The 72,089-nt window shown below is 34.4% G+C and overlaps 2 protein-coding genes and 2 long non-coding RNA genes across 8 annotated transcripts; 1 reads left to right on the top strand and 3 right to left on the bottom strand.

The window, feature by feature from the left end:
- The first annotated feature begins 51,627 nt into the window (after positions 1–51,627).
- On the top strand, positions 51,628–52,188 carry LOC114172959. The gene has a single exon (XM_028057131.1). It carries the CDS (start codon positions 51,628–51,630, stop codon positions 52,186–52,188), a length of 561 nt encoding a protein of 186 aa, XP_027912932.1.
- Positions 52,189–55,540: 3,352 nt separating this feature from the next.
- Positions 55,541–56,592, bottom strand: LOC114172962 (protein MHF1 homolog). Its single transcript, XM_028057132.1, has 4 exons — positions 56,458–56,592; positions 56,287–56,358; positions 55,952–56,032; positions 55,541–55,866 (listed from the first exon to the last, which is right to left on the bottom strand). The coding sequence occupies exons 1-4, from the start codon at positions 56,558–56,560 to the stop codon at positions 55,751–55,753; spliced, it is 372 nt and encodes a 123-aa protein (XP_027912933.1). The 5' UTR covers positions 56,561–56,592; the 3' UTR covers positions 55,541–55,750.
- A 3,632-nt stretch (positions 56,593–60,224) lies between these two features.
- Positions 60,225–61,938, bottom strand: LOC114172961. Of its 3 annotated transcripts, none has more exons than XR_003602437.1 (8): positions 61,897–61,938; positions 61,718–61,810; positions 61,570–61,643; positions 61,434–61,484; positions 60,762–60,886; positions 60,520–60,596; positions 60,396–60,422; positions 60,225–60,257 (listed from the first exon to the last, which is right to left on the bottom strand). It is a non-coding gene; the product is annotated as an uncharacterized LOC114172961 (long non-coding RNA). The 3 variants fall into 3 exon arrangements; XR_003602436.1 differs by having other exon boundaries at positions 60,242–60,254; XR_003602435.1 differs by lacking the exon at positions 60,225–60,257 and having other exon boundaries at positions 60,268–60,422.
- A 540-nt stretch (positions 61,939–62,478) lies between these two features.
- Positions 62,479–64,144, bottom strand: LOC114172963. Of its 3 annotated transcripts, none has more exons than XR_003602438.1 (5): positions 64,087–64,144; positions 63,518–63,636; positions 63,374–63,433; positions 62,962–63,030; positions 62,580–62,596 (listed from the first exon to the last, which is right to left on the bottom strand). It is a non-coding gene; the product is annotated as an uncharacterized LOC114172963 (long non-coding RNA). The 3 variants fall into 3 exon arrangements; XR_003602440.1 differs by having other exon boundaries at positions 62,581–62,596; positions 62,962–63,024; XR_003602439.1 differs by lacking the exon at positions 62,962–63,030 and having other exon boundaries at positions 62,479–62,596.
- Positions 64,145–72,089: the final 7,945 nt, after the last annotated feature.

The raw sequence follows: 72,089 nt of genomic DNA, 5'->3' as shown, positions 1-72,089 counted from the left end.
GTACAAATGTTTTTAAATATCGTGCTTATTATGAACTTAATGAAGTTTAAACTATTTTATAGTAAAAGTAGAATTTCTTTTTTAAGACAAAAGTTATGTTTTTTTTTTGAAGATTTCACTATTTCAATAAATAAATGCATTGTGTTTTAATCTATACAATGACAATGGACTGATACCATCATCAAAATTCATTGATAAAGTTACTATTGTAAATGATGATGATTTTGACAAGTTCATAACTCCTCTAGAATTACTGAAGATAAAGACTGATGAGTGCGTATTTTTTCCCTCATTCAGTGTTTAATTCTGGGTATTTAATTGAATTTGTGTGCTTAAAGAGTGATTTAATTGATAATTCTGATAATTAGGCCGTTTGAGCTTGTGTGATAAAAATGTCTTAAAAAGTGATTTTTGGTTGCATAAATTATTTCTTGGATATTTTAACGTTTGTTGATGCAGCTGAAATTAAGATTAAGCTCATTCAAGGTGGGAATATAAATTGATTGAAGTTACAAACCACCTTTAAATAAGGCTGAAATTAGCAAGTTCTGGAAATATCACTTCTACACCCCCAATTTTTACTTATACACTCCCCTCTTTCTAAATGGGTCTCACCAAAAACCTATTCTGCACACCCTAATATGTCTATTTACACCCCCTCCTACCACTTAAACTCCATTCAACCAGATCATGCCAAGTGGCAATCCCCACCTTTCAAATCAGGCCAACCATATGCTGACACGTGCCATTATCCTTACAAACACATCTGCACAAATCTGCCACCGCAAGTTCCTCTAACCACCGCGAACCAGAAAATGGCAGCAACACTTTCCATCCTTCTCGCCTGCAGCTGACTCACTCACCAGCCACCATCGCACTTTGTCGGAGCACCACGACGCATCCACTTGCACCTACTGCAGCAGCAACGCGAACCATCACCGTTTGCGTGACCACCATTTCGCACCTGTAGCGTCAGCCATTCATCCATTCACGCAGCGAACCAGCGGCACCATCACCGTCCACAACTACAGTGCCTCCATTACAGCAACTACCATGAACTAGAGGAAAAGAGAAGCACCGTGAACGAATCTGCACCGCAAGCTTGAAGCCACCATCATCCTTGCGCACCAGCAGCCATTGCAGAAGACTCCATCGTGACGCACTCATCAGCCTACACCTGCGAGCGAGAATGAACCAGAACAGAGTCTACCAGCATTGCAACAAAGTTCACGCCTCCACCACCGCGCAACCACCACCACGAGCCAGCGCCGGCAGCAGAGGAGCAGCCGTCATTGCAACTGCGGCAACAACCAGATGGTGGCGGAAACCCTAATTCTGATATGAAAGAAGGAGAAGGCTACCACGTGTCGTCCTGTCAATGGACAGTCAAATAGTCAACTAGTCAAAAGTTGGTCAAATCTGGTCAAAAAGTCAAAGACTAGTCAAATGAGAGGGGTTTATTTGCAAATATTGATATTTTTGGATGTCTTTGCAAAATTGGACTACAGGATTGAAAATGGGTTACTTTGAAAAGTAATACAAATATTATTTGGTGATAATTTATCAGATATCTTTAAATAATTAATTTATTTAATTATATCATAAATTATTAACCAACTATATTTGTCAAATAGTTTATATCTCTCCAAATATCTTTGAATATTTAGCTTTATCTTTATTTTAAAAGATATTTGAGAGGTTTTCGCAACAGAAAAGCCCAGTCCAAGTCCTATATAAAGAGACCAAAGGAGAAGCAGAAGGAAACAAGTTTAGGACTTCGGAGTTTTGGAACCCTTAGGGGGGCCTAATTTCATTTCCTTTCTCTCTCTCCATTCTTTTATCTTTATTTTATTTTGTGTTTCATGGAGTGCTAAACTTCTTGGGTTGATGCCATTGTAATTTCATTATGGATTATGAGGTTAGAATGAATTAATTTCTTTGTTCTTTTTATTATTGTTGAGGTTTTAATTCACCTATATCTTCTATCTTTGAATCACATAAAAAGTAATGATTGTAAATCTATATGCATCTTGATCATATGAGTACAAGGGTTTTTAAATCTAATTGAGACTTTACTTTGATTTTATTTAGAAACTTTCATGTGATTAAATGAGTTTTTACCAATAATTGAGACTTTACTTTGATTAAAGGTATTTACTCTAACGAAAATTAATTGAGACTTTACTTTGATTAATTAAGCTTTTTATTTGGTGAGGAGATAAAAGAATAAACATGATTAGGCATAATAAAATTTGATTGAGATTTTACTTTGGTTGAATTTACTGTGGATAATCTAAAAGTTCTCACTTTTAATTGAGACTGTACTTTGGTTAAAAGTGATAACGCCAACAAATTAATTGAGACTTTACATTGATTAATTTGTAAATCTACAACAATAATTAATTGAGCAATAATCTTTAGATAACCGATGATGAATCTATTTTGAAAAAGCAATTGAATCAATCTATTTTTCTTTACTATTGTTTCTATCTTATTTTATCTTTTTATCTTAATCCTCTCATATTCTTATTATTTTATTTGACTAACCGTTTTGTATAGATTTTATAAGAACTAACTTGTTAAAAATCAATTCTGTGTTCGTTGGGAGACGACTTTGGGTTACTTTACCCTTTCTATTTTGTTGACTACTTTCTTAACAATAGTGAAGTTGTTATAGATAAGTAGTATTAATTTGATCGCGTCAACGACAGCGTTATCAAATTTGGTGTCGTTGTCGGGGAACACAGTTCTTATTTTTTTTAGTTCTTATTTTTTTTTCATTTGATTTTATTTTTTGTTTATCACTAACATTTTTTTTATCTCAATTTTTTTTTCTAACATTTATTTTATTTTCTTTAGTTATTTTTTCTTAGTTACTTTATTTTATTTTTTTAAGCATAATTTTTGTTTGAGGATTTTTGTTGGGAAATTTGTGAAACTACTTGGGAAACACTTTGGCTAAGGAAAGATAAGGTACTTAAGTTGTCCATTGAGACGCACCTCTCTTTTACCTAGAAGTCTACTCAACAAGCTTTCAACTTATTTCTTTTGAGAAAACCTCTTTCGAAAGTGCAAAATAATTTTTCATGTGAAAATAATCAAGAATCTAGTTTTCAGAGATGGATTACAATTACTATCAGCAGCAATCACGTGACTCATATGATTATCAGCAACAAATTGTCACACCTATTTTTACACATGATATAAGTGGGTTAACTTTAGATAATTTAATGATCTATATCCTAGATCATCTTTTTTGGGATATGAGCAACAACCATATTCTGAGTGTTTACCTCAGCAACCACATGTTCCAAACAGTTTTCAACAACAATATGTACCACCACAGCAAGTTGAAGCAACCAATGGACCATCCTACAGGGAAGTTATGATATTAATGGGTAAAGTTATAGAGAAATTAGAGTCCATGGATGAAAGGTTGTGAGTTGATCAAAGATGGATAAATATTGAGCAAGAGCAGTACGAAAATAAGCAAATATTGTCTTATATGTTGAGGGATGCAAGTAAGAACAACTTCATAGAATTACTTGTAACTGTTAATACCACTCCTCAACCCCATCAGAGATTTCCTGAAAATCCAGATTTTAACGAACTTCATCATGAAATCAAAGATATGCTTTTGAAGTTGGCCATCAGAGCTGAACAAATGTCTGAAGATTTGAGTCAGCTAATGAATGATACAGTTAGAAAGCTCACTTTGGAAGATATGATGAATATGATGACTGAAATGATGAAGATGAATCAGACAAATTAGAAAGAGATTGTGAATGTCGCCACACAAAGCTTGCAAAATCAGTCTGAAAAACCAATAGCGGAATCACATCACATTGATATATCTACTGATGGATATAATGATTTTCATAGTAATATGTCTACTGATGGACATATTAAGGATGTTGCTGAAATTGATGAAGAAATTAAAGATTCTCACACAAACATATCTACTAATGGATCTGTTGACAATGCTCTATGTGAATATAAAGTTGTACCTATTGATGATGTTATGAGTACAAATGATCATTTTCAAGAGCAAAGTTGTGAGGATAATAAAATAGAGGAACCAAGTGCAGTTGAAGAGCCAACAGTATTCGAAGATGCAGTTGAAGCATCTACTATTGCAACTGACTTGGTTAATGATGAAGCAGTATAATCAACAACACCAGGTGAAAATTTTTGCTCAGAAGATGAGATTATGAGGATTATTGATGATCCGCTTAACCATTTGAATGCACCTGATGATGCTCAAGTTGAGTTGAAGCCACACACTCCACACATCAAGTTTGTTGATGTGAATGATGCAAATAAATTTTCAGTAGTTATCTTTGTTGACATGGTTGTAGAAAAAGAAGAAAGGTTGCTGCAACAGGTAAAAAGCTTCGATTCAAATTCTTTTGAAATCATTGTTGATAGAAAAGTTAAATCGCATGCATATTTATTTTCTGTTTTTAATTTTAGTGAAAAATTTAAAAAATTTCAAAAATATGTGTTTTTGTTTTTAGTTTTTATAAAAATAAAAATGTAAAAATTAAAAAAATGGTACAAGCTGATTTGTACTTTGTGAAATTAAAGAAAATAAATTTTGACATATAGCCAGATTGAGCCAGAAGTCACAAATTTTTTCGTTTCCTTCCCAAAATAAGTCCATCAAGGACAATTTTTTTTTTGAAATAAGTGAGGGGGAGACAAACTGTAGGTAGGATTTTTTTTCTTTTTTGTGTTTTTCAATTTTTGTTTTTTTTCATTTAAAAAATTTGTGATTTCTTTTTGAGAAAATTGTGAAAGTATTAACTTTTTACTAGGTGAAAATTTTAAACAATATGTCTCTTAAGAAATCCACCAAAAATATTCCTCTGCTTTCAATAAAACATATTGACATTGGATTTTTAGGAGTTGATTCAATAATTGGGATGATCATAATTCTGGAAAAATGAAAGTCATGTTGATATGAGTGGATTGTTTCTATGATTTGCTAAATGAGTTGATTTGAGAATTTCTTGATTAAATATTTTGTGAAAGAGTTTGACCTTGTGAGTCTTGAGCCGTAATGTAAAGGATGAACCGCCATGTGTCATTCCTATTTTTTCTTGAGTGACTTGCTCATGTTTGTTTATACTCAAATGTTTAGCTTGACTCTTTTGTTTTGCATCTTAGGTGAATATGCATGATTTGATATGATTGAGGAATTTCTTATTTTTAGCTACTTGGTCAAATAAGCCCACCTTGATATTAATCCATTGGTAGCCCCTTTGAGCTTTTAAACCTCTTTTTATTATTTTAAGCCTATTGCATAACCTTGAAAAGAAAAGACCATGTTTTACCTTAGGAATAAAGAAGGAGCTAATGGATTGTGTTTAGGAATGGTTGAGGAATAAAGTGTGTGGGTGAGTACCTCACCCACAAATTAATAAAAATGGCAAAAGGAAAAATTGTTGATGAAAAAGTGTTGAAATAATTGCTTTTTCAAAAAGAAAAGAGAGCAACAAAGCAATCAACGAAAAAGAGTTATTTTTGAAATTATGCTCCATTATTCTTTCTATATTTTAATTTCAAAAACCCAAAAATCCTAAAATTTTTCCTACCTTTGCCTTGGCCCCATTATAACCTTTGAAAAGTCCTAATGATCTTTGAATGCATATTTTCTGAAAGTTTGTGAATATTAGAGTCTTGTTAAGTATTATGAGTGTTTACTTGCATGAGTATTTTAAGTGAATACACATTTAAAGTGAGTGTTTTCTTTCATAATTGATTGTCTTATGAATTCAAAAGATTAACTCATGTGTGAAAAATCGAACCTTTCCGTTAGTATATACATGATAATTTGATCTCTAGAGTATTGATTTGTCTCTAGTGATGTTCATTCCTTTGATCCAGTGTTGATGTGAAATAAAATACCTCAGATTAAGTTTTGAAATTGTTCAATTTTGCCCAGGAGTGCAAAAGGATAAGTGTGTGAGAATCTTTAATTCCTTCATCAACTTCAGCAACATCCTTAATATGTCCATCAGTAGACATATTACTATGAAAATCATTATATCCATCAGTAGATATATCAATGTGATGTGATTCCGCTATTGGTTTTTCAGACTGATTTTGCAAGCTTTGTGTGGCGACATTCACCATCTCTTTTTGATCTGTCTGATTCATCTTCATCAGAGACATTGCTTCCAAAATTATTATTCCTTGCTAGAAGATGTTGGGAAGTATGTAGATAAAATTCATTAGATAGATCCTCAAACAAGGAAAAAATAATATCGAGGAGACTCTCTTATTGATTTAAGACTTTTTAATTTTACCTTTGTTCATCAAAATTTGTTTAATGTGTTTTCATTTTTCCATTTATTTAGTCTTTTCTTTTTTTCACTAAAAGAATATAAGTACCCTATGTGATACCAAAGAGTGACCCTCTTTTACTACTTTACTTTCATTGATCACTGGCTTTGTTTCTCATTTAAATATTTTTAAGATATGAGAAGGTGACTCACAATTATGGAAGGGTAGTAAAAAATGTTTGATCAAGATGTTTCTAAATTTTATAGAACTTACAATATTGTATTAAATTAATGGTGAACAAAAGATCCAAGTTTTTAGATCCAATATATATTAATCCAAATCAATATTGTTTAAAGTCAATTTAAATGGATTTATCCAAATCCAAAACTATATTTTTGGATTTTAAATCCAATCCACTTAATTGGATTTGATTGGATCATTTTTTTAATTTTGAAAATTCAAATCCCAATTCATTTAATTGGATTGGATATTGAATCAATTTTTGGATTTTGAAAATCTAAAATCAAGGTGTGTCTAAGTTGAGTTAAGGTGGTTGAGGACAAGACCAAAGGTCAAATCGAGTCAACCTGGATTAAAGGTTGGCCATCTTTACTTTACTTTTACATCTTAATATGTTAATTTTTTTTTTCATGATTTAGTTTCTTATTTTTTTAATATTTTATTTTTAACAACAATAATGTTATCAAGAGTAAAAAATACATGTAATTTAAGGGGTAAAACTTATTTCATCTTATCTCAAATGGTACTATTATTTTGACATCCAACAAATTTTTACATACACTTTACGCCCATTATTTTATTCTTTAAGTATTCATTTAACAATAGCATCTCTAAAACCTCACTTTCAGAATTCAATTAGAGAAAACTTAATTGTTCAATTCCATGATTAATAAATATTATATAATAATATTTCTTTTCATATATTTTTTCGTATTTGTAAACAAATATTTTTATCAATTATATATAAAAAGAAATAATGTCAATTATGACTTATACCAAACATTTAAAAGCATTACCAAAATTTTCAATATATCTAGTCAATGAATGGAAAAGTAAAACTGATTTATTTATTCTTATGTTAAGAATGATTTATTTTCAAGTAAAACAAATTATTTGAAAAGACTATTTGTAGTAAAAATCCAATTATTAAGAAGTGTGGTTCTCTCGAAGTAAAAAATGTGTCATTCCTAGAAAGTCGAGTTTGTTGATGAAGACTTATATAAGATTAACTTGTATAAGATTCTTGGAAGCTCAAGTAAGTAAGTGATGAGACCTTTATGCACCAATATTGGTTTATGTTTAGCGCTTAATTGTCTACTGTTAGTGCATTTTCATATATTGGGCTTCATTGGGCCAGTAATTTGGACTTTTGCTAATTGAGATTTAATTGGTCTAATTTTAATTCAGGATCTTTTGTGAAGCAATTTTGGACTTAGACATTAATATTAGGTTGAAGAAAGGAGTGACACATCTATGACACATCATTTGATCCACTTCAACACTATTTCCACATCACCATTTGGGCTAGAGTGACAGTTTTGTAATTCTGCAGTCCATAGTGGCAATTTTGTAATTCTACAACCATAGTGGCAATTTTGTAATTCTGCAACCATAGTGGCAGCTTTGTAACTAGGAGCATATTGATGTGATGGGACCATAATTTTTCTTGGGGTTTTAGATGCAGAACCCTTGGCACTTCATTCTAGCCACTATTTTCACGTTCTGGATAACACCACTAAAGACCCTTTGAGTTTTTATGTTTTCTGCACATTGGAGATAATAGGAATTGCATTTTTGTGCTTCTGTTTATTGGTTCAGTCCCTTTATCTTCACTATGGTGATGCATTTTCGTTCTCCTCTATTTTGTAACTCCATTTCCATGGCTTGATGATGAAGGATTGACCCCAACCAAGGATGGAAGCACATGCTTAAGAAGACTAAGCATGTTTAGAAAGGAAGTTCACTAATCTTTCATCCCTTTCATTTGTGTTTGTTATTTTTGATTCCCTAAGTTGACTTAGTTGAATCAACTTTAGTTGACTTGTTGACCTTTGACTTGGTTTGACTTGTTGACTATAGTTGACTTGACTTAAGCCAACATGCTAATCTATGTTTATTTGCTTTGTAGGTTAATTAGGAGTAAGAAAGCAATGCTAGGTGGCGCATGGTGATTGGGGAGCATAAATGATGTGGATGAGAGAGTAAAGCAAAGGCATAAAGCATAAAGTAAAAGGCATAAAACAAGTGTACCTATGTACCTTTGGTCTCCTTTGTTTTTAGCACACTTTGGCCACTTTTTGGAGACATATGAGACACATTCTTTGTCTCCTTTTGTGCTAGAACGAAATTAGCCTTGCACACACCATAGTTGGCTCTTTTGTCTCTCATTTTTGTAACCTTATTTGACCTAGTTTCTAGAAGCTAGGGTTAGGTTTTTGTAGAGACATCCTTAGGTATCTTTTATTTGCTTAGAGGCCCCTAAACTCTTCTATATAAGGGATGCTCCTAGACATGTAAAAGGGTTGAACATTTTGAAGTAAAAACACTCTTGTGTCTCAACCATTTGTGAGAGTTTCCTCCCTTGGGAGTGAATACTTTTAAGCCTTATCTTGCATAGCAAGTGGCGGCACACATCCACTCATCTTCAAGGTTGGCATGGCTTCTAGCCTAGCCTTGTAGTGGCGTGCTTCTCACATTTTTACCATTTCTTTCCTTTCCATTTTATGTTTTCTTCTTCCTTTAATTGTTCTTGGTTTTCTATGGTTTATGTGCTTTCCATTTCCTTTTTGTTTTGAATACATCCATCATCTTCTTCTCTTGAGCTTTGTGAAAGGAACCTTCACATCTAGATAGCTTGCTATCTTAATGTCCAGTGGGGATTTCACTTAGCTTTCTTAATCAACTCACACCATATTCAATAATCTGAAAAAGGAACAAGATAATCCTTCATCACTTGTTAAACTTTTTTGTATTGATCCTTGAAGAAAATCAAATGAGACCTTGAGGTTATTGTTCTATAATGCATTTTCATTTCAGTTTGCTCTTCATCCTCTTTAATCCATACTTATTTGAATGAACACAGATTTCAGTGATGCTTAATCATGGTTTCACGTTTTTTGCACTTTTATAGCCCATTGTTCATGCTTATTGAGTCTAGGTTATGTCACAATTTCTTAATCTATGTGTGAGGATTTGAATGATGTGTGCTTTTCTTAATTGCACAATGAACTTGTGTTAATCTTCGCTTAGTTGTTAATTTTGGGTTTCATGAGAGTAAAGTGGATAGAATAATTAATTTCGTGACCTACGATTAGTGGATTTTCATTGGAATCAAGGAATTATACATTTTAACCACTCCCTTACATTTCAAATATGTTTCAATATTTTATAAATCTGCCAACCCACCCACCCCCCCACCTTTGTGTTGTGTTATGTTTGGATCCTTTGAATGATAATATTGTCACTAGGAGACAACCTTAGAGTAGCTCCTGAGTACTACATTTAAATAGTTTATTTGTTCGGGTATGACCTCAATCAAATTTGGCGTCGTTTGAGTGTTAAGTTGTTATGTGTTATGTGTTGTCCTATATGATATATGTCATATGTCATGTCAATTGTGATACTCATTATGTGTGTTTTATGAAGGGTGTGTGTTGTTTGTGTACTAGAGTGAATAGTATCGTAGTTAATAGTATCGCGACGCATGAATATGTTGACATGAGAAGCCAAGGTGGTTTGCTTCTTGAAGATTTGATGAAGATTGAACGAAGCTCTTTTGAACTATCTTGAAGCCATAAACATTGAAATGAAGCCTACATTGATGAAGGAAAGGAGATTTGATGATATCCATGGTGATCAAGGTTGGAATGTGTGCTCTCCATGTACTTACATCATTAAGGAAGTGTGCTTGTAGTTTGTAATTTATGTTGTAGACCTTAAAGCATTAATTAGATGTAGTTTGGTCTTTTGTGTGTTTTTAATCTGTTGAATGGTTTTTCAACAGGTTAAAATGTCTCTTTTAATTTGTTGAATAGCTTTTTAACAAGTTAAAAGGTTGGTTGCAGTAGTCTTAAACTTAGGGATGGCAAAATGGGCCGGGCCCGACGGGCCGGCCCGCTAGCCCGTCAGTAAATACATGGGCCGGGTCCAGAAATTCAGCCCGTCAACCCATGACAGCCTGGCCCGTCAACCCATGACAGCCCGGCCCGTCAAGCCCGCTGGCCCGTCGGGCCAACCCGCGAGCCAAAACGGGCCGGCCCGCGGGCTGTATCACTTAATAAAAAAAACAGCACGTGCACATTTTTCAGTATCCCTCCCTCACACACACTCTACGCCGAGACACCTCACACACTCTGTGATTGCGTCTCTTCTTCTCGACTCTTCTCTGCGCTCACTTCTCCTCCACCCACGGCGTTCTGGTTCCATTTCAACTTCGTAGCGTTCTGGTTCCATTGCAGGGCTGTTTGTGTTGTGATAATTTTCTTGTTTAATAGATCATTGTTGTTGTATTCTTAATTGCAGGAGAATTTCTTTTGGTAATATAAAATTGGGACATTATTCAGTCAACTAAATTTGAAATGAAAAAAATTAAAATCTGATTGGGCCACAAATTATACAGATGAGAAAAAAGTGGCGGGCCGGCCCGTCAGCTTGCCAGCCCGCGGGCCGGGCTCAGAAACGCAACCCGTTTTACCATGTCGGGCCAGCCCGGCCCGGCCCGTTTAATACGGGCCAAAAACGGGCCGGGCCAAAACGGGCCAGGCTGGCCCGTTTTGACACCCCTACTTAAACTGCAACAAATTCAATCAATTGATTTAGTTTTTAATCGATTGATTTCACTTAAGTCAAGTGAAAATAATCGATTGATTTGAAAATCAACCTGTTGAATTTCGTAACAGTTTGACTATAAAAGCTGTGATTTTCGAAAGAGAGGTGTGTTGATCATTTTAGAGCACGATTTGATTATGGAAACTTGTGGAAACTCTCTCCTTCGTGATCATAGGTGTTGCAGCTGTTGAAGATTGATCTTGGATCAATTCTTGAAGCTTTTGGCTTGATTTGAAGCTTGGAGAAAGTGGTATGTGGTAGGCAAGGCTATGCTACCACTGAGGTTTGATCTTTCTCAAGCTTTGGGTGTGTGCCTGGTGGTTTTCCAGGTCTGCAAGAGGGTTCTTGCTGTGCTGGTGTGACTCTTGTGTGATTCAAGAGTCTTTTGTGGTGTTTTTGCATATTTTGGAAGTGTAAGGGTGGATACTTTGTAAAACTTTTGAACTAGTACAAAGTCAAGCTAAGGTTGCCTTGACAAACTGGATGTAGCTCAGGTTTGAGTGAACCAATATAAAAATTCGTGGTGTCCTCTCTTCTCTAACCTTTTTCTCTTGCATTCTCATTTTAAAGTTTCAAGAACTTGTGCTTTAATCATCTTTTTCATGTTCTTGCATGTTTTCATAGCATCTGAAGCATTGAGCATGTTTGTATAATCATTTGGAACTGATCTTGATCATTCTTGAGCATTGTTTCTGGTTTAAAATTCAAATTCGCATTTCTGCATTTTTCCAAGTATTTCAGTCGACTGTTTTTTGTTTCAATCGATTGATTATACCAGAACAGAATCTGTTTAGTAAAATCAATCTGTTAACTCTGTTTTTGACTGACTAAAAGTGTACAGTTCAGTATTGTTTGCATCCTAACTTGGTGATCTATTTAATTCAATAAAAAGTGGTTTTTAGCTTGCAAAGATAGCCTAAAGTTTTAACTAGCCAAATCAAGCCCCCCTCCTTCTTGGCTTTTCAACCATTTCAAAACTAACAATTGGTATCTAGAGCAAGGTACTTGAAATTTGATCAAGTAAGGTCCTAAATCTGTTTTGAACAACTTGAAATGGCTGAAAACAAGTTACCCTTTGGTGAAGGTGCCTCAATTCATAGACCCCTTATGTTTAGTGGCATTAATTACCAATTTTGGAAAATTAGGATGAAAATCTTTATTGAGTCAATAGATCAAGGGATATGGGATGCAATCATAAATGGACCATATACTCCTAAGCATATTGTTGATGATGTGCAGGTTGATAAGCTATGGACTCAATGGAATGAGGAAGAAAGGAGGAGAGCCCAATATGATTGCAACGCAAAGAATATCCTCACTTCATCTCTCAACATGGATGAGTTTTTTCGTGTTTCACAATGCAAGAGTGCCAAGGAAATGTGGGAGGTTCTTGAAGCGACTCATGAAGGAACCAATGATGTTAAGAGAGCTAGAAAGCATGCCTTGATTCAAGAATATGAGCTATTCAAGATGAAACAAGGAGAATCCATAGCGGATGTGCAAAAGAGATTCACTCACATAGTCAACCATCTCATAGGCTTGGGTAAGGAATTTGACAAGGAAGAGTTAAACATCAAGGTGCTAAAGTGTCCTGATAGATCTTGGCAACCAAAGGTCACGGCTATCTCAGAAACAAGAGATCTATCCACTTTGACTACAGTTGCATTGTTTGGTAAGCTTAGGGAGCATGAGATTGAGATGCAAAGGCTTAATGAGCTTGGGTCAAGTGAGAAAAAGATCAAGAACATAGCCTTGAAGACTAGCACCAAGAAAAATGAGGAAATTGAGGATGAGGTGGCTGATTCAAGTGAAAGTGAGAACTTGAATCTCCTTGTCAATAGGTTTGGTAAGTATCTCAAAAGGAAAGGTATCAAAGGTAATCCCAAGAGGTATACTTCCAAACACAATGAATCAAAATCTTCTAATTTTACATGTTATAACTGTGGAAAACAAGGACATATCAAGATTGAATGTCCAAATGCTAACAAAGAAAAGGAGAAGAGTGTTTATAGGAAAAAGGAGAAGAAGGCAAAGGAGAAACGTGCATACATTGCATGGGAGGACAATGATGATTCAACAACAAGTAGCTCCTCACAAGATGAGAGTGAAGAAGCCAACTTGTGTCTCATGGCTGGTTATGAGTCATCTTCCTCAAGCCAAGTAAGTTCTATAGACTTAAATGACTGTAATCAATTGTTGCATGATTTTCAAGAGTTGCATAATGAAGCAAACAAGATTTCTGCATTAAACAATCGGTTGAAAGGCTTAAACAATTGGCTGGAAAACAAAGTTAGTCAACTGGAAAAAGAAACAGCTAATTTAAAAACTGATTTTGAACATTTGGAAATTATTTACTGTAATTCAACCAACTGTTTTAGAAATCAGTCAGCTAAAAGATCCTGTGAAAACTGCACAGTTTTGAAAAATCAAGTGAAATACCTTATAAAATTTGTGCAAGGTTAACAAGAGGAGAAGCAAACTTAGAGGTTGTTCTTGGTTCACAAAATTGTATGTTTGGCAAAGCTAGACTTGGTTTCAATCCTTCTTTTGAAAAGAAAACCAAGAAGTTCTCTAGTTTCTTTTCTAAAAGCATGCTGATAACGTTGTTTTCTACCTTTTATTGATGTTAAGTTTTGTGAATAAAATCAACTCCTACATAACTTTTATCTTGTTTAATCCTCTAGTTTGTGTTGTTTTTACATTGTTTCGTATTTTAGTTGTTTTATGCTTTTTTACTTCTAATCTCTATTATGAGTGTGTGAAATAAAACAATAGGAAGCAATTCTGGTGGAAGAAAACAAGCTAAAGCTCAAGGAAGCATGATTGGACATGAAAGATTGACTTTTACACAAATAATCATGTCGAGGGGCACCGAGATCAAGTCCAGCACTGCAAAAATGGAGAAAGGACTCAACTATATGTATATACTGCCTTGGACAACCCTTGGACTCAACGTTATCACATGCCAAGTGACATGCCATTCATTTCATGCAACTATTGTATGCAAAAAGGTCATGCTATTAAGAACTGTCATGCTAGAAAATATGATGTTCCTAAAGGGATTATGAAATGGATCCCAAAAGGATCTAGAAAGGCATAACCATGATGGACCCAACCTATCAAAGGGTACTAAATAATCCAAATCTGTTTTGCAGGTCATGAAAGGTGATAAGAAAGATTTGTGGTACCTTGATAGTGGTTGTTCAAGACATATGACAGGAGATAAAACCAAATTTGCAAAGTTGGAGTTGAAGGAGGAAGGGTTTGTAACCTATGGAGATAACAACAAAGGAAGAATCCTTGGAAATGGAGTTATAGGCAATGGATCCTCTTTCAACATCAAGAATGTGCTGCTGGTTGAAGGACTCAAACACAATTTGATAAGTATAAGTCAACTATGTGATAAAGGCTTTAAAGTCATGTTTGAACCAAATAGTTGTTTGATATATGATGCACATGGTAGTATTGTTTTGATAGGCAAAAGAGTCAATAATATATATCTACTTGACCTGCATCATGCATCATTTAGCATAGAAGACTTTGTCATAGAAGACTTTGTCACATACACATGCAGCATTTCAATCGGCTGAATAGAAAACAGCTGGTTGAAGGACTACCAAAACTCAAATTTGAGAAGGATAGAGTGTGTGAAGCATGTCAAAAAGAAAAACAAACTAAGGTCTCTTTTAAATCCAAAAATGTTGTTTCAACTGAAAGACCTATAGAAATGCTTCACATGGATCTATTTGGTCCATCTCGAACCATAAGTCTTGGTGGCAATCTTTATGCATTAGTCATTGTTGATGATTTCTCTAGGTACACATGGACTTTGTTCTTAGCTGCCCAAAATGACACTTTTCATGCTTTCAAAAGACTTGCCAAGATGCTTGAAAATGAAAAGAGTTCCAAGATAGTGTCTATTCAAAGTGATCATGGTGGGGAATTTCAAAATGAAAAGTTTGAACACTTTTGTGAAAAGCATGGTATCAACCATAATTTTTCTGCACCAAGAACACCACAACAAAATGGTGTTGTTGAGAGGAAAAATAGATCACTTGAGGAGCTAGCCAGAACTATGTTGAATGAAAACTCACTACCTAAGTACTTTTGGGCTGATGCAGTCAACACTGCTTGCTGTGTCTTAAATAGAGTGTTGACCCCAGAGGCTGTCAGGTTACTACAGCCCAACGCACCCCAACCCCTCACCCTTCTCCGTCCATTCATACTGGGTGGGTTGTTGCCAGTGGGAATCGAACCCCCAACCTGACCTTTAACACCTCTGGCTCACCAGCAGATGCTACCAGTTGTGCTGCAGCACAACTGGTAGCATCTGCTGGTGAGCCAGAGGTGTTAAAGGTCAGGTTGGGGGTTCGATTCCCACTGGCAACAACCCACCCAGTATGAATGGACGGAGAAGGGTGAGGGGTTGGGGTGCATTGGGCTGTAGTAACCTGACAGCCTCTGGGGCCCGAGGAGGGGTAGCCAGGGATGTGTTAAAGGTCAGGTTGGGGGTTCGATTCCCACTGGCAACAACCCACCCAGTATGAATGGACGGAGAAGGGTGAGGGGTTGGGGTGCATCGGGCTGTAGTAACTTGACATGCTCTGGGCGTGGTACGCCAGGGATGTTACATAGAGTCTATAATAAGAGATTGATGACTATTGAAGAGTCTATGCATGTTGTATTTGATGAAACTAACCCAAAATTCCAAGATCAAGTGTCAAAGAATGCAGATGAGGAAGATCTACTGCAGGAGCAGATTTCTGCTGCAGAAAAGTCCACTGCTGCAGGAAATCAGTTGGCTGAAAAGGAAAAACAGTCGACTGAAAAAGCTGCAGACAGCAAATTGCCCAAGGATTGGATCCAGCCTAGAGGTTTATCAAAGGACAACATCATAGCTATGCAGGGAGAATTTGAGATGTCCATAATGGGAGAGCTTGCCTACTTTCTAAGGCTTCAAGTCAAGCAACTCAAGCATGGAACATTTTTAAATCAATCAAAATATTGTTTTGACTTGTTGAAAAAGTTCAAAATGGAAGATTGCAAGGAAGCTGCCACTCCAATTTCAACAAATTGCCTTATGGATGCAGATGAGGCTGGCCAACCAGTAGATTCAACCAAATATAGAGGGTTGATTGGGTCTTTGCTCTATCTTACAGCAAGTAGGCCAGACATTCAATTTGGAGTATGCTTATGTGCTAGATTTCAAGCAAATCCTAAGGAATCACACTTTAAGGCTGCAAAAAGGATTCTAAAGTACCTGATGAAGGATTGACCCCAACCAAGGATGGAGGAACATGCTTAAGAAGACTAAGCATGTTTAGAAAGGAAGTTCACTAATCCTTCGTCCCTTTCATTTGTGTTTGTTATTTTTGATTCCCAAAGTTGACTTAGTTAAATCAACTTTAGTTGACTTGTTGACCTTTGACTAGGTTTGACTTGTTCACTATAGTTGACTTGACTTAAGCCAACATGCTAATTTATGTTTATTTGCTTTGTAGGTTAATTAGGAGTAAGAAAGCAATGCTATGTGGCGCATGGTGATTGGGGAGCATAAATGATGTGGAGGAGAGAGTAAAGCAAAGGCATAAAGCATAAAGTAAAAGGCATGAAGAAAGTGTACCTATGTACCTTTGGTCTTCTTTCTTTTTAGCACACTTTGGGCACTTTTTGGAGACATATGAGACACATTCTTTGTCTCCTTTTGTGCTAGAACGAAATTAGCCTTGCACACACCATAGTTGGCTCTTTTGTCTCTCATTTTTGTAACCTTATTTGACCTAGTTTCTAGAAGCTAGGGTTAGGTTTTTGTAGAGACATCCTTAGGTATCTTTTATTTGCTTAGAGGCCCCTAAACTCTTCTATGTAAGGGGTGCTCCTAGACATGTAAAAGGGTTAAACATTTTGAAGTAAAAACACTCTTGTGTCTCAACCATTTGTGAGAGTTTCCTCCCTTGGGAGTGAATACTTCTAAGCCTTATCTTGCATAGCAAGTGGCGACACACATCCACTCATCTTCAAGGTTGCCATGGCTTCTAGCCTAGCCTTGTAGTGGCGTGCTTCTCACATTTTTACCATTCCTTTCCTTTCCATTTTATGTTTTCTTCTTCCTTTAATTGTTCTTGGTTTTCTATGGTTTATGTGCTTTCCATTTCCTTTTTGTTTTGAATCAATCCATAATCTTCTTCTCTTGAGCTTTGTGAAAGGAACCTTCACATCTAGATAGCTTGTTATCTTAATGTCCAGTGGGGATTTCACTTAGCTTTCTTAATTAACTCACACCATATTCAATAATCTTAAAAAGGAACAAGATAATCCTTCATCAGTACCTCAAAGGAACAACCAATGTTGGATTATGGTATCCATGTGATTCTAACATATCTCTTAGTGGTTTTTCAGATTCAGACTATGCAGGGTGCAAATTGGATAGGAAAAGCACAAGTGGTACTTGCCATTTGCTTGGATCAAGTCTAATCTCATGGAATAGCAAAAAGCAAGCTTGTGTGGCACTTTCCACAGCTGAAGTTGAATATATTGCTGTTGGATATGGCTGTGCACAAATCATATGGTTGAAACATCAACTTTTGGACTATGGTGTAAAGCTAAGCATGGTACCTTTGTATTGTGATAATACAAGTGCAATCAACTTAACCAAGAATCCAATACAACATTCTAAAACAAAGCATATAGAGATTAGTCATCATTTCATTCATGATCATGTTCAAAAGGGAGATTGTGAAATCAAGTTCGTTAAAACTGAAAATCAATTGGCGGATTTGTTTACAAAACCATTGGCTAGAGATAGGTTTAACAAGCTAAGAATTGAACTAGGCATCTTAGACATCAAGAATGCGGTCTGATGTGTTTGTGGCATGTTAATCTTATGTACTCATGCATTATTTTCATAAAAATCTGCCTCTGTTTGCAAAATTCATGATTTGTCAACCTGTTGTTTCTGTATTTCAACATGTTTATTTCACTTAAACTGCCACTATATGATGAAAAATTGATCTGATATGTTTTTTAATCTGCTGTTTTCATAATTCAGTATGTTGATTTTATTAAAACTGAATCTGGAAAAATGAAGTTCAATTTCACGATTTTCAATCGATTGATTTTCAAAATTAGTTAGCTGATTTCACTTAACCAGATTCTGCTTTTAATCTCTGATGCTCTGATGTTGTTTTAGTCAACTAATTCTATTTTCAACGTGTTGATTTCACTTAAACTGTGATTTTACTCACGAATTGAATTGTTAAGCTGACTTAGTCAAAGCAAGCATCTTTTTGTCAGGTACTATCTGCTCTTAACTACCCATTTCATCAGCCATGTGTTACTTTTACTGAATTGTTTGACCAAAAAGCATTCTAGTGTACAATTCCAATGTGCATGCAGCTCACATGATCTGAATTGATTGATTCTCTCATAAAAACACATTGAAAACATCATGAATGCACGAAATATTGTTTTGGACTACATTAAATTGATTTGGTTAACATAAAACGAATTAATTAGAAAAATCTGCACCATTTAATCAACTATTTCTGAAAATCAGTTTGTTGAATTATAAATAGTGCACTTGTGTTGCTACATTTGCATCATGCATCTCTTAGAAACAGCTACACCAACACTCATCATGCCTCGTTGTTCCCAAAGAGCTACCCAATCTGATGATGAGCACTCCACTCCTCATACTCTAAGGTCTCCAAATCATGAAAGCCATGGGAGAATTGAAGCATAGTTTGAGGATCATGAGGACAACATTCAAGTGTTCCTCATTGAGATGAATAGAAAGCATATCAACATTCCTAAGGTGCTGAGGTTCTCATGGCTAAGGGATGAAGGCTTTGAGAGCCTATTCCAACAACTAAAGCATCAAAAGTTGAAGTCCTTCCTTGAACTTTCAGGGAAAATATATCCAGACTTGGTGAAGGTGTTTTTCACCAACTTGGAGTTCAAAAATGATGTTCTACTGTCTAGCATCAAGGGTGTTCAAATGGAGATCAACAAGAGAGCTTGGAAAGATGTGGTTGGACTCAAACCAAGGGGTGTGCAAGTGAGAAAAGGTGAAACTGGGGCTGTTCCAGAATTCAACAAGATGCAATACTATGGCCAATGCTTGAGAAATCCTATTGCTGAAATCAAACACTTCCATGTTGGTGGTCTCAAGGTGGATCAAAGGTTACTTGGTATGATTGTCACAAAAATCCTTGTTCCACGTGGTAGCAACCATTCAACATTGAATGAGGGAGATTTGATACTCATGTACTACATTCAACACAACATTCAGGTGGATTGGATCTATGTGTTTCGTGATCACATGCTCAAGGCCAAGAGGCTCACGAATTTTAGACTTCCATATGTGGTTTTGGTGTCTAAATTCATTGAATACTTTGGTATTGATGTAGAGGATGAGCTAGAGGAGTCAACTGGACTATTGAACCATACCTCTAACCAAAATCTGCACAAAATGGGCTTTATCAAGGTGGGAAATGGATGGACAACTATTGGAGTTGTTGTTGGTAGTGCACATGACCATGAAGCCGGTCCAAGTGGTGCAAATCAAGAGGAAGAACCAACTGCTGGACCCATGGACTTGATTCCCTACAACCCTCTAGAGGATAGAGGCCCTGTGTACTCACATTTTGAGAGGATGGTGCTGAACCAGCTACATGAGCTCAATGTGTCTCAACATGAACATCACAACTATTGCATTGAGAGGTTCAATGCATTGGATGGCCGAATCCATGATATGATCCACTCATTCCAGACCAGAAATGACCCTCAGGATGACTGAGTGTGGTGGTTGTTTAGGATCCTGCATTGCATCCTTGTGTTTGTGATTTTTCAGTTTGAGTTCTATCAGTTTCAGTTGGTTGTTTTTCATTTCAGTCAGCTGATTGTATCAGCTTTATGCATTTGTTTTCTGTTTTCAGGTTCTATTTGCTGTATTTCCTTCCAGTATTAATCAAATGAAATGCAATGCTTGTTATCTTTCTGCATTTTTTCTGTTTGATGAATCCAAAGGGGGAGAAAAATTGGAAAATTGGAAAATGAATAATTGATCACATTAAACTAAGCATTAAAAATTGGAATCAATAATCAAATCTGAATTTGAACCCATATTATTGATATGGGGAGCATGATCACAGTTGTATGCTTGCTAGCTTGTGTGTATTGTTGCTGTAAAATGTATTTCAGGTTCACAAGCTTCAAGCTAAGGTGTTACTTCATCAATTGGTATCCTATAAATGGAAGAAGCATTTTGCAATGGAAGATAGAAGAAGATACATGGAATAGAGGTTGGCTTCATCAAATCAGGGGGAGATTGTTGACATGAGAAGCCAAGGTGGTTTGCTTCTTGAAGATTTGATGAAGATTGAATGAAGCTCTTTTGAACTATCTTGAAGCCATAAACATTGAAATGAAGCCTACATTGATGAAGGAAAGGAGATTTGATGATATCCATGGTGATCAAGGCTAGAATGTGTGCTCTCCATGTACTTACATCATTAAGGAAGTGTGCTTGTAGTTTGTAATTCATGTTGTAGACCTTAAAGCATTAATTAGATGTAGTTTGGTCTTTTGTGTGTTTTTAATCTGTTGAATGGTTTTTCAACAGGTTAAAATGTCTCTTTTAATATGTTGAATGGCTTTTTAACAGGTTAAAAGGATGGCTGCAGTAGTCTTAAACTACAACAAATTCAATTAGTTGATTTAGTTTTTAATTGACTGATTTCACTTAAGTCAAGTGAAATCAACCGATTGATTTGAAAATCAACCTGTTGAATTTCGTAACAGTTTCACTATAAAAGCTGTGATTTTCGAAAGAGAGGTGTGTTGATCATTTTAGAGCACGATTTGATTCTAGAAACTTGTGGAAACTCTCTCCTTCGTGATCATAGGTGTTGCAACTGTTGAAGATTGATCTTGGATCAATTCTTGAAGCTTTTGGCTTGGTTTGAAGCTTGGAGAAAGTGGTTTGTGGTAGGCAAGGCTGTGCTACCACTGAGGTTTGATCTTTCTCAAGCTTTGAGTGTGTGCCTGGTGGTTTTCCAGGTCTACAAGAGGGTTCTTGCTGTGCTGGTGTGACTCTTGTGTGATTCAAGAGTCTTTTGCGGTGTTTTTGCATATTTTGGAAGTGTAAGGGTGGATACTTTGTAAAACTTTTGAAATAGTGCAAAGTCAAGCTAAGGTTGCCTTGACAAACTGGATGTAGCTCAGGTTTGAGTGAACCAGTATAAAAATTTGTGGTGTCCTCTCTTCTCTAACCTTTTTCTCTTGCATTCTCATTTTAAAGTTTCAAGAACTTGTGCTTTAATCATCTTTTTCATGTTCTTGCATGTTTTCATAGCATCTGAAGCATTGAGCATGTTTGTATAATCATTTGGAACTGATCTTGATCCTTCTTGAGCATTGTTTCTGGTTTAAAATTCAAATTCGCATTTCTGCATTTTTCCCAGTATTTCAGTCGATTGTTTTTCTATTTCAATCGATTGATTATACCAGAACAAAATCTGTTTAGTAAAATCAATCTGTTAACTCTGTTTTTGACTGACTGAAAGTGTACAGTTCAGTACTGTTTGCATCCTAACTTGGTGATCTATTTGATTCAATAAAAAGTGGTTTTTATCTTACAAAGATAGCCTAAAGTTTTAACTAGCCAATTCAACCCCGCCCCCTTCTTGGCTTTTCAACCATTTCAAAACTAACAGAATAGTGTTATTTCTAGAGTAATGAATAGTGTACGATAATATCACATTCTAACATTTAGCTTGTGGATTTTTCTTTTGGTAGCTACGATGTTTGTTTTCACATGAAAATTTTGCTCCCCACTTCTAACACCCTGAACTTGATAGGAAAAATAACTGGAGCAATTTATATGGTGTGGTTTGAGAGATACAAAAATATTTGGACGACTTTTTATCCAAACTTTAGAGGGCCATAACTTTTGCTCCGGTTATCAAAATTACTATTATGATATATACATTTAGGGTAGAATTTGGTTTCCCAGATTTTTGCAACCTATTTTGCAGGTTCTCAAATTTAGATTTCTAGAAAGTTTCATTTTTGTTTTTAATTAATGATTTTTGTGTTTTTTCTTCATTTTTTGCACTTTTGAAAAAAAATTAAAATAGCTACACCTTGAGTTTTGAGCTGTTTTTTTTTTTTTTTGTGGTGGTGTTTTATGTTTTAAGGGACCATCCTACCAATTGTCAAGTCATTTGGTGTTAGTTTAAGTATACTTGTAGTTTCACCCTTTGTTATGTGGATATTACTAAAATTAATGTATTTTGATGCATGTGATGAGTCATTATTTTCCCTTATTCCATTGCTTTTTTGTGCCATTCTTGAGGGTTATTTAGTGCTTAATTGTCTTTTCTTAGTGCATTTTCCTAAATTGGGCTTCATTGGGACATTATTCTGAATTTTGAGTAATTTGGCATTAATTGGTCTAATTACTGTTTCTAATTGTTTTTAGGTATTTCTTGTGTTTTGAGTGCTAGAATGACAGTTTTGTAAATACTTTGATTTGTAGTGATGTGACCATGTTTTTAGGTCATTTTTCTGATGGCAGTCATTCTCTTCTTCTTCCCCATTCTGTTTTCACATTCTTACGACAGCACCCACCTGGGGTTTCTTATGTTTTTCACTCCCTTACAGATTTCTATCAATTCTCACTCAAATTCAATCATATTCGTAAGAATCCAAAACCTAATCCCATTTATTAACAATTTCCAGTGCAATCGAACCACCCATTATTCTCATGATATTGCAACCCCAATTTTTCAACCCTAATTATCATAAATAACATTTTTCATTTAGTTCCCTCACATCACGCTGAAATTTCACAATTACTCTCCTCCTTTTTAATCAATCTATGATTAAAAAATCTTTTCCACCAATCAAGATCATCCCAGAAACCCTAGAACATCAAAAACGAGAAAATTGATTCGCGTCGCTTGGTGGGTGTTCATCACTGCCAAGCAGTTTATGTCAAAACCCAGAAACTGGGTTAGAGCGTATGCATCGCATGGCGATCAGGATTGTGCCGCCAGGCAGTTCCTCTATAGGAACCCAAAAACAAGCAATACAAGGATGAGTCGCTTGGTGGTAGTTCAACATCCGCCAAGCAATTTCTGGAAAAATTTCAGAAACACGAATTTTGAGCAATGTAGGGGAACGATCATTCATAGACATGTTATAATTCATACAATTAGGCAGAAACATAAAAGAAACATAGTCCAGCTCCCCTAACCTGGATTTCCTTGCTTACAAGACAATGCTAAAGATCCCCCATTTGTTCACCAATGGTTTCTCTTGGCTCTCCCATAGTCCAGCTCCTCTATTTCACTCTCTAACCACTATTTTTCCTTGAATTCGTACACCTTACTATGCTCTCCAAAATCCAACCTCAAAACCCTTCTGTTCTCTCTCAATTTGTCTTTTAATAATGTCTTAATGGTATGTTAATGTCCCAAAATGAAAATGGTTTAATGTGGGTGATAATTACCATTCAATGGTTCATTATGAACTGCTTTCCAGCCCCTTTTGGCTGCTCCTTGGCCAGCTACGGTTGCTATGCCTTTTCACATTCAAGCCAAAAGAAATTTTGTCAAAAAGAAAGTTTAGTTTGGATTGACCAAGGTTTGAACCCATAACCATGCAAAAAAAGTCAAATCAATGCGCAACCATTCAACCAATTCATGTTTCGTGATAATTCCTATAATTCTAGGATTATATTATCACTCATTATGATCCAACACATTATTAAATAATAATAAATTAAATAACACATAAATGGCATACATAGGACTTAAACCCAAGTCCTCTCACACAATTAAGTACTCTTCACCATTTAAGTTAGTACTTTTCCATGTCACATTAATCAATAATTAATGCCATAAAGGCTCCCACTACCCACATTTATTAATTAATTAATTATTTAATTAATTAAATTGAGTGGATCTTACACAATTTCGTTTCTATTTGAATTATTTTTGGAATTCCATGTCTAGCTAAGTTTTTCGTATTGATTTCTTGAAGAAATAGAAATGAAACCATGAGGTTGTTGTTCCATTTGAATTTTTGTTCTGGTTTGCGCTACTTCAAGTTGCATTTTCATGGAAAAAACAAAATTAATGGATGTTTAATCTTACTTTCGTGTTTTGGCAGCTAAAGCGACTTATAATCATGCTTAATGAGTGTGGGTCATTCATAGTATGTTTCATATGTGGGTGTCAATTTCTTAAAGTATGCTTGACTTAATGACAAATTTAACTCGTGTTAATTATCGCGTAGTTGATTAACTTCGGGTTTCATGAGAGCAAATTGGATAGAACAATTAATTGTGTAATCTGTGATTGGTGAAATTTCAGTTGAATCAAGGAATCAATACATTTTTAAATCTGTGTAATTAAGTTTTGCTGTTACATTTTGTTAATTTTTTGTTTAAAACTGAATCTGCCAAACCAACCCCCTCACCCCCCCTTTTGTTGAATCTGGAACCTGAGTGGAAATAATAGTCACTAGGAGACGACCTTGGGTTAATTCCTAAGTATTGTATTTACATGTTTTATTTGGTCGGGTACGACCTCGATCAGCATGACTAGGGGGAATCCAAATGACTTACAACCATTTGACCCTAAAATTTATAAGACCTTCAATAGAGGAGTTAAGCATCATAAGAATCCATCTTTGCATTCTAAATATTCTGTGACTTTCCCTAATACTTCTGAAACTCCTGAATCTGTGCATTCTTTGAATACTTAACATTCTCATCATTTTGATTTTTATTTGAATTGATAATATGGCTCAACCTCCACCTCGTGAGAGGACACTAAATGAGTTGGTTGCATCTGAGTTCACTTATGATAGCTTGTGCATCCAGTATCCTAATGAGGAAGTGCCTTATGTTCTTAAAACTGGATTGATACACTTGTTGCCAAAGTTTCATGGCCTTGCAGGTAAGGACCCATACAAGCACTTGAAGTAGTTCCATACTGTGTGTTCCACCATGAAGCTTGTTGATGTCAAGGAAGATCTTGTGTACTTGAAGGTTTTTCCGCATTCTTTAGAAGATAAGGCAAAAGATTGGTTATACTACCTTGCACCCAAGTCCATCACGAGCTAGGATGACTTGAAGAGAATGTTCTTGGCCAAATTGTTCCCTGCTACCAAGACCACACCCATAAGGTAGGATATCTCTAGGATCAAGCAACAATCTAGGGAGAGACTCTATGAATACTGGGAGAGGTTCTTGAATCTATGTTCCAATTGCCCCCATCACCAGATAATTGTGTATCTACTTCTCCAATATGTTTATAAAAGCTTGAACCGTATGGATAGAAGCATGATTTGCACTGCCAATGTTGGTGCTCTTGGTAATATGACCCCACCAACAGCTAGGCAATTGATTGAGAAGATAGCCTCTAACTCCCAGCAATTTGGTGCAAGAAGTGACACCATTGTTGTTAGACTTTTCATATATTCTTTGAGGGCTCCGAGGATTGATGGGTTCATCTCAACATTCAATGATGATGATGCAACAATTTTGCTTTTGGTAAGTACTATAAGATTTGTAGTGTGTGAATAATTTCACTCAAGTCTCATAGTGGATGTCAAATGTTCTTACTAGAAAGGAGTGTGATTTTCTCAAGGTGGGAAAAAAGAAGTATTCCTAAAATGTCGGGTTTGTACATCTAAGGATTGATCGTTTTGTTGATGAAAACATGTGAAACATTCGCCAATAAAAGATTCTACTATATTCAAGTTAGTAAAACCTATAAATAATATAAAATATGTAAATATAAAAGTGAATAAGAAAATTAAATAAGTATTCCTCTATAACAATATTTATTTGTAAGTTTTTGTTCTAAACTAAAATATCAAAACAATATTTAAAATAAATAACATATATACTTAATCATTGAATATGTGTCATTTGATGGTTATAATTATATATATATATATATATATATATATATATATATATATATATATGCTTAATTAGTTGAATGTATCCATTTTTGTTGGGATGTGTCAATTACATCCTGACTTTAAAAAAAATGTATTAATTAGGTCATTTAAAAAAAAATATTAATAGCGTTAATGGTGTGATGCGTGTCATTTGTGGTTTTTTTTTTGTAGTTTTTAATTTTTTTTTTGAAAACAATTGTCATGTGTCAAGTCTATAATGTGACACGTGGCAAGGTATTGCCACGTGTTAGTGTCACTACCAAGTATCATTGTCTTGATTTGAATTTAGTCCCCATATTTGTCTCTTTGCTTCAATTTAGTCCTCACATATCTCTCTTTGTTTCAGCTTAGTCCCCACATGTCTTTTTTATTCAATTTAGTCTTCATTATTTTTTTTCAAAATAAAACAATATTGGCTCTCTTAAATTTACCAAATTTATTATTTATATACATGTTATACTCATTATTTTCATTTAAAATGATGTTATAACATATTACATTCCTCTTAATTGTTAACCCATGTTTTGTTATTCATGATTTTTACCATTAAATTTTTATATAAATATCATTACTTAATTTTGTAAGTCATTTTTAATAACAAATATCAATATAACATTTACATAAATAATAAATTTCATCTCAAATTTAAGAGAGAGACAATATTTCTCTATTTGGAAAAAAAAATTGGGACTAAATTGAATAAAGAATACATATGTGATGACTAAATTGAAACAAAGAGACATATGTGAGGACTAAATTGAAATAAAAAGGCATACGTGGGGATTAGATTGAATTCAAGACAATGACACTTGGTAGTGACTCTGACACGTGACAATACCTTGCCACATGGCACTGACAGTGCCACATGTCACACTAGGGACCTGACATGTGACAACTTTTTTTCATGAAAAAATTTAAAAATTACAAAAAACATTAAAAAAAATTAGAAAAATCACATGTTAACACATGCCACGTCATTAAGTTATTAACAATTTCTTTGAAAATGACCTAATTAAAATATTTTTCAAAAGTTAGGATGTAATTGACATATTTTTATAAGCGATGACCAAATTGACACATCAAACGAAAGTGAGTACCATGCGATTAATTAATATCTAATGTGTACAATTCTATTTGTTTAAATTTTATATTATTATGTTAAATATTTCTATTTATATTTCGATGATGGCTAGGTACACTGAAAAATAAAATATATATGTATATATTTAACATTAAAAAAAAGTAAACCAAAGTTTTGGTATTTCTTGTTTATTTTATTATTTTGGTTATTTTTTTATAAGATGGGGGTATGAAAGAAGTCAAGAAGCAAATTATAAATGGTGATTTTATATTTGGAGAAGAATTGGTGGAAATATTATTGAAGAAGCTTTTGTTGGTTGTTGGTAAGGGAGATGAAGAAAGATAAGAATGGAGTGCAAAGTAGCGTTTGAGCGATGAAATGAAGCGGTTGTGACATTGGTGATGAGTGCGTATTTTTTCCCTCATTCAGTATTTAATTCTGGATATTTTATTGAATTTGTGTGCTTAAAGAGTGATTTAATTGAGAGTTCTGATAATTAGGCTATTTGAACTTGTGTGATAAAAATGTCTTAAAAAGTGATTTTTAGCTGCATAAATTATTTTTGGATATTTTAACGTTTGTTGATGCAGCTGAAGTTAAGATTAAGCTTATTTAAAGGTGGGAAAATAAATTGATTGAAATTACAAAAGACCTTTTAATAAGGCTGAAATTAGCAAGTTTTGGAAAAATCACTTATGCACCCCAGTTTTTACTTATACACTCCCCTCTTTCTAAAGTGGACCACCAAAAATTTGTTCTGCACCCTTGGTTTCTACTAAGTTACACCCCTCCTACCACTTAAACCCATCTCAACTTGTGATTATGCCATGTGTCAACCCCCACCTTTCAAATCAGGCCAACATATGCTGACATGTGTCATTAATCCTTGCACATGCATGTGAACCAATCAGGGCGTGCCATGTCATCATATCTTCCATCTCACCGGCATTCGAAACGTAGCACCCGTCACGAGAAGCTTACCTTCATTCTGCGGCAAAAACCCTAAGGAAGGAGAGAGAAATCTGATTTGGGAGAAGGAGGTGCCACGTGTCAGTCTGCTATTGCACAGTCAAACTAGTCAAAGCTGGTCAAATAGTCAACTCTGGTCAAATATTCAAATCTGGTCAAAGATTGGTCAAAAAAGAGGGGTTTAACTGCAAATATTGATATTTTTGGATGTCTCTGCAAATTTGGACTACATGATTAAAAATGGGTTATTTAGAAAATTAATAAAATATTAGTTGGTGATGATTTATCAGATATCTTTAAATAATTTATTTATTTAATTATATCATAAATTATTAGCTAACTATATTTGTTAAATAGTTTATATCTCTCCAAATATCTTTGAATATTTATCTTTATCTTTATTTTAAAAGATATTTGAGAGGTTTTAGAAACAGAAAAGCCTAGTCCAATTCCTATATAAAGAGACCAAGGGAGAAGCAGAAAGACAAGCTGGGGACTTCGGAGTTCAGGAACCCTTGGGGGGGCCTAATTTCGTTTCCTTTCTCTCTCTCCATTCTTCTATTTTTATTTTGTATTCCATGGATTGATAAACTTCTTGGGTTGATTCCATTGTAATTTCATTATGGATTTTGAGGTTAGTATGAAATAATTTCTTTGTTCTTATTATTATTGTTGAGGTTTTAATTCATCTATGTCTTTCATCTTTGAATCACGTAAAAAGTAATGATTTTAAATCTATATGCATGTTGATCATATAAGTTCAAGGGTTTTTAAATTTGATTGAGACTTTACTTTGATTTTATTTAGAAACTTTCATGTGATTAAATGAGTTTTTACCAATAATTGAGACTTTACTTTGGTTAAAGGTATTTACTCTAACTACAATTAATTTAGACTTTACTTTGATTAATTAAGCTTTCTATTTGGTGAGGAGATAAAAGAATAGACATGATTAGGCATAGTAAATTTGATTAAGACTGTACTTTGATTGAATTTACTGTGGATAATCTAAAAGTTCTCACTTTTAATTGAGAATGTACTTTGGTTAAAAGTGAGAACCCCAACAAATTAATTGAGACTTTACATTGATTAATTTGTAAATCTATAACAATAATTAATTGAGCAATAATCTTTAGATAATCGATGATGAATCTATTTTGAAAAAGCAATGGAATCAATCGATTTTCTTTACTATTGTTTCTATCTTTATTTTATCTTTTTATCTTAATCCTCCCATATTTTTATTATTTTATTTGACTAACTCTTTTGTATAGAATTTATAAGAACTAATTTGTTAAAAATCAATTCCGTGTTCGTTGGGAGACGACTTAGGGTTGACTTAACCCATACTAATATTTTGGCTACTTTCTTAATAATACTGAAGTTGTTATAGATAAGTAGTATTAATTTGATCGCTTGACGACAGCGTTTGAGCGATGAAGAAAGATAAGAATGGAGTGAGAAGTAGCGTTTGAGCGATGAAATGAAGCGGTTGTGACATTGGTTAAATAAAGGTAAAAAGAAAACACAGGGTTTGTGGTGAAAGTGAAAATGGGAAGAAGCTAATGATTGTGGTGTTAGAATAAGGTCATTTCCCTTCTTCTAACTCAAACCAAATCAAAAGAGTTACACGTGAAGAGTAAGTGGATGAAAGTAGTAGTTCATTTTAGGGGACCCACCACTACGTTGTTGTAGTTACATGGCAACCAAGTATTAATTGGTTACATTGCAAGTACCGGCACCACTAACGAAACTTGTGTCACCACACTCACTCTTACAACTTACAACACACTTTTCTTTTCATTCAACGATTAATCAAAATACAATACGTCATTTTACGTTACTCTCTTAACTTCTACAGTAATTATTTTAAACATTTTATTCGCTTAACTTTCTTTATTATATGTTTTTAATTTCTTTTATGGCAATCTTTCATAAAAAAAAATTAAATTCTGTCATTTATTACATATGTTATGTGAGGACTTTTTCTGTTTATCTGCATGAATTTTTATATTTATAATAGAGTATTTAAGACACCTTGACCATTTATACTATTTATATACAACAAACTCAACGTTTTAGTTTGAGCTAGTATTAACTCATATTACTATTTATCCCACCAAAGCATCTACCTAGGAATTCAACCCAATAGGATAAAAACTCATAAATTACAACAAGATAGAAGAATCACAACAAGATCATATTCATGTCACGAACATAGAAATTGTAGTAGCTCTGGTAGCATATTGCTTTTAATCCAATGTATATTGTCATGTTTCCCTATTCATATCAAGTGCTTTAAGTAATTGTGTATATGAATTGTTTTAGCTCCTCCCTTTGTAGTTCTTGCCTTTCATCTTTTATGATTATTCCACCTTAACAGTTCCCTACACCATACTTGCACAGAAGAAAACAACATATCTTATATATGTTACGTATATATACTCATTCTATACCTTCCTACAAACTATGCTACAATATTTTCTACATGCTTCTCAAGTTATACTTAAGTATGCACTTATTTCCAAGACACTACCTCTTGATGTCTTCAAACATGACTCAACCTCATACATGGCCTCTATTCTCTCCCTTGATTCCCTTATATGTGGCTCACACAAATTTTAAATATTCTAAGGGACACTAACACCAATTTGTATATGAGAATGTTACTATTGACAATTTTTGTTTGATCCACATCCAGGCATCTAACTATGCCATGGTAAAAATCTCATTTGCACCAACTTTACCTTTCCTAAATAATACCACATTTGTATGGTTCCATAGCCCAAATTATTTTTGTCCATACTACATTCCAAACTCAGTTTTGTTTTAAATTTAATTTCAAAAGGAAGAAGTGTTGAAAATTTGTCAAAGCTTGGTTATGATGCACAGAGCTTATACCTACCTATCTATCACACAGTTGCCACACTAAATTAGATATAGGACAACCACAAAAATAAGTGCTTCACATTCTCCTTTATTTTCTAGCACAAATCACATAAGTATTGCCTACCCAACTCCTTTATATGTTATATTATACTTTATTGGCACCTTATTTAAAAGGACTCACGGCCTAAAATATTGTGCATTAGGAAGAGCTTTTAGACTCCAAAGGACATCAAATAGGTCATTGCTCTCCTCTACAGAGATATTTTGCAATAAGTTATATGCAGACTTCACCGTGTACACTTCATCCTCACCTTCTTTCCACACCCAAGTATCCTCTCCACAATCAAATTTTTGGTTTGTTATAATATGCATTAGTTCCTCTTCTTGAACTGATTCCCACGCCATTTTTTTTCTCCTCTAAGACAGATCCCAAACCCATTTTTTTGTCTTTATATTCTCTTAGTTGACCTATATTTCTTTCCTTCCCATTTGATATAGCAACCAATTATGGAAACCTTTGATTAAGTAGAATTTTCCTACCCATTTATCCTCACAGAATTTAGTCTTATTTCCTAGTGCCACTGTCTATTCTATTGTCTTATCAAACTAGTTGTCATTTTTCCCTTCCCCAGATACTTTACTTATGTCTTTCCACCACCATGATTCATGTTTTGTTCTATTAGTGTCATTTAAATTCCTCCAAGATTCTTACTAAACATTTATGACTTCCTTCCATAATTCTTTACTTTTCACACCTAATCTCCATTTCCATTTTGCTAGTATATTAAACTTCTCTATGTCTATAATTCCAAACCCACCTTCTTCTTTTGGTAGACATAATTTTTCTCCTTTGATACAAGCTATCTTTCTATCCTCTGACCCCCAACCCCAAAGGAAACTTGTTTGTAATTTCTTAATTGCTTTACAAACATTTTTTGGTGCTCTAAAAAGGTATAACTAGAATAATGGAAGAGATTAAATAACATAATTAATAAGGCATACATGTCCAACAAAAGTAAGTGGTTTACCCTTGATCTAAATAACTTATTTCTTACTTTTTTCACTACCTCATCCCAAATTTATTTTCCTTGGATTCCCCCCAATAAGAATGCCTAGGTATTTGAATGGAATTTTTATGTCACTATAATTTAAAATCCTACAAAAATTATCTACTGCCATCTTTTGTATCCTAACAATACCTATTTTGCTTTTATGGTAGTTAACCCTAAGTGCATAGACTAGCTCAAAATATCTTAAAATGGATTTTATTACCATAATATTTATAGTCTTAGGTTGTCATACAAAAAGTGTATCATCTACAAACTACAACAAGATAACCTCAAGTGCATTATTTCACACTCCTACTCCTTCAAGCAATTGCTTACTAGTCGCCTATCTTAAGAATATTAAGAATATAAATGGAACAGTTGGATCCCCTTGTCTGAACCCTCTTATTGGTTTTATTTCTTGGGTTGGACTCCCATATACCAAAATAGATACTAAAGCAGACTCTAGACATGCATGTATCCATTTGATCCATTTCCTACAAAATCCTAATCTTCTGATCATGTAATACAAAAAATATCAGCACACTAAGTCATATGCCTTTTCATTATCTACCTTTGTTATTACCCCTACCTTATTTCTATTCAATTCTTCCACGACTTCATTAGCTACAAGAATGTTGTCTAATAGCTCTCTCCCTTTTAAAAAAATTGATTATAAGCTATGTATAAATTTTGGGAGCACTCTCTTAATTCTATTAGCCAACACCTTAGGTATAATCTTATACATGCATCCCACCAATGATATTGTGCTAAATCCATCCAGTCCTATTGGGTTCTCTATTTTAGGCACAGGGGTTATGAACGAAGCATTACATCCACTTGATATATATCCATAATTTTGAAATTAGTTAACTTCATAAATTATATCACACTTCATTGTCTCCAAATTACTTTCAATAAATTCAAATTTGAACCCATTAGGTGTAAGGATTTTTGAAGCACCACACTGGTGAACAACTTTCTTTATTTCTAACTCCTCAATGTTACTAGTCAAAGTCCTATTGAAGGTGTGACCACATCAAGCACCATAGAAGTCCTCCTAAGGAGAATCATAAAAGGGCAGACTTTTCCATCTTTATCTTTGTTTAGAATTTCCTTAGTTTGATTTCCATAAATTTGACTTAGTTGACTGATGAGGGATTATCTTGTTCCTTTTTAACATTATTGAATATGGTGTGAGTTGATTAAGAAAGCTAAGTGAAATCCCCACTGGACATTAAGATAGCATGCTATCTAGATGTGAAGGTTCCTTTCACAAAGCTCAAGAGAAGAAGATGATGGATTGATTCAAAATGAAAAGGAAATGGAAGGCACATAAACAATACAAAACCAAGAACAATTAAAGGAAGAAGAAAACATAAAATGGAAAGGAAAGAAATGGTAAAAATGTGAGAAGCACGCCACTACAAGGCTAGGCTAAAAGCCATGGCAACCTTGAAGATGAGTGGATGTGTGCCGCCACTTGCTATGCAAGATAAGGCTTAAAAGTATTCACTCCCAAGGGAGGAAACTCTCACAAATGGTTGAGACACAAGAGTGTTTTTACTTCAAAATGTTCAACCCTTTTACATGTCTAGGAGCATCCCTTATATAGAAGAGTTTAGGGGCCTCTAAGCAAATAAAAGATACCTAAGGATGTCTCTACAAAAACCTAACCCTAGCTTCTAGAAACTAGGTCAAATAAGGTTACAAAAATGAGAGACAAAAGAGCCAACTATGGTGTGTGCAAGGCTAATTTCGTTCTAGCACAAAAGGAGACAAAGAATGTGTCTCATATGTCTCCAAAAAGTGGCCAAAGTGTGCTAAAAACAAAGGAGACCAAAGGTACATAGGTACACTTGTTTTATGCCTTTTACTTTATGCTTTATGCCTTTGCTTTACTCTCTCATCCACATCATTTATGCTCCCCAATCACCATGCGCCACCTAGCATTGCTTTCTTACTCCTAATTAACCTACAAAGCAAATAAACATAGATTAGCATGTTGGCTTAAGTCAAGTCAACTATAGTCAACAAGTCAAACCAAGTCAAAGGTCAACAAGTCAACTAAAGTTGATTCAACTAAGTCAACTTAGGGAATCTAAAATAACAAACACAAATGAAAGGGATGAAGGATTAGTGAACTTCCTTTCTAAACATGCTTAGTCTTCTTAAGCATGTGCCTTCATCCTTGGTTGGGATCAATCCTTCATCATTGACCCATCTTAGTTGCTTTTTGACCTTTGTCTACGGTTAACTTGTTGACTCAAGATTGACTTAACTTAAGTCAACATGTTAATCCATATTTACTTGTTTTTTGTAGAATAATTAAATCTTAAGAAGGCATGGAGAGTAGCACAACACTAATGGAAATCATAGATGGGGAGTTGCCCATGTGGAAGAAAGAGAAAGAGTTAAGCATTTTAGAAACGCCTAGAATGAATGGACCACATGACTTGGCCAAGAATCCACCTTAGAAGGTTCTAAAAACGTCTAGAACATGGGACCACATATCTTGGCCAAGAATCCATCCTAGGAGTCCATTGTGTTTCACCATTTAACCTACCTTCTAGATTGTAGGGTTTCTTATTTGCTATGTAATCCTTTAGAACTTATGTGTTTTTCTTAGAGACCCCTAAACCTTTCTATATAAGGGGTACTTTACTGCATGTAAAAGGGTTGATCATTTTAAACTTAATATACAGTTTGTGTTCAAACTTTATGAGTATCCTCCCTTGGGAGTGAAACTTTTAAGCATTATCTTGAGCTAGACTCCAGTGGCGGCACACATCCACTCATCTCCAAGTATTCATGGCTTTGGCCTTTCCTTGAAGTGGCATGCTTCACTCACAATTTCATCTCTTGCCTTTCTATATTTTTGTGCTTTAATTTTTCTTCCTATTCATTTTTTTTTTTATGTTTTGTTCATCATCATGTTTTGTTTCTTGAATCAATTAATTTCTTTTATTCTCTAGAGTCTTTTAAAGTGCACCTTCACATATAGATAGCTTTCTATCTTCATGTCTAGTGGGAATTTTCACTAGACTTTCTTAAACAACTCGCACCATATTCACAAATACAAAAGGAACCAACTTAATCCTTCATCACATATTGTCCTCTTTTGATAGGGAAGGAAATCCAATATTATCAAGTGTATTGTTAGTCTTTCTTACAGCCCTTGAACCTCTTTTCAAAAAACTCTTTCACCAACTATTTAACCTTACTTGGTTTCTCACATCAACTATCATTCAGTTGTACCCCTTTTAGTTCATTCTTATTTCTTCTCTATCTTATTCTAGAATGATAGTATTTAGAGAAACTATTTCATTGGTGTAACCAACTCTTCTTATCTTTCTACATTAGAATTGATGTTTCTTTCTGGTCCAACAACTTTAGATCACTAAGTAGTTTCATGTGCTCACTTCTCCTTTCCTCATCTAAGTTACTATCGTCATCCTTCCTATCCAATTCCATAATCATCTTTATTGTTTATTGTCTCCTCATTTTTGTGATCATAAAGACTTCTTTGTTCCATAACTTTAATTCCTTCCTTAATCTTTTCAATTTTTCTTTCATTATTACCATACCATTCCCATTTCTTCCTCAGAATCCCACATTCTTTTCACCATGTCCTTAAATCCCTTGTCTGTATTCCATACATTCAGCACTCTAAACGGTTTGGTCCCTAATCGATAAGTGATGTTTTCACAACCAAAGCATAGTGGTCTAAAACTTGTCTAACATGAACATATTGTTTACAATCAGGCCACAGCTCTAGCTATTCATAAGATACCAAAACTCTATTATTCTACTCTTAGACCTTTTCTCTCTTTTATTACTTCCCCCCTCCTCTTAGACCTTTTCTCTCTTTAAACTTATTAACAACGTTAAAGTCACCTAGTATGCACCACTACTTTACATTCCTCTGCCAATTTTATTCCTGTTATTTCCTCCCACATTACATATTTTTCTGTAGTGTCACATAATGAGTATACATTCATTACTATAATTAGCACTATATTTTGGTTGTTATCCTTACTATATTGCCCTACCACAACCATGTTCCCTTTACCTATGATATATCTTTCATAAGAGAATTTGTTTTTATGACATTTACACATGATTCCCCTTGCCTTATTCTTTGTTTCCTTATGACACCAATCTATATTGTTATGCCCCATAAGTTGTAACATTTTTCTTTTCTCAAATTTTCTAATTTTGTTTCTTTACATTAGCTTAAAGTTTGTTTCAACTTATTGTCCGGACATCAACAATGCTTAAGAGATGAAGTGGAAAAAAATTAGTGTTTTATCATCTATCAAACAAAGCACTTGCATTGTTGGCTCTTTTTATATAATGTGTAATAGACACAACTTCTTCATATTTTATGCTTTGTTGGATTCACATTTAATAAAAATTATACAACTATTGGGTTTTTCTCTAACAATCTCCTCTTTTATGATGGATGATAGACAATGAATTGAATCTTTGAGAAATATCTTATTTGATATTATCTTTCAGATATAGGACTTTCCAGAATCTACAACTCATCAGTATTAGATGCTCCCTTTAATATGTCGATTTTGATAAATATCTACAACTTATCAATGGTAGATGGTCTAATGGGTGCTCCCCTTAAACTTATGTAAGTTTAATTAGTTACTTTGTTCCAATATTGAAGACAAATATTCAACTATTTTTTAGTATTTTTTTAACCCGACTAAGTCCCAATTTTTTTTTTAAAATCACGCAATGTTGACCCTTCTATTTGTTAGCACAAATGGTTTAATGATTTGATGCTTGAAGATAATGAAGATATATGAAGCCATTGCATTGGGACATGATGAAGCTATGTTAAATTGATAAAGATGTGAAGATGTGAAGACTTGAAGATTCATGTGTTGATCAAGCTTGGAGTGTGTGTTGAATCTGAGTTTCACATAAAGAACACAAAGTTTAAAGATTAGTGCTCTTAGTGTAGGCCATATCGCATTGTATAGATGTTTAGGGTTTGATCGGTGTCTTTTAACCTGTTGAATGGGTTTTTAACATGTTAAATGGTTTGCTGCAATAGTTTCTTTTTGTTGCATATTCAATGAGTTGAATTATTTTTTAATCAGCTGATTTCACTTAACTGAAATCAACAAATTGAATGGAAAATCAACCTATGGAATATGCTAACAGATTGACTATAAGTTTTGGTTTTTCAAAGAGAGTAATGAGACTTGCCATTTTGAGCGTGAAATCATTCAATATTCTAGGAAAATTTCTGTCTCTCTCTGGATCCTACAAAAGTGCAGGTTTTTGTTATTGATCTTTAATATTTTGGAGCAATTTTGCTTGGTTTAGGAACTTGGAGAAAGAGGTTTGGTTGGCTAGGGAGAGCCTTCATTCAGGTTTGATCTGTCTCAAGTTTCTAGGTGTTACCTGGTGGTTTTCCATGTATGCAAGTGTGATATTGATGTGCTTGTTGAGATTCTTATGGAATTAATTAGTTTTGGTTTGTATTTTTGCTTATTTTTAAAGTGTAATATTGTGAATTGTGTAAATCTTTAAAATAGTACAAGTTAGGCTGGGGTTGCCTTGACAAATTGGATGTAGCTCAGATTTTAGTGAACTAGTACAAAAATTATGTCCTTGTGCTTGTCTTTATCCCTTCTCTCTTGATTTGTGCTTTAAAGTTGCAAGAATTTTGAATTGTACAATCTTTTAGTTCTTGTGTATTTTGGCACGACTTGAGACTTGGTTCATATCTGTATTGCTTATTTGAATCAATATTGATATGTCTTTCAAGCTATTTTTGAGTTAACCTGTAAATTCAAAATTTTGTAGAATTCTGAATCTTTTAATCGATTGTTCTGATATTTTTTTTCTATCACCATAGTGAGTTATGCAAGAAAAAAAAGACATGTCATCGTTCTGATAAAAACATTATAAACAAATTAGTTATCCTTTAGCCTCTATCCTCTTTTTTTATCTCTCAAATGTAAAAGATGTTTGGCAAACATCCACAAATATGTCACCCATATGTCCGACACATCAAACTTTTACAATTTCATATGATTTAGGTGTATACAACACAATTAGACAAATTAGTCACTTTTAATTTGACACAATCATAACTATATCAAACACAAATGACTAATGATGGTGGTGGTCATGGTGAGCCTCTGTATGACCATAGTGCTAAATGGTTGTTAATAAAAGCATACGATATTTGCATTGGTGTATGAGAAAATGTGAAGCAAGAGAGTAAATAGCAAAAGAAGGGTGGTAGGTGAGGAGTGATGAGGATTGAGAAGTATAAAGTGGAAAAGCAATGAGGGTTTTGAAATGAAACTGAAAGTGATGCATTGGTTTGTGTCTGTGTTTCCCAATCCACCTACTTTTGGACAGATTCTTGGCACTGATTATGCACATTCAACACACACTTTATGGCCTCTTACTCTTACCATAAATAAAAAATAAAATGTGTTGGTCTTAACATAATAATAATAATATTTTGACCTCATCTTTATGACTTACTCATAGGTAATTGAAAAAATGTAAGATAAGATGAGAAGGTGCCAAAAAAAGTAGTACAGAGTTAGAGAAAGGAGCAGTAGAACATGCTTTTTGGATGTGTCCTGTGAAAACTGCACTCTTCAAATTTCAAGATCCTGGTCAGAGAGACAGACATTGAGGTGCGCACAGTGCAAAGCTTATGATGTCATAACGTAACAATACAAACAAAGGGATCAATGTTTTCCCGCCATCTTTTTCTGTCATAACAAAACAAATTCATTCATTCATTCTTTCATTGGTTGATTCACTTGAGACAGAGAGAGTCTGCTCAGTACTCAGTCTTGGGAGCGGTGGAAGACTTATTCGTGACAGTAACCTTTATCCTTCTTAGATATCACTTATTATTATATATTACATATATAAGTAAAAAAATAATAATACAAAATACTAACTAATCATCTCAAGGGTCTTTGTTATAGTGTTCTTTTTCATCGTATACAATAAAAGACATGCTTTCTAAAATTATTATATACCGTGTGAATCATATTTTCTGGTAATGTCATCAAAATATTTTATTAGAATAAGATAATGGAATTAAAAAAATTAACACGTAAAAAAGTGATCATCCAAATTTCCCTATTAATCACAAAAAAAGAGTATAACACATAATTAACACAAGTAACAACGAAACGCCATTTTGGTTGTATTAAGGCATAAACATTTTAGAATTTTACTGATATTTTTAATATAAACAAAGTTAAATACAGTACATTACTAGTGAAATTGCTATATTTATGTAAAAATAAGATGGAAAATGCCATATTCTTGAATAGCTGAGAAATAATAAATTTTGTGCATATTATTATTTTATATTTAATATCTTTACATATATTAATTATATTTTCTTCTAATTTATGAATTATCAGTCCTTTCAATTTTAATCCGTTTTTAGAACTAAAAATCTAAAGGGTGAAAGCTTAAAATTTTTAAAATGCATAAAAAATACAGAAAAAGAGGAATGGAAACCAAAAGAATAAAAATAAATAAATACACAAAAAAAAAAAAATCAAACAACACTGTGTTATAACTTGGAAATTTTTTATATGTGTATTAGATTATAATCATTTTACATAACTAGTATGTAGCATTTTTGTTTTTACTTTTTTTAACATCTAACTTATCACCTTTTCAAAAACAAAAGCTTTAGACTTGAATTTTAAACCTTGAAAGTCATAATAATGAGAGGAAGGATATCTGTTTTTTTATATATGTAATAAATAAGTGTACCAAATAATTTATAAGTGATAATTATATTAATAGTATATTTAAGTTTAAATTATTTAATGATACAGTTTGTGAATGTTTTATTTGAGGAGGTGAAGATAGTAAAAGTAGAAGTGGACTTGTTATGGGCTTGAACAGTGAACACATAGTGTGAAATAAAAATATGGAGGGGAGGGGAAGGGAGCTTTGACAAATAGGGTGTGTGTATAGTTTTATCTATAATTTCTTCTTTATTTCTAAACTGACACTGAAAACTCATTCTCCTTCCCTATTTCACATCTTCGATCATTTCTTCCTGTACCTCCATAATTTCGATTTGCACCTTGTAAGTTTTATATATTTTTGAATATACAATTAAAAATACGATTTTTCGTATTTCAAATAATATATTTTAAAATATAAAATAAAAGATACATTTTAGATTATGTAATATAAAAAGTGCATAGCTTACCAGGGTTTGACATCGATGCTTGTATTTGAATAATTGATTTTGTATGCTTTATATATTGGTATTCTAAATTATTTGATCTTTTAAATCATATTAGCTTATCCTTTCTGTTGTGTCTTGTTTTCTTGTGTTTCTTTTTTTTGCAATGATCACCTAAATAGTGAGCAGTTGAAGATGTTATGGCCGGGTCAGTACAGGGAAGAGAGCATGTTGTTGTATAGTCTTTGCCTTTAGGAGTTTAGCGTTTTCTCTTTGAGAACCCTCTGGTGTGACTTCCCATTTTAAATAGAGTAATCTACTAAAATTAAGCATCACATAATTATAATGTAAAAGAGCACATATCATGAAGCATACATGTACTGACTATTACAGTTATCTATAGTATACTTGGAATGAAAGCTTAGGCACACCACAATTGCCATCAAAGGACACAAGGGTACTATTGTTGTACAAAAGATTGCTCATAGAGCAAGGAATCTAAATAAACAAGAGTTCTTCAAAAAGGGGCTCAGTGGTGAGCCACAACCCAGACCATGAGGACCACTCTACACAGCAGCATCTTCACCATCCTGAGTTCTACTAAGAGTTTCCACATCTGCTCACACCAATAAATTGGTGATCATTGCAAAAGAGAAAGCAAAGCAAGGAACATACAACAATGAAAGGGTAAGCTAGAGTAAAATATTTTAACATGTTATCAAGCAAGCAAATGATAAAACAGGTTATAATCAAACAAAGCAGTAGGCACCCAAATCATGTGAAAGCAAACAATTGCAAGACTCTATGACTCAATATCCGGATCATACTCTTGATATAGAATTCTAAAGGAAGTATGCACTTGTGCTGGTTTCTAAACTCTACAGAGCTTAGACGCAAGGGGTTATCACCCAACCACACAGGGTTAATCCTTTAATGTCTTAGGCCCAATATGTCCCAAGACTAGGACCTCATGCCACTCTCACAACATAAATCATTATGCTCTATGTGAGCGTGAACGATTATTAGAGTTCAAGATACCTTCCTTTATCTAGACATCTCCTATATCAAGGTATACACTAACTACCATTACCAAGAGTTTCCCTTGAAACTCTTTTACCAACAAATTTCCACATGCCATCTCAAGAATTCATTTTTCATGCCATTCCACCACCAACCACAAAACAAGTCATGCTTTCCATACCAACATTTTCATTATCAATCTCATTAAAGCATACAAACAGGCATGATCACCTATATTGAGCAAGGGAAAATTAAAGAAAACCATAATGAAACAAACAACAGCCAACACGTCTCCTACACAGGAATGCCTAAAATAAAATCATGTATTATCATTGGCAATCTAACATTTGTTTTGAACTTACAAATATATAAATACTTTTAATAATATTTGACAGTAGCATATAAAATTAAAACCCATTGTTAAACTTGCATGTGAAAGACTTTGAACAAATTAAGTTAAATTGGTAATTAATACCTTTGAAAATAAACATTTTTCTTTTATAATAATGAGAATAAAAATTACTGTCATTTATTCTTATACAAGGATCAAAGATATTGGTATTCTAAAATGTAACAAAATGATTAAAATTACCTTAGAAAACTAAAAGAATATTTTTTATTACCTTTACTAGGAGAGGAAAGACATTACTAATTATAAGATGAAGGAAAAAGTAATAGGTCTGAAAATGAATACATGTATGGATTCATGATAACACTTGCAACAAAATAATGTCTTTTACAGCAGTGTATTCTATTCTCATTCAACTAGTTTACTCTGGTCGAACACCCTGAACTTGTGGTTAATTCATTTAAGTTCCTCACCCTTACTACAAGTAAGCGGCCTGGGTCGAACACCCTGAACTTGTGGTTAATTCGTTTAAGTTCCCCATCCTTACCACAAGTAAGCGGCCTAGGTCGAACACCCTGAACTTGTGGTTAATTCGTCTAAGTTCCACACCCTTACCACAAGTAAGCGGCCTGGGTCGAACACCCTGAACTTGTGGTTAATTCATTTAAGTTCCCCACCCTTACCACAAGTAAGCGGCCTGGGTTGAACACCCTAAACTTGTGGTTAATTTGTTTAAGTTCCCCACCCTTACCACAAGTAAGCGGCCTGGGTCGAACACCCTTAACTCGTGGTTAACTCGTGGTTGAACACCCTTAACATACAATCGATTGTGCCATACATGACATACACCACAAATCATCAAAACCTGACATACACAAAAACATACAAAACAATAATCGCATTAAGCATAAACGCAAAGAAATGTACCAACGTAACATAATGTACCAGTTATTACAGACATAGGCTCAATAATATTTTCAAATCTTTAAAAATCAAAGTCCTATTCAGTTGCATCAGGGGCCACCTCCTCAGCATCACCCGCCTCCTTCTCCTCTTCAGCCGCCTCCTTCTCCGCCTCATCGTCCGGACTACTCTCATCCTCTTTGACAAGCTTCCCATCAACAACATCCTTGTTCACATCAAATTTTGAGTTTGCGGCGTCAACATCTTGGTGAAAAAAGGCTGCTTGACGCAATCCCTTCTCAAAGCTGTTAATATGCTCTTGTATGATGCAATTCTTCAAGTCATCAAGCTCACCTACAACACCATCATACTTGTCTTTTAACTCATCATAGTCTTCCTCCAACTCTTCTATTTTCTTGTTCAATTTTCCCTCTGAGTCCAAACAGCGAATCTTCCATGTTGCCAGCCTTTTTCTTTCCTCTTCCCAACCCTCCCTTTCCTTCTTCCACGCAGCTCTCTCCTCCTCGAACTTGTCGACCTTTCCCTGTAACTCCTCTACTTTTTCCCTACCTTCCTCCTTTACTTCATGTCGATACAAAGACCCAACACGACGGCTCAATATCAACGCTTTGCTTCCAAACTCGACCATTGTCCTCACAATATGATCCGCCTCTATACCGTCGATGGAGTTGATGATGGTATCTGGGAGGTTGATCAAAATATCTTTTCTGACAGATATCTCTGGCAACTCAATCAAGCCGAATTCAGGTCCCTTCACCTCGCTGACCGATCCTGCCCCACTAACCGGCCCCGCTCCGAGTAATGCCGCCCTCACCTTCTTCACATCCTTCCCCTTGTCGGCTCGAGGCGGCAACTCGGCCTTCCTTTTCGTCCCGTCGTGGACGTGCACCTAGACCACCGATTCCTGCAAGTTGGGAACATCAGTCTTCCCAGCTGCCTTGGCTTTAGCAGCCATTTCTTTCCTTAACGACTGGAAGAGCGCTAAATTATTCTTCCCCGATTGCGCCATGTGCCCCCTACAATAACATATTAAACCCTGATTAAAACAACTTAAAATCATTAACACAGTTTAAGTAACAAACATATACCTTCAATATCAATAATCGGGTGCACAGAATTATAAACTCTAACTAGGCCCTTAGTAGGCAACTTATCAACAAACTTCATCAAGGTCTCCACCACCTCCTTATCCCTTGCCGACAACTCGTCGGTGCCCATATCCTTATACTGAGAGGGGGTCCCCGTCCAGCTAAACGGGAACTTCGTGCTCCCATCTGCGTTCAAGAAATAGGGCTTGCCCTCTTCCTTCACCACAACTTTGAAGTACCCATTCTTAAAATGCTTGAAGGACTAGGAAAATGCGTCCAATCTGCTGATGCTGGGACGACTTATCAGAGACAGCCAAGTAGTCGGTTGGCGGCGCCTGGTATCATAGAAGTACAGAAATGCGTAAGGAGAAGGCTGCAGATATAGGGATTGGCACGAAACGCGGAAGGCTTGCATGTAAGCCCAACTGTTTGGGTGCAGCTACGTAGGTGCAATGTTCAGCGCGCGCAACACACCCATGGTGAAATCGTCCAGCGGCAACCGCACATGTAGCTGAGAAAAGTGGCACATGTACATATAGAAGAACTTCTCGGTTGCCCCTTCTTGCCTGTGACACACACGGTCGATGGCGCTCACCGTCTCCAGGGAAACAATACCCCCGCTTACACCTTTTGCGATAACAGGTGTACAATTCAGCCAAGAGTTCAACAAGCGAGACCACCGAAATAAGGATGATTGATTACAAACGTCGGCAGCCACCCACCCGTAACCGCCCTTGGCTAGCCAGTTACTCTCCGCCAACTCCTCTGGAGGATATTCTCGGACGTCCCTCACCGTTTCCATAGGGATTCCGCCTACCCTACCCCCAGAACTGGTGCTCTCCTCTTCAACATCTCTACCTCTACTCCTCCTAGACTCTATACTCTCACTACTAGATGTAGACAATGACACGCTATCACTACTGGACATACCTTTTCTCTTTTTTCTGGAAAGATGTCGGCTGGAATTGGGAACTAGTCGAACAAAGAAAATGCACACAAGATCTCTGACTAGAAATTCTCGCAAATGAACCAATAAACCCTCACTCGTTTTAAAATCCACATTTATAGGCCAGAATCCCAAACGGCAAAAACCCCTTCCCGCCAAAATAACAACCCATACCAATCGACACAATCATTCCAAAAGACATGAGTCTTAAAAACGACGACGCAAAAACCCCCTTGATTTGACCCCTGACATCCCTTCACCTGCCATCAACCCTTTCTCGCCTTTAGCCTTAACAATGTTCATCACACTTAAAGGCTGGAGGATTGGTGTACCACACCTAGCTGGCCCCGCTAACATATCAACTCATATCACCCTTGACCGATACCTATATCAGCCAAGGCTGGGGGACTAGTGTACCACACCAAACCAACTCAACAAAATAGTAATAAAACGATACCTATATACCAAAGCATTGAAGTAATCAGCCTAGGTTGCCAAGTAACCCAAACATCTAGAGGAGCAACCTACCTAAAACAGCATATGAACAACACGAACCGCCAAGGAAAGTAGTCGACTTAGGCCGGCAACTGTGATATACTTAGCAGAAACAAAACCCCCTTAGTATTCAATAGGTCCACCTAAGGGCCTGGGTTAGAGCCAAGGCCCACTTACAGCCCAAGCTAGGGCCCGACCCATGGCATAACCAGAAATAATTAATACTCTATAAATACACGTGGACCCCAGTAATTAAATGTACGCATTCATTACTCCATTAATCACCTGATTTGTCATTTTGAGAGCTTTGACTCACTTGAGCTTCGGAGTCCCTTCTGCAAGTAACCCCTCCTGGGTCCAAGCCGACATGTATCAACCAAGAAGAAGGCAACTGAGGAGATAACGGACTACGTGGGTAAGGTGACGTTTGTGCCTAACTTATCTTGTTTGTTCTCTGTAAGAATATATATATATATATATATATATATATATATATATATATATATATATATATATATATATATATATATATATATATATATATATATATAACGATAACATGTGCATATGCAAAATTATTACTTAAGTACCGTCAAAATTAAAAGTTAATCACTAAACTATACAATACAAAATAACTAACGAAACGAAAATATATCATTTGTTGTTAATTATATAAAATATATTTTTCCGATATAAACTGATTATTGTTAATTAATCTAAATCTATATCTAAATAATATAGTTATAACTCTACATAACTAAACCAATAATAAAAATTTAAAATTAATTTTTCATTTAAATACAAAAAATAACTAAAAAATATATCATAAAAGAATATATTATGCACGATAAATGAATTGTGTTAATATAATATTTAAACACTAATTACTTAATCCTATTATTATTACTACTTCTATTACTTAATTTACCCAAACCTATATTAAAATTATATATATATATATATATATATATATATATATATATATATATATATATATATATATATGACAGGGAGAAATCGATTAGTTAATCGGTTATAGGGTGGGAAACATATATTTACATATTTATATGTATTCAGGAGGAGTGTATCTAGGGATGTCAAAAATATTCGTACCCGTGGATATTCGCAGATAAAATCCGCAATGGATAGGAAATAAATATTAAAAATAGATACTCGCTACCCGCGGGTATGGGTATTTTTGATACCCGCATGTTAACGGGGCGGGTACGGGTATCATAGTATCCGTACCCGTGAATACCCGTACCCGCTAAACTTTATATATATATATATATATATATATATATATATATATATATATATATATATATATATTAGTAAAAAGCATTCTGGCCTAATTTTTGCTTAGTAATCAATCGGAGAAAGTGGATTTATTGATCAAAGCACTAATTAAAGAATTTTAGTTGTGTTGAATGTCATTTTATATTTATTTTTATGATTATTTGGACTTATATGGACTTGAGTTTGTTTGAACTTTATTTAAAATTTATGAAAGTGATGTATTTTATTTTATTTTATTTGAATTTATGATTAAATACTTATTTTTTAAATAATTTTGTAAATATCCGCGGGTACCCGTGGATATGAAAAAAATAGACGGGTACCCGCATAACGGATACCCGACGGATATGGGTATGGGTACGGGGGTACTACTACCCGTACCCTACCCGCCTCGTTAACATCCCTAAGTGTATCAATCAATTATCTAATCGATTATAGGGAATATATATATATATATATATATTCCCTATAATCGATTAGATAATTGATTGATACAATAAGAATCGACTACGGAATCAGATCATTTAACCAATAAATTGTTTAGAAACAAATATAAGTCAAGATGTTATGGTATGTGAATCTAAAATTAGAAATATTATGGTAAAAAATCAACTTAGTCATGTAAATCTCTTCATTTTGATGAGATGTTCATCCCCAAATTTTTTACTTACTCGCTCACAAATCATTCGAAGTGAATAGCTATGAACCTCGTAAATTCGCACACCTAAATTTGTTTGCGCAATAAATCCGCGCAAACGAAGGAACCATAACTAAGACAGGTCGGATTATAACTCTGGCCGAGTCGAGTCAAGCCCAACTCGAACTAAGTTGAATTAAGTCTAATTCATACTAAGTTGAGTTAGATCCAATTCATGCTTGTCGCGAAGGAACGACGAACCGAAAAAGAAAACGGGTTTTAAAAAGAGATTTGGAGTCGCCACCATAGTTATTCTAGAAAACTATGGAAAACCATAAAGATAAGACAAGTCTGCGAAAAACCAGATTTTGGATTCGGGAGTCGATTACGCGTAGGGAAGGTGTTAGCACCCTACCACGCCCGCCCGAGGGCGGTACCTTTAATTAAAAATGCAAAGTTGATGTGATTTTCAAAATATTAATTTCCCCAAAAATAATAAGACAAAAATGCTAAAAAGAAACAAAGATATTTTTTTAATTTTTTAGGCCCGATAAGGATTGACCTTGGTCCTACGTATTCTCATTCAAAATGAGAAATCAGGGTTACGTAGTTCTTTGAAAGATATTTGAGAAAATGATTTGATTTTTTTGGAGGTGAACCTGACAAGGACTGGCCTTGCTCCTACATATCTCACGGTGGAGAATCAAGGATAACGTAGTTCTTAAAAAGCTTGTTTGTTTGAAAATGTTGATGTTTTTATATTTTGAAATTTTATATTTTTTTAGTATTTTTAAGTTACTTGAAAATATGTGTCACACGACGCGAGCGGTCGGACAGACACTAAAAGGGAAAGAAATCATTTTTTGAATTATTTGGGAGAAAGTGTCACGCGGTGCGAGCGACCGGACAGACACGATAAAAAAGAAAGAGAACTTTTTTTTATTTTTTTTCTATATTTTAATTTTTATGATTTTCAAATATATATATTTTTAGAATAAATAAAAAAATAAATTTGTAAAAAGATAAAATTATTTAAGAAGGATAAAGGTGGAAAACAAAAATATGATGGTGCATGAATAACATGGGAGGTGCATGAAGTTAATCAGGTATGTACAGTAAAAATGGGAGTGCGACAAGTGAAATATAAAACATGCCCAAAAATACAATAGAACATGCAAAGGGGTGGGGTCAGTAAACATAGAGGTGCATTGTATAAACCCAAATAGATCCAAAACACAAACTGAGAGGGGTGCAAAGATTGAAAGTGGGGGTGCCTGGAGTAGAAAGGTTGGCCAGCCCAAAGAAACTCGTGGGTGTGTAGAAAATTAATGTTGGTGTACGCGAGAAAAACCACAAAGACCTAATTTTTCTCTAATCCTAGTTAACTAAACCTCTCATTCAAACAACATATCCTTTCTCTCTGCCTCTTCCGAACTCGAGCAGCCACAGACGCATTGCGCCAGCCGACCAACGTCACCGCCATCACATCTGACCCATTCGAAGCCGTCGCCGCTACGGTGGTCATGATCGAGCTTACGCCGGCAGCGACACATCTTCTCTCGAGTAGCCACCGCTTTCGTCGACCCTCCACCTAGCCGCACCTCTAGAGCTCGCCACCACTCAAATGCGACGCTCGTGATCGAGACCGTCGTCGGCGCTATCGTCAGCGCCGTTGACGCGAAATGAGTGGGGCTTGTGATTTCACTTCTTCTCTAGTGAGCGAAACCTTCTCTCTTGTCACTATTGCACGAAAACCATGGGAACCCGTGGCCAAGATGCTTCTCTGCTCCAGCTCTGACCCATCGGCGGCCTTGCCGCCGGTGATACCTTCTCTTCCTCCCGCGTGAAAGGTGCGAGTGTTTGGTGTGCTATGAAAACGGTGGAGCAGTGGCTAACAATGGAGGATGGTGTAGGTAGAAGGGTGGATTGAAGGTGATACTTGTTGGTGACCGTGTGAGAGTGGTTGGTTCATGGTAGGATGAGAATTATGTGACAGTGATGAGGGTGTTGGAAAGTGTTAACGAAATCTGGTTTGTGAATGGGTTTGAGGTTGAAATGAAGACATGAATGTGGGTGTTTCCTTGGGTCTCTGTTTTGGTGGTTATTCAGGGGAATGCAAAGGTTTTGGTGTGCAATGAAGGTGCTGGAGTTTAGGGAAATGAATTAAGTCGAATGAAGGTGTAACGGTTGGTGTGTATATGCGGATCGTGTTTGGCGGAGGGGATGAGCGGATAATAGATTGCTGGAAAAGGTGAGCCTTGAACGAAGGTTGGCATGAGGTTGATGATGATTGTGTGATTTAAAACAGCAGAGGAGATTGGGTGCTCTTGCGAGCTTGTGGATCTTTGCTAACGGGAGAAAAGTGGAGGTAGTGAAGAATCGGTTGGGAATGAGAGTGGTTTAGATTCAGCGGGAGAAAGGTAGAGGTAATGAAGACTCGGTTGGGAATGAGAGTGTGGTGGCTTAGAAGGTATAGCTGGTTGTGTTATGTGTGTATAGACGGGGAGGATAGAGTGGCGTGACGATTCAATAGAGGAGATAATGGGGATTCAAGCAAATGCATATTCAATGAGCCAAATAAATGACAAGCAACACTCAATATATATGACTACATTATGTTCATTCTCAACCACAATGCACACAATGCAACTGCAACAGGTTCACACCAAACATTCAAGTATTCATATGCAGGGCTTACCTCTTGCAGTCCTCCTTGTTAACAACTCTTTCTTCCCTTGGCTCGCTTCCCCCTTGTGCTAGGAAGTTCTCCCTATCCGTTGGTCTCAGGTGCTGGGAGCTGTTTCTCTACATGTACTGTATTTTTTAAATTCTGTTCTCCTGCCCTTTGGCTTCCGCCTCCTTTTCTTCCTTTTTGTTCACGCAGAGAGGTAAAAGGGTGGGAAGTGGCGATTGCTTCCCCCTTGCCCAATCTGTAGAGCCACTTCAATCATCCCTCCCGATCAGTCACCATAACATCCTTTATTCACTGATGCAATTTCCTTTTTTGTATGGTAACTAGCAGCATCACAGCCGGTACACGTTCCAGGGTATCAATTAAGGAAAGTGTTAGGCAACTTAGGGCAGCACGCAACATGCAACTCAGGCAACAGAAAATTAATTGCTCTGCATCTTTCTTTTTTTCTCTTTACTTTTTTTATATCTATTCTACTCTTTTTTTTCTTTCCTTTTTTTTGTCAAATATGTTTTTCTTTTCATTTTTTTTAATCCATTTTTTTCTTTTTTTTTCTTTCTTTTTTTTTTAAAAAAAAGGTAATAAAATAAAATAAAATATAAATATGAAGAAAATTGAAAACAAAGAAAAAGAAAAAGAAGAAGAAGAAAAGAAAAGAAAAGATAAAATAAAAGAAATAAATAAAAATAAAATAAGATAAAAGCACATAATAAAGTCAAAGTAAAATAAGATAATAATAATAATAAATAAATGAATAAAAGAAAATACAATCCGGACGAAATTGGGTGTTGACAATGCTAAGTCGATTCAAGTCCTAAACCTTTGATTGAGTTAGGTGAAACCTAACTCTAGTCGAGAAGGACCGACACAACTACGGTTGAGTTTAACTAGGCATCCCAACTCGGGTTAGGCTTTGCCAAGTCAAGCAAGGCCCAACTCATGCTAAGTCAAGTCAAGTCCACCTCGGACCGAGTCGAGTCATTTCAAATTCTTTGACCTTGACAATAAGTCCAACTATGGTCAAGTTGAACTGAACCCAATTATAGCCAAGATAGATCAGATCCAGTTTTGGTCAAGTAGAATCATCCTCACCTAGGATCGAATCAAGTTAAGACAATGTTAGGTTTGGCTGAACTTAATTTGGTTTCGTTTAGCCTAATCTGACATGTTAGGTTGGGAATCTATGTAAAACATTTAGAAATCAATGTGTAATTTAAAATATTTTAAAGATTCATACTATTATGAAAATATTTAAAATTTAATTAAAATTCTATAGTAGGATCAAATCCATTCTAACCCTAATCATAATCCACTTTAAGGGGAGTTTTGGTACTTTGACTTTTTCAACCACAGACTTAAAGACAAATTGACATCTCTAATAAAAGGGTAATGTAATCAACTTGTCAAAATATATTAAATGTGTAAAATATTAAAATTGATTTATTAAAATAAAAGTAAAAGAGACTAAAATTTAAGACTAAAATTATATTAATTTAAAGATACAATAATCTGATTATAATTTATATATTTACAAATTAAACTTTTTTAACTGAGTAATTTAATACTATAAATAATAATTTTCTCGATTCATCCAATAAGAGACATTAATAATCTCTTTAAGGCCTAAAATAATTTTGAATTATGTAGGAAGGTGTGATGGTTTTTTATGAGGAACACTTCTTTCAATACAAAATCTTAAAAAATGAGTTTATAAGTATTTTTACTTATATCTTAATCATTTTACTCATGTCTATCTAAGGTGAGACTTCCAACTCACCTCGAACTTTTAACAAAAGTCAAAAATAGTTTTCATATTATATTTTTGTCCTTAAAAAACACATTTGGATTTAAAAAGTTAAAAGATGGGGGAAGTAGTGCTAGTTGGACCAGAGTTATTGGAACAAACTACAAAGAAGGTGAAAATGGTGAGAGATAGGATGCAGGCCTCTCAAAGTAGGCAGAAGGCCTATGCAGACCGAAGGAGGAGACTTTTGGAATTCACGGCTGAAGATCACGTGTTCTTGAGGGTGACCCGAACCACGGGTGTGGGAAGGTCTCTTCGCTCAAGGAAGCTTTCTCCTAAGTTTCTTGGTCCGTACCAAATCTCGAGGAGGATTGGGCATGTGGCTAATGAGATTGCTCTACCTCCTCAGTTAGCCAATCTTTATCCAGTATTCCATGTGTCACAATTGAGGAAGTATGTGTTTGACCCTTCTCATGTGTTAGAAGCCGAGGACGTACAGATCAGAGAGGATCTTACGGTGGAAGTACCATTCGTTGCTTTGGAGGATAATCGAGTTGAGGAACGTCGAGAAAAACCAGTCAGTCTTTTCAAAGTCATTTGGGACCGAAGGACATGTGACTCTACTTGGGAGCTAGAGGAGGATATGCGAGAGTCACATCCACATCTATTTTCTTGGTAAGTCTTAATTTTCAAGAACAAAAATTTTTGTTGTTGAGGAGATTGTAAGGCCCCTTTTTCTTTCTGCCTTATAAGTTTAGGGCTTGGTCTTTTAGTAGGCCTAAGGCCAGCCCACTTGGTGTCTTCAAGACCCTAACTGCCCTTTCAGTTTCCATTCTACATCCTAACCCCAAAAACAGTTCACTCATTCTCTCATTTCTCCTCCAACAGAGCTCTGTTAGGGTTTGGCTCTGACCCTTTTCAAGCTAGCTCAACCCCATTTCTACTCCACGTAAGTTGGTCTTCAACCCATATCCTCTCCTCTTTAGTCTTATTTTTGTGATTTTGACGGAGGTTCATCTTGGTAACCTCGTTTCCTATCTGTGCTAGTATTTTCCAACTCACGAATCTGCTCCTAGAGCTACTGTGCTCAACTGTTTGGGTGTCTGAGTCTTTTGCTAACTTTTTCCAGGTAAGGGAAGGTAGGGATTTTCACATTTTGTAATTTACTAATGTTTAGCTGCTGTTTATTGATTTAAAAAGCTTGATTGATGTTTATGCTTGCATGAGATTGAACTGGTTGTGGCCTAGTGTTGTTTTCTTGGTATTTTCTTGGCTGGTATATGCGAACAGTGGAGGAACCTGAGATTCTCGCCCAAGCGAGCAAGTCTTGCCTAAGCGAGAGTACCAAGAACCTTCGTTGGTTTTGGTTCACGTTGTCGCTCAGGCGAAGAGTTCACGTTTTGAGCGAGAAGCCATCTCGCTCAGGCGATGAGGTCTCGACTAAGCGAGAACACGCGAAAACCTCATTGTTCCACTGCTCGAGTTCTCGCCTAGGCGAAGGCAGCTCGCCTGAGTGAGAGGACCTCTCTCACTTGAGCGAGGGCTTATAGCCTGAGCGAGAACTGGGCAGAGACGTGTTTAGGTACTGGTTTCTCCTATGTTTTTGGTTGAGGGTCACATGTTTGTTTGAGATACTCTGTTAAAACACGAATTGGGTGAATATGAATGTGTTAAATGGTTTATGGGCTAGAATTAATGAGTTTGGTATGAAATATGATTGAATGGTCAATTATATATATATATTGGCATGAGAGTGGTATGCATGAGAACTCTATGGTTGGTTGGTGAAACATGGATAAGGTATGGGTAGGACGTAATTTCATTACCCTCTTGGTGGGAGCTCATGATGGTGTCTCATCTAATGGATGTAATTCCATGAACCTCGTGGTGAAAGTTCATGGTGGTGCATTATCTAATGGACGTAATTTCATGAACCTCGTGGTGAGAGTTCATGGTGGTGCCTAATCTAATGGACGTAATTCCATGAACCTTGTGGTGAGAGTTCATGGTGGTGCCTAATCTAATGGACGTAATTCCATGAACCTCTTGGTGAGAGTTCATGGTGGTACCTCATGTAAGGACGTAATTCCATGACCTTCTTAGTGAGCACTCATGGTGATGCCTCATGTAATATAAGTAATTCCACGAACCTCTTAGTAAGGTTTCATGATGGTGCCTCAGTATATCATTAAGTAAGGATTCAAGTAAGGATTGCATCCTGAAGCTCTAAAGAGTTAGTTAGTCTCACGTAGAACGTACTGACTCAAGTGGTGAGAGTAGTAGGAGGCCTTAGTCTTTGGCAGGATAATGGCCTTAGATGTTTGAAGGCTAACCTTGTGCGTGGTAGGGTGAAACCCATTGGCAATGGCTCTACAGAGTAGTAGAGGCTACCACAAGTGCAAGCATCCAATGAATCTGATTGATTATATGTATCCGGATAATTGAGTCTTAGAGTATTGCATCGTCTGTTATCACATGTTTGTTTGATTTATGTATCTTTGTCTTTTAAATTGTATGCAATTGTATGATAAAACTTTTTTCACTCTAGCTTACCCATTTTGTTTGTTTGCGTGTCTTGTGTGTGGTTTTCCCATTTTGCGATGATCATCAATTTATTGATGTGAGCAGATGTGAGAACTCCTTGTAGTCCTCAGGGTGATGGAAACTTCGTTGGGTAGCTTATCTTGGATCCCCTTGCTCCAAGTTTTCTTTTAACGCACTGTGGCCTATGTACCATCTTGCTCCTTGAGCATGTATTTTGAATACTGTTAAACTTTTATCTCTTTTTGTTAATGGCATCGTGGCACGCCTTAGTTTTCTTCTAAGTATTATGGACAATTGTAGGAAGTGATATTTCTATTCCATGATAATGCCTTTTTCATTAGTTTGTGTGATGTTTCATTTAAATAAGTTTCTTTATTAAATGGGACGATACACTTTCAAATTATATTAAATTATATTAAGTCAAAGATTATACAATCTCATTTATTAACTTCCGAATTACATAATCTAAAAAGAATAATAGTGGACATTTTTTTTATATGGGAGTGCAGGGAGAGTTTGTGGAGGTGGAAAAAGAAGCTTCCTTGTTTTAACATGTTCAAAAATTTCACATTAGTAAAGATTCCAAACGAAGCATAATTTATCAAATGCACTCCTCTTTTAACCTAAAAAGTCATCAAACTCTAAAGCATATGTAGAATATGATAATTGACTCTAGTTTGAAACAACCATTTATTAATTTTTTATTTAACTCTTTTTTCTAGGATAAAATTATGCAACCTAATTTGAGGGTAAAATAGTGGAATTTGAGATTCATAAAAACTCATGTTTTGCTCATTGATCATTTTCACTAAATTGTCTCCAATTAATATCAATTTAAAGTGCCATATGGTGCTATTAAATAGTAATGATTGGATAATGGAAAATCTATACGAAAACATATGAAATTTAAAATTGCTCATATTTGGATAAACTTTTGGGATGTAGAAAATGAGAAGTTGAGAATTTGGATTTGAGAGGTTGAAAATTGACATAAATTAAAATAAAGATTCATATTGAATTTATTGTGATTTGGTTCTATTCTAACTAAAGTCTATAAAATGATTTTCAAAAACCTAAGAAAGAATATTCAGTTTTTCAATGGTTTGTTCTTGACATATTGCCTACTTAAAAGTGTAGAATTTATTATGAACAACCACTCCTCTAAGATGAGATATTTACACGGTGCCCTAGCTTTTTAAGTTTCAGCCATGACACCCTGTTTACCCGGAACTACCCCTAGTTACCCTTATTATTAAAAAATCAGTTCTAAATTCTCTGGCCACATGTTTGCATGTACCTTCAGTAAATACCACTTTTACAAAATAACCAACCATTAGATAGTATCATCATTATGCCGAACCATTAGATAGTATCATCACTAATCAGGCGAAATCTGCTGCAGTAAACGGAAATCTCTCAACAAATTCTTTTGCATATTTCGTAAAATAATATTATAGGAGAAACTGTATATAAAATTTGCCCTAAAATTAATTAATTCAATTATACACTTCATAGTGTCTGGTATTAAGTTTCAGGGCACGCATAAATGGTAAAGGTGGACCAACAGTTTCCAGCTCTAGTTAACTAAGTCCAGAAACATAGATAGGAAAGAAAACATGCATAAATTTTTCCAACCGTACCAAGTTATGTTTACAGGACGGACCATATATGTGCATCAGGCATTAGCGCTAAGCGGTTCATTTGTCGTTCTTTTTTATCTCTTTCTTTCGCTTCCTTTCAGATTGAGGATCTTTGGCTTTTAAATCATTGGAGAACGTCCTCAACAAGCCAGATAGATGTTCATTCCTATGTGCTTAAACCAAAATACACAAAATAAAACACATAAACAAAACTCATTTTCGTTCTCTTGAAAAACATTCAAAGCTTATGAAACTAACCACAGAGTATCACGTCTTCCATATTTACAGATTTACGATTCGCATGCTGGGCAAACAGATGAAGATCCTTAGCCACACGCTCTGTTCACATAACAGTTTCTTCAATTTCATTATTTAAACTCAACACTCGCACATAATAAAACCTAAAATAATCTGTGGCGACCGATAAATATAAACAAAAGATATGTGCACTGCTATATTGATACACTCGTAAGGGACATTATGTCATACACGTTGCAATCACACCATTATAATATACGATGCCATTTAAGTTCACTCTAACAAGGTGCCGGCAGAAAGGGAATGTGCAATGAAACGACAATGATATTTGTTACCTGTATACTTGAAGGCTAAGTCCGCGATGCAAGTGACTACGACTTTTGAAACTGTCATGCCGTTTTGTTTTGCTGCATAATTGAATTGTCGTGCACGATAATTAGGAACTCGAATCTCAAACGAATAAAAAGTTGAAATACAAAGTAGAAGAAGAAGAAGAAGCATTGAACCTTGAGATTCAGTGATGGCAATTGCAGAGAGCCTGAATTTGTCTCTCAAGAGCTTCATTTCTGCGTCATTTTCCCCTTCGCTGTTCGTGTCCGCGTTCTCCATCGTCGATTTTGTTTTCGATGGAGGGAAACCGAATGGAGGGAATATGTTAATATTAATGGGCTCCTCTGAGACATGGGCCTCACTCCAAACGAGTTGGGCCTTACCAAAGTGACCCGATCCAACTAAGCTTTTAATTTTTTCTTGAGCGTTGAGTTGAAGCTTGAGTGACACTAACGTGAAGATCAATTATCGGTTCCAACTTCACATTGAACAAGTTGATCTCTTTCTAAGTTTTGATAGGCTTTGGTTTAAATATAATAATTTAGTAGCATGTACTTTGTTCAATTCAAGTAACAAGTTCTTCGCTAAGTGAATATTTTTCATTTGAGTGAACTCATGACCAAGAGAAAATGAAGTTTTATTGGAAAATATCACTTAAACAAGTAGACGTCACTCAAGTTATATACTCTTATCTTTATATACGTTTTAATTTTTTTAAATTGATTCATGCTTTAAACATTATTTAATCATAACATAAGGTTGCACTTTATATTTCAAATGTTGTACTTCATGAAGTATGATTATGTTTGAATAAATGTTATTGGATGAGATAAAATCAATGACATGATGATATGAGATGGTAATTAAAGAAGTAATATTATCCTGAGTATGTTGATAAATAAAATATTGTATGACTATAAATAAATAAATAAATATATATATATATATATATATATATATATATATATATATATATTACAATAACATGCAAAAGCCCTGTGGGTTAGGGTAAATCCATGGGTTTTCATCTTCAACATGCAAAATATATTATTATCTATGGGACAAGCCCAACAATCCCAATGGGTCCGACGACCAATAGGTCTGACAACCTGGACAAGCTTGAAGACCCGAACAAGCCCGAAGACCTGGATAGGCCTAACGACTCGAACGAGGAAGACTATTCGGACGAGCCCAATGATCCGGACGGGCCCGACGATCTAGACATGTCCGACGACCCAAACGATCCCGACGATCTAGACGGGCCCGATGACCCGGACGAGCCCGACGACCCGGACGAGCCCGACGACCCGGACGGGCCCTTCCAAACCGTCGGACCCGACGATCCAGACGTCCCCGACGATCATGATGACTTGGACGATCTCGACGACTCGGACAGGTCTGATGACCCGAACGTGCAAGACAACGCGGACGGGCCCGATGACCTAGACGACCCCGACGATCCGAACTAGCCCGATGAACCAGACGGGTTGACGACCCGAACAGACCCAACGACACGAACGGGCCCGATGACACAGATGGACCCGACAGTTTCAAAGGGCCCGTCCGGGTTGTCGGGCCTGTCCTTGTCGTCCAGCTCGTCTAGGTCGTTGGGCTTGTCCGGGTCATCCAACGTGTCCAAGTTGTGAGGCATGTCCGGGTCCTCGGGGCTTCTAGGTCCTCTGGCTCGTCTGGTCATCGGGCCCATCCGAGTCGTCGGACCCGTCCGGGTCGTCGGGCCCGTCTGGGTCATCGGACCCGTCCGAGTATTTAGACCCGTTCAAGTATTCGGCCCTGTCCGGGTATTCGACCCAGCCTGTCTGGGTTTCCCAGTCGGTGCAGCTCGGGTGGGTCGTCAGGTCTAACCAATCTGGTTGGTAGTTGGGTTAGTCCGACCCATCTGGATTGTCGAGCATGTTTCCAAATTTATCATGAATCCAAAACATAATTAAACCTAAAATAAATATCGTTAAAATTAAATTTTACCTCACAATAAATTAATTTTTTTTCAAACAAGAAATTGAAATGTAAGGTATTTTAATTTCCTTATCCAAACAAGTTATTTAAAAATGAATGAAATTTAATTACAAGCAATTCAAATACAAAGCATTCAATTCTAAGCATTGTTGAAATGCTCCATCCAAACACAAGGTTAAGGTAATTGAATTACCTAAGATAACAAATTTTAGAAATATATATGATAGATCTTAAATCTCATTCATCATCATCGTGAGCGTGGGATGGTGGAACGAAGATAGTGATATGCGAGAAAGAATGAATTGCGAGAAGTAAGAAAACATGAAAAAGTGTTTAGGATAAAGGAATATTAAGAAACTGAAATAGACTTTTTATTTAATTTCATAATAGAATAAAAGGGTACAAAGATATTTATAGGAAAAGGAATAAAACAAAAGCGAATGGTAAAAGTAGAGAAAAACAAACACGTGGTGCTAGGCAAGAGAAAGAACCAGTGGATGAGATTCTAGATAGATTGAGGGTCTTTTAGGTTCTGAGACCCCCCCTCAAGCCGAATATAGATGTATGGCTGTCGAGCTTGGCATTAAGTTTAGAGAAAAGGCCCGGTGGTAGAGCGTTCGTCAAATGTCCGCAAGTTTGTGATTCGTAGGGACATGATGTAATTTAACTAATCCTTGGCTATATATTCTCAGTACAGTGGACAATCTATATCCACATGCTTGTTCATTCATGGAAAACGGGATTTGTAGCAATTTTGATGGCAGACGCATTATCACAATAGATGACAGCGGGTGAATTGCTTTTGATTTGAATGGCTTGTAAGAGGTGACTAACCATTGAATTTCATAGACATTATGAGCAAGGACCTTATATTCTGCCTCTAAGGAGCTTCTTGAAATGTGGCTTGCTTTTTAGACTTCCATCTTATAGGAGATTCTCTAAGATATATGATGTACCATGTAACAGATCTCCGTGAATCCACACAGCTTGCCCAAACCGAGTCGTTGTATCCACGTAGTTGAATGTCGCTATCAGCAGAAAGAAAAATCCATTGCCCAATTGATATGAATCGTGATTCACATCACTAATGGTTTGTTTTAAATACCTCACACACGAAAAGTTGCTTGAAGGTGGTCTTTAGTGGGAGCTGCAACGTACTGACCAAGATGACTAACAACATATGTGATATTAGGTGTTGTATTGGTTAATACACAAGCTTCCCTATTAGTCTTCAATAGGATGTTGGATCATCAAGGAGATCCCATTCTGCCTGCATCTTGATAGAAAAGTTAATAGGTGTACCAATACACTACAAAAAAATGGATGATTAATGGAGGTTTTTTTTTTTCAATTTGCGGAGGTTTTTCCCTCTACAAATTAATTTGCGGGGGTTTTCTAAACCTCCACAGTTAGAATTGCCACAACTTATTTATAGAGGTTTTTGTTAACCCCTGGTATCATAGTTATACTGCGGAAGTTTTTTAATAGGGGTTTTAACCTCTTCTATAGTGATATTATTTTGTGGAGGTTTGAAACCTCCTTTATTTAATCACCCACTGCATTATAATTTCTTAATTTAATGGAATCTGTTTTTTCTAATAAGAAATAAATAAAATATATAAATTTATAAATACACAAAAATTTAACCAAAATTAATTTATTGATGATTTAAGATAAAGTTTATTCATTGTCAATTACAATATAAATATAAAAAATATATATAATGTTGAAAAAATGATTCCCTAGCTGGACTCTTGATCTTCTTGCAGACAAAAGGGATTTTTTTCAACATGCAACCCCAACTTTATGAGCAACCCTTCCCAGTAAAATATCCTGATGCATTGAGTAACTAAGATGGCTTAGCAAGTGAGGTTATCACCAGGAGCAACACCAAGCTTTGAACAGTATTGTGTGTAGTAATCAACACGAGCTTGAACAATATCAGGGTTTCCTCCATCACATTCAACTTGCCCTTTCATATCAAAACTAATGCTTTCCTCTGCTGCTCCAAAGTTGTAGTTCCATCTCAGTTAAATCGGTTCACGCCCATAGTACTCCAATGATTTAATAGAGAAAATTAAAAGATAAATCTTCTTCAGATTTTCACATAAAGATATGCATAAGTTGCAAGATCTCTAACCTCTTTATCATTATGTACTCTTCATAACTGCAAAAATAAGACATGCATAAAGATTAAAATAAGAAATGATCATTAAAATAAGAAACTGCAAAAAGATTTAATATTTGTTAAGGAGCTGCCTTACTTCGTCATTGGTAACATTCTCGTCAAAAACAACATCAAACAGAACTTATGCTTCTCCACATAAGCTGTCAAATCCACCTTTTACATGACAAGAACAAACAATTAGATCTTTAAACAGTTAGTAAGAACAAGAATAGCAAACTAAAGTAAAGTTAATAATTAGTAATAAATAATTGACCTTTGAACTGATATAATAATAAATGGTAAAATAATAACTAGTGTTTCAATTCGACATAAACAAACCTTTTAGTTTCGGTTCATGGACTGTCAAATATGCATTGTCATATGCAGTTACAATGTCATCCTCTTAGCAAGCTCCTTACTTAAAAGTCTTTTGCATACCTAGGACATGCATTGGAAGGAAATTCCTAAAATAAAAAACAATGAAAATTACAAATTTCCCTTAAATGTTATTGAATCCATAATTAAATCACGTTAACTTAAGGATGAAAAGTTCAAAATGCTTTTGGGAGCTAATATGAAGCAATTAATAATGAAACATGCATTTTACTCATAAGTTTCTTTTCCAAATGATGGTTTTTAGTGTGTTGTTCAAATAGTTTGGAAAAAATGGTGATAACAGAGAGAAGTGGTAGTCATGTTATTAGGTGTGATACTAAAATATCAAAAGAACAAAAAATCTAATTCAAAGTCATTGCTCACTTATTACAATGGCAACATAAGAAAACGATAACTTTACATGTTTTAAAGTGCAGAGAGAAGCTACTGATAAATGTATTAGTGATCCCATGATGGCTAATATCTCAAAAGCTACAATGCATCACCCCTCTAAGTCCATCATGTTGGTGGTGCTTGTGCAATAATGAAAAGTGGATTTAACCTATTAGCCTACTTAACCACCATGTTTAATCTTGTAATGCATAAAAAAAAAGTGGTAGAGAAACAACATTGCACCTTGTCACTCCTCTGTACATTGATGCACCCCTTGAAAACCCAGTACTCTTTCTGCAAAGCAATCACCAACATCATCATTAAACAATAAAAATTATTGATAACTTTTTCATAATAATATTGATACTAATGTGTTCACCTTCTCAAGTGGGCCACATACTCATGCCTGCTCATATTCTTCATTTCCTCAAGTTTAGTTTGGTAATTTTCTAGCTGCCAAATATAAAGAAAATGAGACTCCTAGGAGTACAGATTATGAGCCAGAAATGCCATCTTTTGTAACATACTGGGAAGTTTGTGTGTGTTGAAGGTCCCCAATAAATACTTAAGAGCTACAAGATCATATGCTCTTGCAGCTTTCTCTTCTATATCATAACCACCTTCAGTTCACAAAGAAAATTCACCACTCATCAAATTAGCATTTAGAAAAAAAAACAAGAACATTAAAAAATAGAAGTAAACCAACCTTGTGACACCTCTATACTAAGAAGTTCTCTGGCCTAATGTGCAATCACTAAACCTGCGCCAACATTATTATAGAAATTAATGTTACAATTCACAATATAGAAACATTGGAGCTCTGTAGTGGAAACTATATTACTAGAATGACTATCTGTTGAACAAAGACTATAATGTTTATTGACTGTGTGCCGACTACATTATTCATAGTTGCTGTTGTACTGAAAATTACAGTTATATTACTGGAATGGATAGTTGTTATTTGAGAAAGACTAGAAAGTTTGGACTAAAGTTCTATCCCCCATCCTACCATTCATAAATACTTCAGTATCCCAATCATAACACAAAACTAGTGCTTTTATATTTTGCATACTACATATGAACTCTTGTCCTGGTTTTAAATCAGAAATTCAGCACACAATAAGTATGACAAAATATAACAGGAAAACGGGCCCCTTTAAAATTTGATCCATTATGACAAGGATCATCTTTCAAATAAAAGAATAATTTAAAACAAGTAGATAATTAAAAAGACAGAAAAAGAGATTACTTTATCCAACAAACGTGCAGTTGTCTCAGGAGGTGGACATTGATCTCATACTTCACGCATGCATCCTTCAAATATTGATTAGCTTCCTCACTCGACAAGTCTTTGGGAATACTGAGGCTTGCCATCTTCTCTAATTCTTCCAATCATTTCAATTCTTCTGTAACAATTAAAAACAAACCTATCATCCAAAGTAGATCTGGTCCTAATGTAAGAAATGATTTTAGATTTGGTCTTAAAGATTTCTTGGACCTCTGGATTAAGCATCAAATCCAATTTTAATTGCAATTTACTGAGTAAATTGTACAATCATGGACGAGGCTCTTCTAACTTGAGAAGCAATTTTAATTATTGAATAGATTAATTGTTTAGATTAATACACATTATTGTTATTTTTATTCAAAGTTCAAGAATGAAGGAGGAACAATTGCTCTCCCTCAAGTATGTAAAAGGAGTCTCGTCATAGACAAGGATCCTCTTTGGTAAAAAATATTTTCATCTTTGCAAATATAGTTAGAAAACTACCTGCAAATCAATTTCCCACAAAAATCAAGAAAATCAATCCATTTGTGACCAAGGGCCTTTAAGCTGCAACTACGTTAGTTCATAAGGAGGATCATAAAAATGAGAATGGAATAAATAAATAGATAAAGACATACATAGAATGTACTTAACAAAACTATACATTTCAAAATGAAAAGATAAAACACACTGAATAATAATGACAATCCTCTAACTCATTCTATTCCTAAGCTTAACCCTAATCACCAAAGGGTAAGGTAAATCATGTTTCAATATTTTTTTCACTTTGGACAAGTGCATCCACGCTCTTACTGTTGTCACAATTGGTTCCACATGAGAGTAGACGCTACAAATGTTTTAAGAGACTAAAAACATGAAAATATTTATAAAAGTAAACATTTCATGCCAATGATACCTGATCCTTCAAAATATATATCTCAAGATTCCTGGTACTTCCTGGTACCCATGGATTTCTCTGTAGATCATTAAAGATGTAACAATGTCATTGCATATGGTCATCAAACGACATTAAAAATAATATAAAAGAAAGGTTCCTGACCTTCAAATTTGCATTATCAGCAGCAGCAGCAGACTTTTACCTGGGCATCATATGCAAACAATGAGACAGCACCACAAAAGTCTTTGGAAAAATACTAAGTTCACCCTTCTTACTTTTTCCTGGATAATTAAAAAATGGAAAACTAAGAAAGTTGCTGATTATAGAGTGAAAAATATACAATTCACAATATAATAGTAATGTAGATGCATCCTAATTATGGAGAATCAGAATAGAAACATTTATGCTTTTGATCAGTAAGAGTGAGCCCTTTATAATGAATAAAGAGTGCAAGTGTGCAACATTCTAAATTTTGCCAATTATCTAATATTTACAGAGTTACTCTTGGGCTTAAATTATCTAATACAATCAAATAAGGATCAAGCAAACCCTAGGAATGCCCCATAGAAATTAAAATTTGACTTTCATTATTCTCGTAGGATTATCGATTACTCAAACCATTAATATGTTCGAGAAAACAATAATCATTTCACAATGATTCTCAAATCCATTAGAAAAACCATATACAGAGCTGACAACCAAAGAACAGAAAAAAAGTTCAAAAAACTAACAATTAAGCAACCCTTCTTCCTTCAAGAAGCATCACTCGTCGCCTCTGCCGCAGCAGCAGTCTACCAACCCTTATGCCTTCTGTCGGAACCCCTCCCATCACAATACAGCTACCTCGACATCACTGGTCGCATCAAAATCCTCTCCAACCGCCTCGACCCTTAGTACCAATACGTGCCCCTCATAACCAGTGATTTTTTACCGTTAGATAACACTCAGAATACGAAGTAAATTCATAACCAAGAAAACTGTAAAAGCGAAAACCTAGAATTGAAAACCATTCGAAACCCGCTATCACATTCCATTCGAAAACCTAGAATAAAAATGGATCGTACCTACTTCGTCTTCTCCAATCGCCAGTGAGCAACACGCGGTGGTTTTGCGAGCTACACCCAATCATCATAGAAAGTCATCCGATTCAAAAAGAAAACAAATGTGAGAGAATATCCTATAAGGAGCTAGAGAGATGAAGAACAGGCGCGAGAGAACTCACCACAAACGAAACTCCATAAGAAATTGAAAAAAAAAATGGTAAGAAGGAATAACATACAAGGAAAAACGAAGAGGTAACGAAGAAGGACCAAGAAAAAATGAGAGGGAAGAAAATACGAAAAGTTGAAAAATGTATTTTAATTGTGGAGGTTATTAACCTCTTTAAAAATAATTAAAACTCCCGTCATTATTTCATTTTAGACCATTTTCAAAATCATCCTAAATCATTTTAATTTGTAGAGATTTATACAACCTCCTCAAATAACCTCTACTAAAAAGTAATTTTTTTGTACTGATAGAGGAACAATTCATCATGCCAGTATCTTTTAACAAATCAAGAGTATATTTTTTTTTAGGATAAATTTATACATTGTTTTCTTCTGGCAATTTCAAATCCAAGAAAATACATAAGAGGGCCTAAGTTTTTGATTTTAAAACATGCATCCAATTATGAAGTGATATTATCTATAGAATTTTGGTCATTACTAGTAAGGATGATATCATCCACACAGACGAGCAAAATAGTAATATAACCATATACAAGTTTTATAAAGAGAGAATGGTCAACAAGGGTTTGAGAAAAATCACGTTCTAAAAGGAATGTGGATAATTTGGCATAGCATTGGTCTGCTGGTCTATCGAAGACCATATAATGATTTGCAGAAGACAAACATGTCCTTTTGGAGTGGATAGTCCCGGAAGTGCTTCCATGTAGATAATTTCCTCCAAATCCCGTGAAGGAATGCATTGTTCACATCTAATTGTGTAGTTTCCACCTTTTGAGGCTGCAATGGCAATGATAAGACGTATGGTAGAAAGTTTATCCATTATAGCCTATGTGTCATGGAAATCCATGCCTTCAAGTTGTGTGAAGCCTTTTGCGACTAGGCACTTTGTGTCGCTCAATGGTTCCATCTACTTTATATTTAACTTTGTAACCTATTTACAACCCACGGTGTTGCAGTTTGGTGGGAGATTTGTAAGTGTCCATGTTTTGTTATGTTCCAAGGTTGTGAGTTTGTATCCATTGCTTTTTGCCAAGCGGGATATTTGACAGCTTCATTATAGCTTTTTGGTTCCATATTATTATCGATATTCATGATAATACCCTGAAAAGAATGAGACAAACGAGGTATAAAAAGACAAGATTGTATAGGATACTTAGTTTTCTTATGAACATCAGTGTTATTCACATAGTAATCCTGAAGATATGAAGGCAACTTGGTGACCCTCAAGGATTTTCTTACATTATCAGCATTGACATTCTGATCTTGTGTTATATTATCAGTGTTGATATTATGATCTTGTGTATCATTATTGCATGAACTATCAATAACACTATTGGAATGTCATCATGTGTGAGAGAATTTTCACAAGTCATAGTTTAAGTCATGTTGATGACTGTGATGAATAGGTAGACATATTTGTTCAACAACATTATCGTTCAAATTATGGCAGCTAGGAAAACATCTTCATGAAAAGTAACATTACGAGAAATTCTCACCTCATGCGTTTTTAAATAAAAAATAACATACCTTTTCTCGTGGTGTGGTTAAAACTAAGAAATATAACAACACGAGCACGAGGATCAAATTTTGTTCTCTTAGCATATAAGGTTTAAGCAAAACACAGATAACCAAAAACCTTGATGGACCTAAGGTCATATATTTTATTATATAATTTCCCATAAGGAGTAGAATTCTTGAGAAGAGGTGTGGAAATATGGTTTATCAAAAAGCTGCATGTAATAAAGCTTAAGACCAAAATTGGTTTGATAATTTAGTTTGAAAAAGCAAGACTTGGTGATGTTTAACAGATATTGATGCTTCCTTTCGGCAATTTTGTTCTGTTCAGGTGTTTCAACACAAGTCGTTTCATGTGTAATGCCCTTAGAATAAAAGAAGCTAGACATGTTTAATTCAACACCATTATCACTTCGAATAACCTTAACTTAGTTTCAAATTGCAGCGTTGCCATGCATTGTACAAAGAGCTATCTTCTCGGGTTTCTTGGCAGAACCATAAACAAACTGTGACTTGTTCTTTGTACTCAATGCAGTGAGCACTGATTTGCTCCAAGAGTGCTAATTTGTAAAGTCAAGGACAGGAGAAACTAACGCCATGGCTGGGCTCTCCCTAGGAAGAAGGTAAAGATAATTCTCACTGGTTAGCGTTGCAACTTCTTCTTCTTTGGCCATGTTTGAAAAACAAAAGAAGATATTAAAGAACTAGAGAACAGAAAAGGAAAAGATCAAGAATCAAATTAAAACCTCAATAGAGCTCTTCTATTGAAGAGCTTTGATACCATCTTAAATCCCATTCATCATCATCATGAGCGTTAGATGGTGGAACAGAGATAGTGATATGCGAGAAAGAATGAATTGCATGAAGTAAGAAAACATGAAGAGTGTTTAGGATAAAGTAATATGAAGAACTGAATAGACTTCTTCTTCATTTCATAATAGAACAAAGGGGTACAAAGATATTTATAGGAAAAGGAATAAAGCAAAAGCTCATGGTAAAAGTCGAGAAAAGCAAACATGTGGTGCCAGGCAAGAGAGAGAACCGCCGAGTGAGATTCTAGATAGATTGAGGGTCTTTTAGGTTCTGAGGATATAGGTGATTATTTAAATTTTGAATGATTTTTTGTTATCTACTAGGTGTTTAATTGAATTATGAAATAAATTATATATTTTTGTAATATTATTGAGAATTATTATTTATTTATTTATATTAATATTTTTTGTACATTTATCCGCTCAAATTTCAGGGTCTATTGTATATCTATGGAGTCCAAAATCAACCTATATGGATTAACCAACTTCTCCAAAAATAAACCTTGAGGTTTATGAAGATTTCTCCAAGATATTATACACATGACATTATCTTTATTTGTTGATATTCATAAACGATATCTTTGGATCTAATACTCCTATATATACCATGTGGTATGCACTCACTCAATACCCAATATACACTTTTCACTCATTCATTAATCCATACTCTCTCACTAACTTAAGCATTAGATAGTCATTTACATGTAGATCTTTCCTCTGACCGATCTAAGAGCTCAATCTAGACTACTAAACAACAACAACTGGTTATCTTGAGAGCTTTGACTCCACCTCGAAACTCTTCAACAAATTCTGATAAGAATAGCTTATATTATAAAGTTACAATAATTGTTTGTATTTGACATATAGTCTACCAAGATAAGTGCACATGTTTGAAGATATTTTCCTTCTTTGTTCTTTTTTTGAGTATAATATATTTAGAATTTACTTAAATTTGTATGGATTAAAATTATAAATTTAAGTATTACCAAGATAAGTGTACATGTTTGAAGATATTTTCCTTCTTTGTTCTTTTTAGGAGTATAAAATATTTAGGCATTGACTTAAATTGTATGGATTAAATTATAAATTTATATAAAGATGAATGTAAATATTTTACATATCACTCATAAAAATAGGCTTAATTAAATTTGAGTATATGAAAATTTTGGATATTTTTAAGTGAATTGATCTTATTAAGTTTTTATGATATATTGAGTACTAAAGAATAATACTTTTTTATTGAGTTTTTGATATTTTTGTTGTTGTTTATTTTATTTTTATTTTTGTTAATTGGATGATAGAAAGGTGAAGTAACTATTATCATATCTACCTGTTTAGTTGTCACTACATAATATTTTATAATTTTTGATTTTGTAATTTCATAACTTTGTAATTTAATATTTTTATAATTTTATAAAATTATATGAAAATTGTGATATAAGTAATGATTATAATATTATAAAATTAGAGAATAACATTGAATTTTTTACGGATTTGAGATGTCAATATAGTTGAAATGTCAAAATTCATAGTGATGTCTAATATGATTTTATTTGAAAATAAAGTAACCAGACAAGATAATAATCGCTCAACTCAGTTAACAAACAAATTAAATTGTGGATATTGATTTTTTTTCTACTACTCACTAAACCATAAAAGTTTAATAAAGATTTAATTAAAAATTCCAAAATTTATCATGAAATTAAAACTTTAAATCTAAAAGTTATGATGTATGTATATGTTTTATATTTATTACTTTATGGTTAAAATAATCCCTTGGTCCTCGTTTTGGTGGCAAAATCTCAAATAGGTCCCATAATTTTTATTAGTTTAAATTAGGTCCATATTTTTAAAAGGTATAGCAATTAGGTCATTTTCGTTAGTATGGTATTACCGTTAAGTATGTGTCACGTGTCACCTTGTCGTTTTTTTAATTTATTTATTTTTGATTTATTTTTTAAATTGTCATGTGTCACGTGTTACATTAGTATTGTGCCACATGTCAAGTTAGTATGGTGACACATGTCAAGTCATTGTCTAAATCTCAATTTGGTTCTTGTATTTGTTATTTTGATTTGATTTCGGTCCTAATTTTTTCTAAAATTTCACAATTTTATCCCCTTTAAATGAGACCAAATTTAACTTTTATATTATGATGATATTTTTATTAAAAGTGATATTTCTATTACATATTTTGAACAATATTAAGTTTATTTAAATTTAGATTTTACATTAAACTTTATTTAAATTTATTTTAAAATTGTAAATATATAGATTGATAAATTTATATTTCAAATATTAGAGTTGGTTTAAAAATAATAATTTTATAATTCAAATGTAAAATTTGAAAACAATTTAGTTAAAATAAATATATTTGAAATTTTTAAAAAATATAAATAAACTTTAATGTAAATATAAATTTAAATAAACTTAATATTGTTAAAATATTTAATAAAAATATCAATTTTAATAAAGATATCATTATAAAATTTATATAAAAGTTAAATTTAGTTTCAATTTGGAGGGAATGAAATTGAAAAAAACAATTGGACCAAAATGGAATCAAAATAACAAATGTGGTGACCAAATTGAGATTCAGAAAATGACTTGACATTCGTCACCAAATTGACTTGACACGTGGCATAATACTGATGTGACATGTGACAAAAATAATATTTTAAAAAAATTAAAATTAAAAATTAAAAAAAAAAAGCTCACATGTGACACATACTTAAAGTTGTTAGTATCATACTAAGGGAAAGAACTTAATTGTTGCACATTTTAAAAAATATAGACCAAAGAGACTAAACAATCTGAAGACATATTTGAAATTTTTGTATAAAAACAAGGACCAAAGAAGTATTTTAACCTTACTTCATCATACGAAGTTCATTTGTTAGGCTAGGGGGAATTGTTAAAGTAGACCAACTGTATTCTATGAAAAACTTACAAAGTTAGTTTTTCATTTTAAAATAAAGAAAGACTAAAAAATCAAGTTTCAGTATAAATCTTAAATAAGCTATTTCTTTATTTTTAGTTTAAATAATTCGATTGGTGTCCATTTTCGTTGGAAAATATCAAGTAAGTCTCCTTCTTCTTTTTTGTCTCGATTAGGTCCTTATTTTGAAAGATTCATTCCAATTTTCGTTAGTAGTACACTAACAAAGTTAATTATGTGTCACGTGTCAGCACATGTTTTTATTTTTTTAATTATATATATATATATATATATATATATATATATATATTAAAATAATAATTATGACATGTCAAGCTAACGGTATGTCACGTGATAGAGGTAGTGTGATGTGGTAATGACAATGTCATGTGTCACTTAGAGTTGTCAAAATGGGTTGGAATTCGCGAGCCAACCCGACTCACCACGGGTTCGGGTTGGGTTGGATTGAAATATTTTTATAAATTTCAATACGGGTTGATTTTTGATCCGGCTCATTTAGAATTTGGCTCATCCTGGTTGAACCTGTGGTGAGCCGGGTTGGCTCACCAACTCGTAGATAAAAGGGTCACACAAGTGTTTTTATTTATTTTTTATTAAGTTGGGCTTTACATTTGGGTCATGTTAGGTTTTTTTATCCAACACATAAATAATTTGTATTTTTTTTTATTTTGGTTGTATTTTGATTATATTAAATTTTATTTATATTTTAATTAGAATTACAATTTAGTTTTGACTGAAAAAAAATTAAAAAAAAATATTTTTTTTAGTTAAGTGAACCCGTGAGCCAACCCGTTTAACCCGCCAACCCGTGGTGGGCCAGGCCGGGTTTGGATTTTTTTAGCTCGCTAAAAAGTGAGCCGGATTGGATTGGCTCACTAAATCATTAACCCGTGGTGAGTCGAGCCGGGTCGGGCCGGATTACTCGTTTTGACAGTTCTAGTGTCACTATTGAATGTGAAAATTTTCAATTTAGTCCTTGTATTTGTTATTTTGTTTCAATATGGTCTCAATGGGACCAATGGAATGATTTAACCTTATTTTTGAGGTGAAGAAGAACCGGTACTATATGAACTCATTGTTATTTAAATAAGATTTTTTTAAAGCTTTTCATATATTGGAGTAAAATTAAGGTTATTTCAAAAATATCTTTGGACTTAAGAAGTTAACTTATTTAAGACAAAATAATATAGTATAATTTTATACTATTATATTTCGAAAATTGCTAGTCTATTTAAAAATTAGTCTTTAAGACAAAGGTGGATTTGTTGAGCTATTTAAAATGTTTTTATACAACATAAACTCCTTAAATGGTTTTCATAGACAGACCATTTTTTTTTATATGTCAAATAGATATATTAGACTCAACTGTCAGTTTTAGAAAATAAGTCCAGACTTGTCTTAAAAGAAAATTAGATTTTTGTGACTTATTTTCATGTAATTAAATTAAAGAACTTATAAAATAAAGTGTACAGTGCTAATCAATTAGTTGATTTTGGTTTAGTACCTGAAATATGAAGTTTTATTTTAAATTTTTAAATTAATTTTTAAAAATACAATTTAATTTATTTTTCAATATTATGCTTTTTGATATAATAGTTATAATTTATGTTTTATTTTCAAAATATCATACTTTGGTCCATCGCTTGGAGTTACATTATTTTAATCACTTTTGTCAATCATCGTTGTTGCTAATTTCTATACGAATTAATATATTTAAATTCTTCATCAATTAATTTTTTGAAATGAATTTATGATAAAATATTGGTTAAAATACACATCTAATACCTATTTTTTTAGTTGTGTCAATTCAGTAATAATATTTCATTCCAACCACGTTCCAAATTTTTTCAATTTTATTCAATTTGGTCTTTTTTTGTTAATATTATTTAAATAATTAACAATAATGAACATTGACGACCACGTGTCACTTCGTTATTTTGGTTGGTTTTCTAATTTTCTTTTAAGTTTTTAAATTTAAATTTATTTTTTATTTTTTTTTGTAATTTTGAAGAAATGTTCACGTGTCAACCCAGCAACCAGTGGCAGAACTTGGACAAAAAATATAGGGGTGCCAAATTAGATTTGTTATATATAATTTTTGTTAGTTAGAAAAAAAGTTTTCATCTTTTATCTTTATTTCCTCGTTTAAAACAAGCATACATAATAGTAGAATTCAAAACATTAGTACGATCATTCGCTATTATATCATGTTATTATAT

The sequence above is a fragment of the Vigna unguiculata genome, unplaced genomic scaffold (genome assembly GCF_004118075.2).
Source record: "Vigna unguiculata cultivar IT97K-499-35 unplaced genomic scaffold, ASM411807v1 contig_99, whole genome shotgun sequence".
NCBI lineage: Eukaryota > Viridiplantae > Streptophyta > Magnoliopsida > Fabales > Fabaceae > Vigna > Vigna unguiculata.
Note: the sequence above shows the minus strand (reverse complement) of the source record. Positions and strands in the feature narration are given on the sequence as shown.

Bases quoted from the DNA above. Each gene is read 5' to 3' on its own strand.
- LOC114172959 (XM_028057131.1), top strand. From the start codon at position 51,628: ATGGGGGAAGTAGTGCTAGTTGGACCAGAGTTATTGGAACAAACTACA.
- LOC114172962 (XM_028057132.1), bottom strand. From the start codon at position 56,560: ATGGAGAACGCGGACACGAACAGCGAAGGGGAAAATGACGCAGAAATG. The intron at 56,359-56,457 runs GTTCAATGCTTC...TCAATTATGCAG, and splicing joins TGCCATCACTGAATCTCAAG to CAAAACAAAACGGCATGACA. The intron at 56,033-56,286 runs GTAACAAATATC...TTATGTGAACAG, and splicing joins CTTAGCCTTCAAGTATACAG to AGCGTGTGGCTAAGGATCTT.